At 38.4% G+C, this 72089-nt stretch overlaps 3 protein-coding genes and 1 non-coding gene across 7 annotated transcripts; 1 reads left to right on the top strand and 3 right to left on the bottom strand.

Annotated features, from left to right (window-relative positions):
* Positions 1-8869: 8869 nt before the first annotated feature.
* Positions 8870-15191, top strand: LOC145785208 (protein unc-93 homolog A-like). The gene is made up of 8 exons (XM_082596896.1): positions 8870-9011; positions 9621-9770; positions 10179-10315; positions 10829-11218; positions 11798-11965; positions 13212-13446; positions 14254-14421; positions 15060-15191. Exons 1-8 carry the CDS (start codon positions 8870-8872, stop codon positions 15152-15154), a joined length of 1485 nt encoding a protein of 494 aa, XP_082453022.1. The 3' UTR covers positions 15155-15191.
* Positions 15192-24601: 9410 nt separating this feature from the next.
* On the bottom strand, positions 24602-24707 carry LOC145786041 (U6 spliceosomal RNA). Its single transcript, XR_014291261.1, has one exon. It is a non-coding gene; the product is annotated as a U6 spliceosomal RNA (small nuclear RNA).
* A 2400-nt stretch (positions 24708-27107) lies between these two features.
* Positions 27108-51308, bottom strand: LOC145785849 (uncharacterized). 3 transcript variants are annotated; one of them, XM_082597558.1, is made up of 8 exons: positions 51094-51308; positions 50123-50284; positions 48461-48517; positions 45702-45758; positions 38015-38053; positions 37108-37161; positions 36592-36627; positions 27108-27372 (listed from the first exon to the last, which is right to left on the bottom strand). In XM_082597558.1, the coding sequence occupies exons 1-8, from the start codon at positions 51134-51136 to the stop codon at positions 27350-27352; spliced, it is 471 nt and encodes a 156-aa protein (XP_082453684.1). In that variant the 5' UTR covers positions 51137-51308; the 3' UTR covers positions 27108-27349. The 3 variants fall into 3 exon arrangements, with proteins under 3 accessions (XP_082453684.1, XP_082453685.1, XP_082453686.1); XM_082597559.1 differs by lacking the exon at positions 38015-38053; XM_082597560.1 differs by lacking the exon at positions 45702-45758.
* Positions 51309-61264: 9956 nt separating this feature from the next.
* On the bottom strand, positions 61265-63686 carry LOC145785735 (uncharacterized). 2 transcript variants are annotated; one of them, XM_082597434.1, is made up of 3 exons: positions 63370-63686; positions 62697-62874; positions 61265-62501 (listed from the first exon to the last, which is right to left on the bottom strand). In XM_082597434.1, the coding sequence occupies exons 1-3, from the start codon at positions 63622-63624 to the stop codon at positions 62071-62073; spliced, it is 864 nt and encodes a 287-aa protein (XP_082453560.1). In that variant the 5' UTR covers positions 63625-63686; the 3' UTR covers positions 61265-62070. The 2 variants fall into 2 exon arrangements, with proteins under 2 accessions (XP_082453560.1, XP_082453561.1); XM_082597435.1 differs by having other exon boundaries at positions 62730-62874.
* Between the last annotated feature and the right edge of the window lie 8403 nt (positions 63687-72089).

Here is a 72089-nt window from a genome sequence, read left to right as displayed (position 1 = left end):
TAATTGATTATCTGTAAGCTAGTGACATCTTTAAAGTTATAGCCCAGTCAGAGGAAAAATTCTGAAAAATCTAAAGAAAGCTGTCCCATCATCTTGCAAAGAAAATTGACTTCGAGAGGGTAATCAAGGCGTGGTGCAGTCAAACCCAATGCTTTACAATAGGCTACCCTTTTGCAATTGAAGCTCTAAAGACGTTTCTTAAATGCATCAAGTTGGAACCAACAAAAGCTTGATCGGAAGCTGAGTCAAAGCTAAAGTAGCCTACAACTAGCAGTTTTAAATTTGTGACTGCTTTGCATTATGTGGATTACGGTCCTAAACAAGATTCACTGATGAATTTAATGAAATTAAAGGAAGATGTAATCTAAGTAGCCTAAGAGAAAGCTGAGAAGAGTAGGCTAGGCTACTACACTGTAAACGAAAAAGGCTCGAAAAAGAACCTATAAGGGAGCTACTGCGAATGGGGTTCTTTTTAAGAAAAGAACCCTTTAGAGGGTTCTTGAAAGAACCTATAAGGGAGCTACTGCGAATGGGGTTCTTTTTAAGAAAAGAACCCTTTAGAGGGTTCTTGAAAGAACCTATAAGGGAGCTACTGCGAATGGGGTTCTTTTTAAGAAAAGAACCTTTTAGAGGGTTCTTGAAAGAACCTATAAGGGAGCTACTGCGAATGGGGTTCTTTTTAAGAAAAGAACCCTTTAGAGGGTTCTTGAAAGAACCTATAAGGGAGCTACTGCGAATGGGGTTCTTTTTAAGAAAAGAACCCTTTAAGGGGTTCTTGAAAGAACCTATAAGGGAGCTACTGCGAATGGGGTTCTTTTTAAGAAAAGAACCCTATAGGGGGTTCTTGAAAGAACCTATAAGGGAGCTACTGCGAATGGGGTTCTTTTTAAGAAAAGAACCCTTTAGAGGGTTCTTGAAAGAACCAATACAGGGTTCTTTCAATAACCTCCAAAGGGTTTTTTTCTTAAAAAGAACCTTTTTGAGGTACTATAATGAACCTTCTGAACGTTCGATAAAATACCTTTCAGGTTTTTTTCTTATTTAGTACCTTTTTGAGGTACTATTATGAATCTTCGATAAAATACCTTTCAGGGTTTTTTCTTATTTAATACCTTTTTGAGGTACTATTATGAACCTTCGATAAAATACCATTCAAGGTTTTTTTCTTATTTAATACCTTTTTGAGGTACTATTCTGAACCTTCTGAACGTTCGATAAAATACCTTTCAGGTTTTTTTCTTATTTAGTACCTTTTTGAGGTACCAACCTTCCCATGGTTCCAATAGACACCTTTAGATAAACTTACAGTGCTATATTGGATGCTTAAGGTTTTATTGAAAAAGACGGTTACAAAGTAAATACCTTCACAAAACACGATTATCAAGAAATCGTGTTTTGTAGAAATGAACAAGTGTAAAGAAAACCAAAAACGATGAAGCATCTTTATTCTTTACATAGGATAGGACGATAAAAAAATACAGACCACAACAACTACAAAAATTATATAGGATGATCGATAGCTTTTAAAGAGCGCAGAAAACGTACTTGCAACAACGAGATACCGGTACACGTTTTCTGATATCCTAAATACCTTCCGAGCATCCTGTATAATCACTGCCCATTACAATTTATTCACAAAACGCAATACCTTGCTTGTTACCTCCACATCTAAATGTAAAATGTGGGTAGACAAAAAATACAAGGTATGCTTGGATTTGGGGTACTGGATGTTAAACACCCAGTAAGTACTCATCAGCACAGCCACAGCATCCACTAAATTATCCATGCCAATTACTTGACACCCGTTGACCATGACAGTGAAGCCATCTTCTTCTTCAAACTGTATAACCGGATATGTTGATTCTGGATTCTATAACAAACAATAAGCATATAGATCAACTCGATGGCCAGCACAAGTGCGGGCATTGAGCAACATTCACTTCACCAAACAAATAGCCTACAATGGGTGGGAGACACACAACTAACAGCCTTTTACTTGGTATCACATTTAGCGATTATCAATCAAGTGCGATGGCTCTCCATGCAGGACATCAGTAATGTTCTTAATCAACTTTTACATTCTTAATTAGCTTAATTATAATCACCAATTGCCGTAACAAAGCATGCATTGCAAATTGATGCTTATTGCATTGGTTGTGATGTAGCCATTATAACTCTCATGAAAGAGTGACGGTACCGTGAGTAGCCATCAGCTTGGATTAAACTAGTTCTTCTCTAAAAAATGAACTATTATCTATTAATTAATAGTTGCTATACATACTGTACGAACTACAAATTAGGGAGCGTTCAACGTCAACCGGTAACTGGGGAGGGTACCTGAAAGTTGATATTGGAGGAGGGGGTGAAAAGCTGGGTGACGTCAATTGTAAACCCTTCTCCTCAAGCAAAAAAAGATAGTTTAAACTTAACTTGATATAATGAAAATGCAAGTTTAGTTATGTTACCTGTTAAGTTCACAATGTCCGCCGGCAATTTCTGCTTTTTAACGTCCTGATAAAAACGGTGGTGGCTAGATTCTGAGAGCACTTCAACACAATCTTTTTGCACCAGACTGTTCATTTTTTCGATCATCTGCAAAGACAAAAACCTCAAATTAACCCTCACATACATCCACGATTTCTGTCACTATATAGGATATATTAAAACTCATAGTATAAACACAGGGTCAGTTGGATAATAATCCTTAAAGGCGAAATATATTTGTCAATTAATCAGGCTTCTGTGTTTATACTGTGAGTTTACTGCACTGAGCTAACAAGTTCCAGCAGCGATCGCCTGATAATTGTCGCCTGATATATCTGATGTCAGCTAGATCCCAGTCACCTTACTAACCAGTACGTCACACTGGCTTTAGTCTTTAAATAGTGCCGTATATATATAAAAATGAACGTAATGTTCAACATACCCAAACAGCGGTTCCTAACGGCAGATATTTCGCTTGCAGATCCGCAACCGACATTTCGTTCCCATTGTGCAAACACGTGGATCGAGTGCGCAACATTCGGTCGCGAATCAAGCCGTTGTTGCGACGGCTCTCCCCTTCGCCATCTCCCCTCTCAATTGTTTCAAATGACGCTCAATGTTGAAAGCATCTTCTACTTCGCCAACCAACTGTAAAACACAACAATTAGCACGCACACAACCATAGATACAAGGTTTGCACTAATAAGGTTTATAGTAGAGTAGACATTGACAGTTGACGGGTATCCAGATGCGACGGTTTCTGAAGACAATATTATAAATTGTAAATAGAAACAGAGAATTAACTGTTGTTTTATTATTTTTATTATTATTTCAATATTTCATAATTTCAAAGCCAGTCACAAATCGAAAGCTCAAAAGTTACAGGGCAAGTGAACTTGTCTAACACGCACATTAAAGTAGCCTAAATTAATGCACATCAAGCATATTAAAAGCACAAACAAAAACCAAATCAAAAATCGTGTGTCGTTTCATCTCATTTTACAAATGTTGTAGACTATGTTTTAACCATCATCATCATTCGTTTAGTCGATTGGAATTGTCGGTCACTCAATATGCCTTCTCTCTTCACAGCTGTACAGTTTTGCGTTTATCAAACGTTACTGCATCAATATCGGATTGCCCATGCACGAACTGTACAGTCTTGCCTTTACCAAAATGTAATGCACCAATATCAGAATCAACATATCCGATTATACGGTTTGAAGAAGAAGATGGCTTCACTGTCATGGTCAACGGGTGTCAAGTAATTGGCATGGATAATTTAGTGGATGCTGTGGCCGTGCTGTTGAGTACTTACTGGGTGTTTAACATCCAGTAGCCTACCCCAAATCCACTAAGCATACCTTGTCTTTTTTCTCTACCCACATTTTACATTTAGATGTGGAGGTAACAAGCAAGGTATTGCGTTTTGTGAATAAATTGTAATGGGCAGTGATTATACAGGATGCTCGGAAGATTTTTAGGAGATCAGAAAACGTGTACCGGAATCTCGTTGTTACAAACATGTTTTCTGTGCTCTTTAAACGCTATCGATCATCCTATGTAATTTTTGTAGTTGTTGTGGTCTGTATTTTTTTATCGTCCTATCCTATGTAAAGAATAAAGATGCTTCATCGTTTTTCGTTTTCTAAGGTTGGTACCTCAAAAACGTACTAAGTACGAAAAAACTCTGAAAGGTATTTTATCGAACGTTCAGAAGGTTCATAATAGTACCTCAAAAAGGTAATAAATAAGAAAAAAAACCTAAAAGATATTTTATCGAACGTTCAGAAGGTTCATAATAGTACCTCAAAAAGGTACTAAATAAGAAAAAACCCTGAAAGGTATTTTATCGAAGGTTCATAATAGTACCTCAAAAAGGTACTAAATCAGAAAAAACCCTGAAAGGTATTTTATCGAACCTTCAGAAGGTTCATTAGGTTAGGGTTAGGTCAGAAAGGTTCATTATAGTACCCCAAAAAGTTTTTTTTTCAGAAAAAAACCCTTTGGAGGTTATTGAAAGAACCCTGTATTGGTTCTTTCAAGAACCCCAAAAGGGTTTTTTTCTTAAAAAGAACCCCCATTCCCAGTAGCTCCCTTATAGGTTCTTTTTCGAGCCTTTTTCGTTTACAGTGTTGTTGCTAAAAGAATCTCAAAGAAAGGTTCAAAAAAAGCTTTTCGAAAAGAACCTTTCTGCAGGGTTCTTTTCGAAACAAGTTCCGAAAAAGAACCCTAGGCTATGGGTTCTTTTGGCAAGCAAAGGGTTCTTTTTGCAATAAAGAACCTTTTTTGTTAAAAGAACCCTAAGCCTAGGGTTTTTCTCGAAATAAGAACCCTAAAAGAACCCTAAACGAACCTTTTTCGAAACAAGTTCCGAAAAAGAACCCTATAGGCTTAGGGTTCTTTTGGCAAGCAAAGGATTCTTTTTGCAATAAAGAACCTTTTTTGTTAAAAGAACCCTAAGCCTAGGGTTTTTCTCGAAAAAAGAACCCTAAACGAACCCTAAACGAACCTTTTTCGAAACAAGTTCCGAAAAAGAACCCTAGGCTTAGGGTTCTTTTGGCAAGCAAAGGGTTCTTTTTGCAATAAAGAACCTTTTTTGTTAAAAGAACCCTAAGCCTAGGGTTTTTCTCGAAAAAAGAACCCTAAAAGAACCCTAAACGAACCTTTTTCATTTACAGTGTACTCGCAAGCTAAAGTTGCAGTGGCAATTATAAATTTAAAAGAAAATGATTTTCTTTTCCTGAGGACAGAACGCTTTTATAACTCCACTTAACTAGCTGAATCATTCGAAGGAAATGTATTCTACCTACCGTACATTGCAAAGGGGATTCGATAGTTGTTGGAATTGACAAATGTATCAACAAACTCAAACATATCGTCGATGAGTTTGAAGTTCCATGAAAATTTCATCGTATGTCTGTTGTGCAGTTGCGGGCATGTGGGATAAATTTAAACCATTTGTAGGCTACACAACAATGACATTTTTCAAGAGATGATGTGGTACTTTTGACAGAAAGCCACACAGCAAAATTCAGCTGCAAACCAGAACGAACCACCCCATGTTTCGAAAGGTTTTTCCAAATAGTTTTGTTATGATTTTTTTTTGTGTTCCGGTAGCTACCTCCAGCGGTTGCGCTTTGAGAACGTGGTTTTAGCAATTACTGCAATTTGTAAAGAATTGTTTGCGCTCCAGTAGGCTTATGACTCAAAACCGATTGAAAAGCCTAACTATACATGTTGTGCATCAATTCAGACGTCGCAAAATTTTATCATTTGATGCTGTGATCCGTAACTTTGCATTGCAAAAAGTCCAGAAAGGGTTGAATTAAATCAGGGATGTCCAAAGTCCGGCCCGCGGGCCAACTCTGGCCCACGAGACGTTTTTGTATGGCCCGCGCCTGTTGTTGTACAATGTGTTATTTTTGGCCTGCAGACACACAAAAATCATATAAATTCAACTTGCAGTTTTCAGAAAAATTATTGTGGCTGTTGGCCCGCGAACTCTTATCAAATCTGGCTTGCGTGGAAAAAAGTTTGGACACTCCTGAATTAAATGCTTGGTTGAACTATTTTCGTTGCTTGTAGGCCTATTGTGTGTATACAAAGCTTTCTAGACAAAATAGTTTGCTTCAATGGCATTTTTGCTGCAAGTGAAATCCAGTGATTATTGATGATTTTTACATTGAACGAAGTTCTTTTCATGCCGAGGAAAGTAGGCTAATATCAGCTTAACACGAACATGCAACGCAAGATACAAATTAGTTGTAGGCTTATATTTGCTAAAAAATATTATGGGGCCCATTTTTCGTATTGTTTCCCGACCAGTGCTGATTTCTCTCGGAGGCCCTGTGCCTAGCACTAGCAGAGGTGAACGAGAGAAGTCACTTTGTTTGACTCCGGTTCCGAAAGTATTCTCCGGCTCCTGCTTATGGGGCCCATTTTTTGTATTGTTTCCCGACCAGTGCTGATTTCTCTCGGAGGCCCTGTGCCCAGCACTAGCAAAGGTGAACGAGAGAAGTCACTTTGTTTGACTCCGGTTCCGAAAGTATTCTCCGGCTCCTGCTCTAACTCCGAAATTCGTTTTGAAGTGAAATAAGCGTGAAACTACCTTTGTCAAATATTTTTTTAAAAACACAAAAAATACACAAAAAACACCCGGGGTTTTCTTAAACCTACTTTTTCTACACTATGCCCCCCCCCCCCCCCAGGACAGGAGAATAACTAACTTATGATTTAATTTAGGGTGCTTTTAACAACACATTTTTGCACGTAAAGCATTAAATTACCACTTTGGGCCCTTGATTTGCTCGCAAAGCACTCGATTACCTTTCTGGGCCCTTTTGCTAGATTACGGGCCCCCCAGGACTAAAGAATAACAACTTTTATGCTTGAAATCAGTCGTTTAGGATGGTTTTAACCAAACATTTTTGCGCGTAAACTATAAAACCACAATTTTGGGCCCCCCAATAAACACAGGCCTGGGACCTCAAGGGTACGCCGTACCCTCCGTACCCTCCGTACCCCCCTCTCATAGGCCTTGGGCCTCGCGACCCTTCATAAGACCATATAATAAAAGCAAAGCATCGCATACTTCAGTAGGGTGACCTACCTGTTGTTCTAATCTAAATTTTTAACTATCAGGCATAAGCCTGTACAGGAAAAAAAATTAATAGTGTTAATAGAAGTTTCGACTGAAGAGAAAAAAGGTAAATATCATTTATACTGAAAAGTTTGAGTGTTCATAAGGACAACTATCGTTTATTTGACCAACAGTTTTGACCAATCAATCTTCACTGCTTCGACTTTATGTCAATTTAATGTTGGAAGTTTTTACGTAATTTAACGCGGAAAGTAACGGCTCACTCATCTTCTTCATCAGTCGTTATCTCCGCCTGCGGCAGATTGCGCATCAACATGGCTTATTTGCTTCCAAGAGTGGCGATTTTGAGCCAACTCGCCCAGTGTCGTCAAATGGAGTCCGGTCCATGATTGAATGTTGTCTTGCCATCGTTTTGCTTGTCTGCCACGTTTTCTTTTTCCTTCTACTTTTCCTTCTGTGCAAACTTTGCTGATTCCGAATTGTGATCTTTTAGTGTGGCCAAACAGTTTTAAAACTTTTGATTTTATTATTGCTGCAATTGGATGTAGTTTTGTCATAGTTAAAAGATCTTCTATTTTTGTGTGATCAAGTAACCTTTTGTTGGTCATGCTTCTCATGATGTGATTTTGGAAGGTAGTGAGTGTTTTCATTGTTGATGATGTCCAATTTACGCATTCTAGACCGTACAGCACGACTGGTAAAACGTAGGTGTTGAAAATTTTTGCTTTCAGCTTGATTGGGAGTCTATTGGATGTTAGAATCTTTTTGTTCTTTTCAAATGCTGCCCAGCCTAAGCCAATTCGGTGTTGCACTGCAGTCTTTCCATCGTTGGTTGCGGATAGTCGGTGGCCAAGATATATGAATTCTGGTAGGGGGAGCGGATGCCCCCCTGCCCTCAAATTTCTGTGGATGAGGAGGGAAGAAGGGACAATGGTGTCCTTTTAAGGTCATGTAAGCTACTGCACACTTTGCAATATAACAATTTATGGTATTCGCTTTTAGCCTAATTATAATGTTCTATTTTTGCCTCAAAATAATATTCACGACACAAAATTCTCCATCACAGTGAGTTATATTACATCATTATAAAATAGCATGATGCCCTTCTGTGCCATTGTTCTTTGTATAGCGGACACTTGTATCATTACTCGATAATGAGCTGATAGATGAGCATTATCGCTATATCTTATCTTCAAACTTACAAAAAAAATTGGCCTTTCAGCAACAAAATTGCCCTTTTTTCATAATCCTGCCCCTCCAGTCAAAAATCGCTCCGGCGCCCCTGAATATGCGTCCCAAACGCAGCAAATTGTCAGACAAACGTTTTGAAATGCTTGTTTTTCTGCAAGGAAATAACTTATAGGCTGAGCAGCTAATTACAATGCAGTCTCAAAACATAATACCTGCTCTTTATTTATAGCTATTGTTAGCCTGAGCTTGGTTGAAATATTTCCGTTTTATGAGACGCTGGCAAAAAATAGCGCTAGAAATTAGCGCTGACGCTGACGCCGTCAATTTCTTTAAGAGCTTACGCAGTCCTTTACGCCGTAAAGTTTTTAGGCAATTCGCGCTGACGCTGACGCCGTCAAATTATTTCAATGACGCGTACAACACTGGAAACGATAATAATTTATTGCATGAAATAGGCCTTCTGGTAAACACGTTAGGTATTTTTCTTGCTTATACTTTATCTCTGCAACTTTCTATTTTGTTACCGGTATTAGAATACATTGTGCAGGCAACAGAAGTTCATGAATAAATTGCAGTAAACGTAATAAAATTATGCCCATTGCTGAAAGATCGACTTCTAGTAAACGTGTCATCACACAGTTTGCAGCTCAATGTGCAGGCACGTTGCTATGCTATGCTGGTTACTATGTTGTGCTTAGTCTGCAATCAAGCATTAACATTTCGGAAGGACTTGGTAAGTTGTTGTTCAGTACATTGAGTTGTGATGGTTTTGTCACATCTACGGAATTTTGAAACGATGATTCCTATTTGTCACCACAATCTTCAATTGTAAAGCTTTGGTAGAGAGTTTGCTTTGTTGAACCATAGAGACATAAAACAAAGTAACTTCAGCGGATTAAACCCGCTGAAGTTACTTTGCTTTATTTCTCTAATCTTCAATTGGTAAACAACAAGTAAATCTATAGCCTACTAATGATATGATGTGATCTATTTCTCGTCATTCTACACTAGCTAAGGTCTTTTACAGACAGTCAACTTTTCAATTTGTATTTATATATTTAGTATTTACGATGGTATCACATTGTTACTTGAATTATCCTTGCTGCGTTATACAAAAACACAAGCGGTGCCGTTTTTTAAGTTTTTGGTATGATGCTACTTAGGATAAAACTCACATCTGCCAGCAGTAGATCCGACAACGATGTCCACAAGGGGTAGGCCACTAAGCTAGTAATAAATGAATCTCCTACAGGTAAAACACTGAGACGTTAGCAGTCTGGCCTACAGCAAAGTGATTATTTCATCTTGTGTTAAATTAAACTTCTTGTGTAATGTTTTTCAGGTGCTTCAGCTCTGACCGCAACTTACGTTATGTCGGCCTTTTGCGGTTTGTTCTTTACTCCGTTTTTGCTACAAACTGCCGGGCCAAAAATTTGCTTGTTATTATGTGAAGTTTTCTTCATGTTGTACATCTTGGCCAACTATTATCCAAGTAAGTTGGCAGGTTACTAGGCTTATTGTTTTGGTTTTGCTTCGAATTGTTCCTGGCATGGCATGTGTGCAGAAACAAAAAAGTGCCTCAAATAATCGGAATAAACAGTCACATAAGATTATGAAGTCTTATCTAAATACTTGGGACCGACTCGGACTCTGTCATTTGTAAAATCTTGCTTCAAGCAAGTAAAAGTCGTTTGGATTCCACTATAATGACATCATATACAATGTGCTTATCCTTTTGGATTGTAATGTGTTGCACAAAGCAATGTTTTCCAGTTTAACTTTAAACAAGAGTAATGACATTTAGTAATGACTTAGCCTACATCATGACAATTTTTTGAATGTAGCCTACTTGCAGAACCGTACATCTTAATACCTGCAGCCATCCTAAACGGCCTTGCAGAAGCGACAATGTGGCCAGCTAACATGCTTTACTGCTTCCAATATGCGCACGAGTATTCTCGTTGGGGAGTTAAGAGCGCCAGCGCATATACAACTCAATTTACTGGTATTCTGTTTAGTTGCGGACTGTTCAGTGGGGTATGAAACTTAGGCTATAATTCTGCTTGTTCTGTGCTTTTTTCAAGCCATCCCCAATGTGCAGACATTGATACAATACTGTTTGGTCGGCAAGTGAGCTATTTCAAGCTTTGAAATGGACTGAGGTATCAGGAATAACTAAACGACAAGAAAATAATGCAGTTTTTTGTGAACTTCATGATATTGTAATGCAGAGTGCATTCTAAAAAAACGTTTAGTCTGGTAGCCTACCTGTTAGAAATATTGCAATAGTAGTCTTTAATTTTGTATCTAGTAGGCTAATTAGCTCCAAACGTAAGCAAAAATTGGGATCTGAATTAGTTTTTGAGCTATCGTAGATTTAGGCCTATTTGTTACTTGTCATTTGTTACTTGGCCAATACATCAACTATTCAACCCCAGAAGTTAGATTTTTACCGTCTCGACCGCACCCTATTGAACCTCAATGTAAACTATAACTTTAGAACTGCAACAGTAATAAAATTCTACTTGAGTGTTGGTCACTGTTTTTCAGCTTTTAGGGCACTCGCTTAGTCAAATTATTTTCTTTGGTGGAGTATCTGGACCCAGTGCAGCTGAGGATTCTTTTACCAACATCTCATCTACTTTCGATCGTGATTTGTCGGTTTGCGGTGTCAACGATTGTCAGGATCCGAATGCTACCGAAACAAACATGGAAAATTATCGACCAGCTTCCGCGTTTCTATTGAATTTGTTGCTCGGTGTCATGGCTGCTCTGGTTGCAGTGGGATTCATAATCCACGCTGTGTTTCTTGGGAAGTATGTACCTACTCCGAACAACAGTGAAGAAGTGGAGATGACGTCCTTGTCAAATAAATCAATCGATGATAAAACCTCGGAAAAAGTATCTGATGAAACCAGCGGTAGAAAATCAAACACGCAGGTACCGTCATAACTGATTTTTTTATCTCCAATATGGGCTATCATCTAGCTATACTTATAGGCTATTGCAAAATCTTTAGTCATTCAAGAGAAGACGACAGCCTACTAGTTCAACACGAAGAAAGCCGTCACCAACGAAAAATAGTTCTCTTTCTCTGCAAAACCTCTTCATAATCACATCAGTATCAGTATCACCCTGGACAAATCATTACTTAGGTCTGAGGAAACATATTGTTGTTGTCTATAATTTCCACACAAACAGGTGACATTTCGAGTCGCCTAGTTTAAGCGTTTGGTAGGCACATGTTGATGTGTTTGAATTGGGCTAATATCTCAGCACAGCAACTCTGATCATTCCAACTGTTTTTTAAATATTGTTTTCAAATCAATCTCCAGAGGTTGTAAAAGTTGTAACTTACACAGTAAAGTTTAAACACATATTTTTATAAATTTATCAGTCAAACTGCTACAGCACAGATGGATTTTTTAGAATTGAAAAAAAAAAAAACGTTGGATTTTACAGCTCTGTTTCGAATCACTCACTAAATGCTAACCACAATTTTGTACGTTTGTATTTCAGAAAGCATTCCTTAAAACAGTGGCGGTGGTGAAACAAATGTTTTCTCAATTGACTAATCCTCGACAATTGCTGTTAGCTCCCATGGTGATGTATTATGGGATTGTATTGGGTTTCTGGCTAATGGATTTTAACCGAGCGTTTGTCTCTTGCATGCAAGGTGTTGAGAAGGTGACAGAACCGTGTTTTGCGTAAACCTATACAAATCATTAGTAGCCCACTTGGGCTATCTTCTTCGCAGGGTAACAGGCCTAATCCCTTTTCTGTCACATGAGCTAAGCTTTTTGATTTGGTTTCTTTTTATTGTGACTTAACTTAATAAACTTTGACCTAGTTAATGATAAAATAAGTTTAAAAGTGTAACTTTTTTAGTGATTAACAATTTTGTAAAAGTTCAAGTAAGCCGAAGATGTGGGACCTTTGAACCTCAAGTAGGTTTTTCAAGTCTAAAAACTTTAATTCTTCAGCAATTTCTAAAAAGTTTCACACAACAATTTATTTAACAATAGTAAGCATAACATTAAATAAACATTTTTCTACTTTTATTTTTAGTAAATTTGCAAACATCTAATATTTTTTATAAAATTAGGTTAAAGGTCCTATTGGGATGGCACCTTCAACTCCCCCCCCCTCCCCCAGTGTAGGATTTTTGAACCACTTTGCTAAATTTAAATACGTAATTAATGAAAAACTAAAAGATAGTTGTTGAAGTTTAAATACAATGCAAGCAATCTTTCAAACATAAAATCGCCCCTTGTAGCTTCAAATCAGTGTAAACTAGTAAAATTTTGTGTCAGAATACTGTATAATATTGTAGTTAGGAAAATCAAAATAGGCTATGTTTTTGTACTCATGATAGAGTTCAATTGTTTACATAGTGCTTATGAATTTTTGATGAGATAAAATACTACAAAGCATTTCTTCATTTTGGTTGGCATTCTTCAACCATTGGTTTAAAGGCCCCTTGACTGGCTGGTTTACAGGTCCCATATGGCATTAAGCATGCTTTTCAGTCTAGTAGTTCTTTCTGACATAATTATGAGTTTTAATAACTACCGATAAATTGCCAGTATTTATTTTTTGAATTAAGAACCATTTAAGATAATGAAGAAAGCACTGAGAAAGCGCTGAAAACAAAAACCTGGTGCGCTGAAAACTACTTTTGGCTGTTCAACACAAAAAGTCGTAAAACGTCACTTTTTATCACTGCGTTGCTGTAATCTTTTGAAGCTATAGATTGAGATTAACATAGACCAAGAACGTTTAATTTAAAGAGATTTAATTTGAAAGGGAAAAGGTAGGGTAGTGACATAAAGGTTCCACATCTCCTTATATTGCAAGTACGGTAGGCCTATGATACGTTTGTTTTTTTGTTTTGGCAATGAAACATGCTGGGTCATTTCATATTGGTTTTTAGATTGGTTTCTTAACGATATTGTCTACAATTTCCGGAGGGTTGGTAGCGTTGGCAATAGGAGCAGTAGCTAGTCGTATCGGAAGAAATATTCCATTTTTGTTCATGTTTGCTGTTGATTTGGGCTGGTATGCACTTTTGCTGTTTTGGGTTCCTACGAAAACTTCTCAGTGGGTTCTTGTCGTCATAGCTGTCATCACTGGATTTGACGATGGTATTTGGACAACACTGACAAACGGTAAAAGCGTGTTCTCAGTAAACTTACAAACTGTTATTTGTTACGTCTGCGGGAGAGGGTGACTAGTGATCACGCCCGTTGGTCAACGTTGCAAGAGTGGGAGCTCCCGATGTTGGGTAGATCAGCGAAGGCAGGTCCACCTTTTTTATTGTCAGAAACAACTCAGGTTGGTGATACCGAAGCAGAGTAAAATTCCGAAAATGGATTTAGCTGCTTCGCGCCACACGTCTGCGCGACGCTCGAAGGACGTCGGTTCGACACCGCATCAGAGCATGCTGCTGTGTCTTGGCAAGTCAAAATAACGCCAAAATAATGAGAACAGTTGACTCGCTGTCTACATGTCTATTTTCTATTTACACAATTGCCTATTAATTATGATACATCTGTGATTCGCAGTGTAGCCTACTGTATTTTGACGCCATGGCTCTTAAATACAACAGAATTAGGCTATTATTACTGTTACAGTTGCAGTGCTATCTAATAGATTATAAGATCATAGTTGATAAAGTACTAGCCTCTAACTCTGTAGAGTGTAGACCTTAGTTAATCGTCTTTTTAGGTCACACCAAAGACCTTACATTACAAAGATGGCATTGAGTCTTATTCTGGCTTAGACCAAGGCGTTAAAGATATGGATTTAGGTTACGTGATAGCCTACTTGGCTACCCCTCTGTACCGCTGTACTGAATCTGTCTTGTAAAGTGCTAAAGTTAAGAGCAAGACTGGCAAGGTGGCTTAAAGTAGCCTATATGGTTTGGATGAACCAGAAAATGGTTTTCTTAAACATAAAATGAATGTCTATTTCAGAAATGTATGGTTCTTATTTCCCTGACAATAAAGCTGTAAGTTTCACCATTTGGTCATCACTCATGACGGCTGGTGTGGTGTGGCAAACAAGCTGGAGTTCAAGTCTATGTGTTTATCAGAAGATATACTTTCAAATCGGAATGCTTTGTTTTGGGATGCTCTGTTACCGTAAGTAGCAATTCTTCCTATACCGTCAATTTAACTTTAGAAAAATAGTTATTACTTCATCACAATACATCACGTAATAAACCTTCTTTTTTGTAATCAAAGTAATGTAGTTGTAATTTTATAGAAGCGCTGTTGTTCTGCTAAGCGCTTTGATTTTAACGTTTATAAAATGATAAAACTTCTCACTCGTACCAGTGTTGGCAATCATTTTCGGATTTCCAGTGAAAACGTGGCGGAACGGAGTACCGCTACACCAGCACTGATTTTAATTAATCCAACTCACCATCGTCATGACTTTCCCTCGTGTTCGTGGACACTGGGTGCGAATTGGAATGCATACAACTGAACATGGGTGCTGCACACTCAAAAATCATAAGCAAACTTAACAAGTTATCATTTGTACAATAATAAGGCAAACCACTTTGATTCGAACCATACAGCTCCAGTAGTCAGTTGTCACTTACGTATAACGGAAGCTCTCTCCAGCCCGATTGAGAATCTAATTGTAACTCCTTACCAATTGCAGCTATTACTCCATATGGATTCACCACATAGGCTACATTCTCCAGAGTAACTTTTGAACTTGCAGTAGTTACTAGTTATGTATGGCTTTGCTTACAAACTATTCTATTTTTCAGAAATAGCTCTCTACATTTATGGTGACAAACCTTCTAAAGGTAAGCGTCACTCCTCTGAGCTTGCTGTGCTTCGGAATATTTCAGTAACCGAGTAACCATACAAATCAAAATATCTTCCATTGGAAATAGCTGTAACGTGTGGTATAAGTAAAATTCTTTATCATTCGTCTTTCATTAAAACTGCAGTGTTTCAGTTCACTTCATTGATGTGGTTAAATGTGTTTGCAGTGAAAACCTGGTCGCAAAACGCAGTTTGCATCCCGAATCGCAGCATGCGAGAAGAGTTGTAACAGGTTTTTATATATCAAACAGACAAATGCTTAAAAATTTAAGATTTTCAATTGGTTTGAATATTCGTAAATATTAAATTTCAATTCAAATTTTTTTTTGTCGGAAAACAACACCAATGATAAAGTTACTACAATAGTTTACAGGAACAAACCAACAAAAGGAAACGACGGCAAAACCACAGAAATTTAAAACGTGCATGCGATGTAAATTTAAAGCATATACGTCGATGAAAGTAAAGTTAAGCACGGCCACCAAACCTAACAGTTTAAAATAGATGAATTAGTTGAAAGAATCAGTTGGCTCCACACAGTAGCGTAGCCAGGAATTTTCAATGGGGGGGGGTTGACGACCCAGCAGCGGGGGGTCTGGGGGCCCCCTCCAGAAAGTTTTGAAAAATTACTTTGAATTTGGTGCATTCTGAGAGCATTTTCAACAAAAATGTGGGTATGAACATTCTTGTAAAATGGTGCTGTCCGGTGGCATAGCGAAAGGATAAGATCATGTTTTCTTCGGCATTTTTCGCAAATAAAGCTAAGTCTCTATGTTTTCTTGTTGCTAATTCCTGGCTGAGATGTTTGGTATTGGCAAAACTCGCTCTTTTAATACAGTTTTGTTAAAAATTTGGCAATTTTAGACTGAAAGCATCATTCTCAATATCGTGACGTCACACGCGTGCCAAAAGGGGGGGGGGTTGTAACCCCCCCCTTGGCTACGCCACTGGCTCCACATACCCAAAGCAACTGGAGGTGTGACAGTTGATGAAGCCATGTGGGGACGACTGAACCTCACAATCAATACAAAAAAAGAAAAAGAAAAAACACGAGCATTTAATAAACGTACGGTGAGCTTATTATACAAAAAACTATATACAGTGTTTCGTTTGTAAATATGAAATCATAATTGTAAACATCAAATCATAATTGTAAATATGAAATCTTATACAAATGTAAATATGTCAGGTAAGAATATGTAGGCTACTGACTGAGTGCAAAAGCTCAATGCGTTGTTTTTCCAAAAGACAGCGTGTAATGGTATTCCGAGGCATCCTACGCGAGCTTGCTTTTGTGAAGCCAGCACGGTCGATAAATTTCTTTTATTTTTGGGTATTCTCATAACGTCAGACATTGAATCAATGTAAAAAGAACTGATTTCTCTAACTAGTTCAGGCACGCAACCATAAGGGAGCTCTGGAGGCAACTGCCCCTCAATATTAGAACTTGCACCTCAAAACATATTAAACTTAATACTACTGTAATACAATTTTTGCGGATTTAGAATATTTAGAATTTAGATTAATACAAAGTGCTTCTATAAGTGAACTGCCTCTGCAAGGTGATCAACTTTAGTGACCATGTTTTAACTGTTTATTTTTTTTTTTTTAACTGTTTATATAAAAAACAAAACAAAAAAAAACTGTTTATGAAAATGCATTGTTAATTAAGCATGCCTTTTGGATGCTTCAATTTTAAACATAATTACATAGGAAAGTCCAAACACACAATTCATCCAACTCGCGTGCTTTCGTTGATTAGTTTATCCAACCAATTACCACAAGGCGGAGAATGGAGGGGCAAACAGTTTTTCAAAAATTTGAATTTTGCCCTTATTTTACTGGTAGGCTATTTGAAGATGGATTTATTAAGATGCAGCAAGACTAGAACAATAATAACAAGAAAGAAAGCCACTGGATCAGAGAAAGTAGTTTGACACAATAAATGATCTTGTTCTCAGCATGTGCTAAGTATTTTAAGTGGTGTAAACGCATCGTAGATATAAGTTTTCCAGCTGATAAAAACTACGTTACAAAACTTAAATATGTAGGCTAGGCTAAAGGCCTACTGTATTGCTTTCAAACTATGCATTATGCACGTGTGACAAATAATAAGGTTACAAACCATAACACAGTATGGTATTTATCATAACTATAAAAAACAAACATTTATCAGTTAATGATTTATTGACCATCGTGTTTATTATAATATTAATCTAAGTCCATTTTTTACTGAGAATAGGACAAGACTACCACTTTTGTGACAATAATTCATTAATTGATCAAAGTTATATCAATCTTTTTCGTGTGAAACATATCGACATTTCAAAACTCCTTTCTCATTAGTTGTATGTTTGAGTTTTGTAATAAAAGCTTGCAGAGCTACAGGACATGCGTTTGAATAGCAATATTCAAAGTGTTCATGTTGCTCAATGTCTGGGGTAGGATGATTGGGGCAAGATGGTGACACTGTAGGGGAAGGGAAGGTAATTTGATACACTTTTAACATTTTCGCCTGTTAACTGAAAATTACGTGACATAAACTATGGATTTTAAGCTGAAATGAAAGTCTAATCCCTTACACACTTTTTAAAAACATTTTCACTTTTCTGTTTTTGTTACTTTTTTTTTAATTGAAATTTTAAAAACGTCACTCAAATGCAGTGTTGTACGTTGACGCCGTCAATTTGACGGCGTCATTTGACGGCGTCAACTTTTTGTTGACGCTGAGGCTAGCGCCGTCAATTTATTTTTCAGTTGACGGAAGTGATAGCGCCGTCAACTATTTTGCCGATTTTAAGCGTCAAGCGCTATGCGTCATTTTTTATTTTCATGGAAAAAAAATGAAAAATCTCGTTTCACAATTAGAGTTTCACCTATGGTTTCACAATGTATTCTGGCCAGCGCGACTCATCCGAATTACCGGCTTTTGCGTTGGTTGGAATGGCTCCCTGGAATACACGCGGAAGAAGTTCGCCAAATGGTGATCAGTCTAGGGCCATTTTTATTTTGACCTAAAAAAAAAATTTTTTGACTTTATTTTTATCAAATTTTGACTTTATTTTGACCTAACGAAATTGCTTATTTGTAAAGGTCACATTTCTTCCTTGAATTGATACCAGTTACTCAAACATAATATTTTGTCGATTTCAGACCCAAACGTAATATTTTGTCGAAAAGTCAAGGTTTTTATGGATTATAAAAAGTGCGTCGTGTTTTTCGGCGATAGGAAAATCTCCACAAATCTGTCTAACTTTTGCTGAAGACGATTTAGCTTGGCTATTCCTAAAATCCAAACCGTTGATTTTCGAAAAGACTACGTTTGTGAAGATGGAGCTTTTTATAAAAAATATTTAAATACGTAACAATGAATAAACAATGGGCAATTTGCGATAAAAGGTACTGCTGATCCGTCAGCATTGTGACATATTTCCTGCTTTCATGGGTTAATATGGTTTAATTGTGTCGCAGTTCCTGATTTGCAATGCTTCCACGAGGATTTTGACAACAATTACTATCAAGAAACACAAAAAGTTTGTCAAAAGCCATAATTTGACAAATTTTGACTTTATTGAAAATTTTGACTTTATTGTCAATTTTGACTTTATTTTGACCTATAAACTTCTTAGAAACAGTCCCCTAGGTGCTAAAAATAACTTTATTCTTGGATTCGTGGATAGACGAGGTCCTTAAAAATTTTTGACTTTATTGACTTTTGCGGGCCCTAGTGATCACCCATGTATTGAGAACGAGAAATCAGAGACAGAAAGCGAAAAATCCATGATCGGCTTCGCGGAGCGTTGAAGATACTTTATTTCAAGAGCTTTATGCCTCTGAAAAGAGCGATGTTGGTGCAGTGAACCTGGTTAAAAGATTTATACATGCTAAACTATCACAGCACGTTAGGAACAGTGATACCTTTCCGAGTAAACGTTTTCAATTTATTTTTGAAATACAACACACCAATACCAACCAGCGCTGCTGTGGAACGCATGTTTTCACTTGGAAAGGACAATAGCCTAGGCTATGCGTCCCAAACGCAGCAAATTGTCAGACAAACGTTTTGAAATGCTTGCTTTTTCTGTAAGGAAATAACTAATAGGCTAAGCAGCTAATTACAATGCAGTCTCAAAACATAATATCTGCTTTTTATTTTTAGCTATTGTTAACCTGAACTTGGTTGAAATATTTCCGTTTTATGAGACGCTGGCAAAAAATAGCGCTAGAAATTAGCGCTGACGCTGACGCCGTCAATTTCTTTAAGAGCTTACGCAGTACTTTACGCCGTAAAGTTTTTAGGCAATTCGCGCTGACGCTGACGCCGTCAATTTATTTCAATGACGCGTGCAACACTGCTCAAATGTATCAATTTACCTTCCACGGAAGGTAAATTGATACACCCAGAAGGTAATTTGATACAGTAAAACTAATACAGAAATCCCCTTTGACAGCAAAGCAATAAATGAAAATTTAATATGTGGTTGGCGTGCTTGGGTGCAAGGATGACTGTTGAGGCCTATGTGTGCAACGAAGCTTCTGCAGCGGGATGGACATGGGAAGGATCATTGGCTGGAGTTCTTATTCAAGGGGGGTGCTTTGCGCTTTTCTCATTTTTTGACAGCAGATAGCGTGTAGGCCTATGAAAGCCTATATAATAGTCGTTTCTCAAAGTAGCAGGTCTTGTTAATAAAGAATAACTTATTTAAATCAACTAGATCAATGACAACATTTATTACAGTCACAAAAAGAATTTAATATACTGTATCAATTTACCTTCTCCACATGTATCAATTTACCTTTTTCAAAAAAAATCATAAAATTCTGATTTTTGTATGCTTGAATGCACATTGCAGAAAAAACGTGACATGCCCTTGAAGCCTTATCAATGAACTGTCAAATGAGTTTGGTTTTATCTTTCAGGAACTTTTCTTTAATTTTCCAGACGAAAATAATCATGAGTTAAAAATTTTACGAAAATACTCAAAAAACACACTTTTACAATTTTATGCCATAAAAGCACGAGTTAGCTGCATGGTGCAACTTTTGTAGGCATTATTTTCACAGATCTTCCACCTAATGACAATATTTTTGACTAATATTTTTTGTACATTTCTGTAGGGGAGGGTGTATCAAATTACCTTCCGTATCAAATTACCTTCCCTTCCCCTATACCAGCCTTCGGGAGGAGGAGGATAACGGCTTGTTTATTAGTACGAAACTAATTGAAAAGTAAACCCGCTGGGAAGGTAAGAAAGGTAAGAAAGATGTCTTCGGCCCTTCAAAATGACTTTCATTTGAAGACTCAACATGAGGAGTTGGTTCGTAAGTTGCAGCTGCATATCAGGCATAAACAGCAACTCAAAATGAGTAGGCCAACTCTATTTCGCACACGTTGTTAGGCTGTACATTTCTTACAAAACTGAGCTGTGGCACAAACTAATCGTCAGAGGACGTTAGTTTTATGCTTTCTTATCATAAAATTAACGTAAATGAAAGTGGAATCAGATGATCATGCAATTATTTTGCCTCCCCTACAAGATTTCTCTTTAACGCATTCTCAGTTCAATACTAATACTAAAGTTGGGCTTATAACTGCACGAAAAGAACACTAGAACAGTAACCATGCCTTTAATGATACTGAACATTTTCTTCGGGCATGACAAAATAACGAAATGAAGCACATATTTCACAAGCAGTTCATGTTGCCGTTAATACAAGTCGTAGACCTAACTGAAAAACCTCTGACAGCAAAATAATGAGCTTATTATGTGAAGCAAGATGTCGATCTGTCGGATTCAGACCGCAATTGATTGAAGGAATCTTTATCCTCGGACTGAGAAAGCTTCTTTTTGAAGCTTAATCCTGGTAGTTTTGCATACTTGTAGAGGTTTTGAACCACTGATGCATGGCCGGTCACCGAGTTTGACAGAGTGGAGTTTCCGATTGTTGAAGTGTTGTTGTCTGTGAATTATTCCATCCACTACTAGCCGCTGAATGGAGAGCAGTCCTTGAAAATGTATTGCTCAAGCGCTCAAGCCTCGAGAGTCAAACCAGCGCCGCTTGATCTTGCAGTTTCTTTGTTTGTAAAGTCAGGTGCAGCGCCATTCCACTGCCTCTTTCTCCCAAAGGGTCAATTAAGCATCTAAATGGCAACGCATACCACGATTTGTTGACGAGCAATGCAAATCATCGAACTTCAACCTTCGGATCGGAAGTCTAACTCGGAACCAAAATATATATGTTATTGAAAGAGTAGGCTATTATTGAGAAAGCAAAATTAAATTAAGTTGTTTTGAAAAGTTTCAAAATTACAATGTTAGAAAACTGGAAACATTAGACCAAAGAAATTGGAGTTTTGAAATTATGAATACAGCTACCTTGCGTGCAGCACATTTTGAAACCTTGACAGGTTTCCAATATTCTTTCCAAAACGTAGCCTACAGGCAATAACAGGAGTCAACAAATTTTTTTAAGAGCCAGGTGACTGTAAGAAGAGGTGTTTTTGGGCCGGACAATGGTTTTGTCCAGTATAGTCTGAATCTGCACATGTGATTTAATTAGCTGTATGTAGCAATTGACAGCACGCTTGATCGCTGCAGGCGAATGGGTTGTGGAGAAAAAGCTCATGGTTTTACCATAAACTCATATTGCCACACGCTGCACGCAGTTAATCTCTCATCAGAAAAATCAACTTTCAAGAAGAACTTTTAGAATGTAAGGAGAAAAAACAGCAAATTAAATACTTAAGCACTTCACATGGCGTTAACTTTGGATAGGATGTTTGTTGAATGTATGTGCACTGTGCAGTTCGGCGGGTCGGGTGGACGAACCTCGCGGGCCGGATCTGGTCCGCTGTCCGTAGTTTGGCGACCTGACCTATACGACTGATAGCCTATACGTAAATGCACAAAATTTCTTTAAACTATTCAACGTTTTGGCTTATTTACTTTCAGTGGCGTAGCTAGGGAATGTGCCGCCCGGGGCGGATTCAGATTTTGCCGCCCCTTCAAGAAAAAGCATGTGAAATGAAATTTTTGAATTGACTTAAAGTGGAATTATTGTATGTTTTGAACCAGTAGCGTAGCCAGTAACTTGGAAAGGGGGGGTTTTAAGGGCCGGCGGGCGAAGCCCGACGGCGTCCTCGCCAAAGACGACACCCAGCGGCGGGGGGTCTGGGGGACCTCCCCCAGAAATTTTTGAAAAATCATTTTGGATTTAGTGCATTCTGAGAGCATTTTCAACAAAAATGTGGGTATAAATCTCCTAGTATAAATATTCCTGTAAAATGGTGCTGTCCGGTGGCATGGCAAAAGGATAAGATTATGTTTGTCTTGGGAATTTTTCGGTAACTTAATAAAGCTAAGTCTCTATGTTTTCTTGTTGCTAATTCCTGGCTGAAATATTTGAATGTTTGGTATTGGCAAAATCTTTTAATGGAGTTTCGTTTAAAATGGAGTTTCGCTCTTTTAATGGAGTTTCGTTTAAAATTGGGCAAACTTTGTTTTAGAGACATAGAGACTGAAAGCATCATTCTCAATATCGTGACGTCACATGCGTGCCAAATGGGGGGTTGTAACCCCCAAACCCCTCCTCCCCCTTGGCTACGCCACTGTTTTGAACGTTGCCATCCTGTTTGCTTTTATTTTCCGTGTACTTTTGCATTATCAACAAAAAAAACAAAACGTCCTGTCTGAAAGTGCCGCCCCCCAGACGTGCCGCCCGGGGCGGTCCGCCCCCCCCCGCCCCCCCCTAGCTACGCCACTGTTTACTTTCACTTTTTTAATACGATCAGCTCAACGGAATCACCATGGTCGATGTAAAAGGGTCGGTCACTTTGCTCTCTTAAATAATATTTTTCCTACATTTCCTTGATTGAAAAGTAGCCTACTGAATATGGATCAAGCTTTGTTTGATTTCAGTTCAATCTATCGGTCTACTTTTGCTTTGTAAAACCATCTGAACTTCCTTTATATCACGAACTCTTTTGTAAAAGCTCCGATGAAACTGTTGATTGCTAGTCACTTCGTCCTGAGCTTAAAAACTCAGTGAAAACTTATACTTTTATTTGCTTTAGTACCGTACAACAAAACATAAGCGTTTACACAATATGAAATGCATTGCAGCCTAGAATGATTGAAAGGCAGAATGTCGAGTGCTAGAATCTTTTCAAGCCTGATCGAAATCTTGTAAATTAAGTAGAAACTTTTTTACTTTCTTTTAAAGTTATGCTTAGTCGTCATATATTGTTTTCGCTGTGATGGTCAGAAGCTAAAACAAACTAAACTGGACACTGAACTGGTCTGCTTTTGTACTACAAAAACTGGTGGTGTATCAATATCATTCATTACAGATTACCTGTTATCTATTGAAACATAAACCTTATCCTGTATTCCATACATCAACAAATTTTTATAAAAACAAGTTGAAAAAATATTAGTTGTGGTTCTGAAACACTGCATGCTACGATTTTTCTAAATAGATATTTGTCCGTTAAGTTACCAACATCACGCTTCCCGAGAAGCTTATTTAATCGCGCACGCAACTTTCTTTCCTTCCGGACACAGTAGGCTAGTCTATTTTTTAATCATAACATTTTTTTAAATCTGCAAAATTTGACCAGAGAGAAGTAGGCTAAGCTATAAACGGTTTAACATGTACTGTTTAAAAACGGCTATCTTACAAAGAACTAAAATACACTTGACCACTGGCGGGTCTTTAAAAATATCTGTAGTAGTAGTAGGCATGTATAGCTATATATCAAGAAAATGGATAATGAAATTTTGAGGTCTGAAGAAGCAGATCGAAAAAGAGGTCTGGAAGGGCCGGTTTCATGAAAAAGTTTTAACATGCTTTTCCTTTTTTGCTGTGATCGCTTTTTGCTTGTTTTTTAGTCCAATAATGCTTGTTTTGTTTCGGCACGCTTCATATTACATCATGATACACCAGGGGTTACCAACTGGCGTCCGCGAGCCGCATGCGTCCCGTCACGCTGTATCGCTGCGTCCCGCGGAAGGCATCAGCATACAAGTATAAATAAAAATACTTTTCTTGAAGAGTTAAAGAGCACGAAGGCAAAAAATGCTTTCCGGGAAGCATATTTTCGCTTTGGTCGGTCGGTGAAATCGTATGCAATCAGATTATAGTTCTAGGTGGGGGTCGCTTAAAGTTATTCCAATGCGATGTCTAGCCACACTGTCCCAGTGGATGATTAAAACGTCTGTTTTCGAATTTCAAAATTGTCTGTGAGCACAGGGTTGCTTATTTTAAGTTTGCAAATGTCATGTAAACACTAGTGTGCGTTTCACCGGTAGCCCATTGTGTTTCTCGAGCAGTGTTCTCTTTATGCAAGTTTTTGTTGGCAAAATAGGTGGGTGTGCCAACTCAATTTATAATAAATTGGCAAAATAGTATATATAAATTTAAAGACTTTTTCTGATTGTATCATGAAAATATTTAGCTTAGTACTGCAAAATGTTTATTTTTTAATATAGAACGCTTCACGATTTTGCGTGTCATCCTTGCGCAGGGGCCATGCTAATCTATCTGTATCGTTCCAATTTTAGTATATGTACTGCCGAAGCAAGTAGCCTACTGCAAAATGTTGTTAATCAACAACTTCTTGCCACGCTGATAAGCCCCGCAAGTGACAGTTGTCTATAATAAAAGAAAGACGGTTTTATAGACTCTCACAAAAAGGATGAAAAACCAACTATTTGCTTTTTTAGAGGGAAGACTGTTCATGAATTACGATGGAATTACGATTTTTCGGTGATTTCCACAAGCGTTTGTTTCATGGTGCCTGGTTTCTCTTTCCCTGTTATTGGAGCCTATTTTTCGCTGATATGTTTGCAGGTCACTATTGCTGGGCACCTGTATTGCGATGTGTCAAACATTTCCTTGTTTACTGAAATTGTGAATTGCAAGATAACTTTTGTAAAGCGAAGTGACAACACCACTCTTGCTTGGCGATGAATATTTTGATGAAACCGCTCACCTCGCTATAAGTGCGCAAAACAAGTGGCCTTGTTTATTAGGCATTGTTAAAAAAGTCAAAAGCGTTGTAAAAGGAGCTTGGCCTGGCAGTAGCTTTGTTCGATTAATTTTGTTGCTGCGGTATTCTAACATAAATATGAACAGCATGTAACGCTGAGTACTGGGTACGAAATGCGTTCCTTTCTAAGATAAGAGTCAACCTACCTAACATTTTATTGGTGCGGCCGGCCACAGCTCTCCTTAGTGCCAAAGTGGCCCGCATGCAAAAAGGTTGGTGACCCCTGCACAAATTAAAGCTAGATTTCTAATTCTGTAAAAGTTAGAGTTAAACCTTTCGAGTTAAAATTTGATGTGAGCTTCAAGCTAAGTAAGCTACTTTTTACTACGACAGAAGGATCACAAGAATTGATTTCTATAAACTTTTAAATACCTTTTATAGAAATTATGCAAAGATTGGAATAGTCCAAAGTCCAAACGGTCAGGGACATTACATCACCCCCATCATTACATAATATTGTTTAACTTACTATCCTAGTTTGGTTTCAAGCACGTTTTGACATTCGCGTTTTGTAGCTTCTACTTTTCTTGAAACTCTACCATGTTGGCATGTAGCCTATTCAGTTCAGTTCACTTCAGTTGTTTTTATTTCTGACCATCATATCAAAAACAATACACGTCAACATAGCAAAGGTCGAGAAAAAGGTAGAAGCGACAAAACGCGAACGTTAAAACGTGCTTGTGACCAAAGTAAGTTATTGAGTTGAAAAAAATTTGGCACGGTCGATTTGTTTGCTTGGGGAAGTTAGGGTTAAAGAAAAACAAAATAAACTGAATAGAAATTGACCTGTTCACGTCATATAACCTGTTCACGTCAAATGTGATGGTTAGCGAATCGCAATTGCTCGCTGTTCTGGTGAGTAGCCTACTCAGTCTGGTGCTGACTGCCAGGAATAACGCTCCTTTCTACATAGTGTCCAAACTGTTAGGTTTAAATTTTTAAAGATGCTGTCTCGGTTCTGGAAAAAATAGAAATACTAACAATCAATATTATGATAGTTTTGTTTTTGCTTTTAATGTACTTATAGTACAGCGTGATGAATCAAACGCTATATACAGTCAAAGTGTTGGAAATGCTACGTCTAAGTTAAAACAATCAGATTTTTTTCGAAACCTAAGAATTACTTTTTGTGCACCAAAGTAACCTTTGCGTTCATATTAGGAATAAGAGCTATAGAGCTATACCACAATTATGAGTTGCAAATCAGCACCGAATTAGAAAAATCTGTTTTTAAGCTGTTTAAATTTTTTAAACATAAACTATAAAATCTCTAGGTTTCCAAGGATTTGTCAAATCAAAGATTAAAAAACTTTAAAGTTACCAAAACTAAGGTGGTTGTAGGCCTACTAGGAATAAGTTAAGCACAATAAAATCGACATTTGCCAAGTAGACCCAACGTGAGACAAGGCTGCATACATTATTTTCGTCAAAATGAAATGCTCATTCGTTTTCATATTTTGCAACAATACTGCATGATAATCGTAGAATAATGGAATGACAATGATCAGTGACCCAACTACAGGTTGGTGCAAGAGGAAAACATCAGTGAAATTGGCACCCTGACCATATCTTTGACACAATAGCTCGGACTGTTCGAAGCGAGTTATGTTTTTTTTTATCGAAACTATATAAAAAGAAACTCATCAGTCATCACAGAAAATTTAGTTTTGTTTCTAAACAGGTAGCCTAACTTATATTCAGGCTACCTTTAAGTGCTAGCAAAAGATAAATCCAGTTCCCAAATTTAAACTGGCTAAAGGTCGTTCTCCCCCATGCCGCACTGTTAGCTGGGAGCACTGGCACAAATAGCTGGGGCACTGGAACAAATATAGGGCACTGACACAAATATGCGTTGCACACCTTCACCAAAACAAACAAGAGGATGCGTTAACAAGCACCAACTTCACAAACATCACAAAATGTAACACAGGGTGGCTGCTGAAACTGAAGGGTTTATTGCTTTGTTGTGAAGTAATCGGAAGTAATTGTAAGGCTCATAAAGAAAGCAAGAAAAACAATATTCAATACATGCACTGTAACTTCAATAGGCCTATGTGATATCCGGTATGAGGTCAAATGCGTTCATACAAATATTAAAAACTTGGTAAATTAAAATGCATTTGAGTTGTATTGGTGAGCTAAAGACTCTATGCTGTGGAAATGCTAAAGACCTTTTCTTCACTTCCTGCTTCCACTTCCATCTGTAATATTTCAGTGATTTAGCGTCAACTTTATGTTATAAGTTAAGCCGATATTATTGTGAATTAAGATTTGTCAGTTGGCTTCCGATACATCAGCAGAAAATATTTCGACTTTTTAGGTTTCACCTGTGGGAAACTTGTTTCACACAAAGACTTTGCAGATGTCAGTCTTATGGCTATGTATGGTTGTTGTACCAAAAACTTTTTAAAAGTGGTAATGAATCTTCTTCGGACTTGGCACTCAGCAAAGGGTAGGCACAGGGTAATAATATGCTCGGCTGACACTGTATTTTTGTTGGTGTAAGGCTCAGAGAAAAAAAATAAATCTGCGATGGATACAACACTTTTTAAGCATAGAACTTTTCATTATTTTTATAAAATTATTAGTTAAATTTACACTAAATTCCAACCATAATGTATCATTGATAACTAGCCTATATCGTTCCATAAACATTAAATACTACAAAAGTGCTCAATGCCAAGCAGAACAATTATAATATATTAAATATAGGCTAGTTAGGCCTATTACTTTTAAAACGTCTACAGCCTGTTTCACCCTAAAAGGGGGATTATCAAAAGGTCCTAAAAAATGTGCAAAAACAATAAATCGGTGCTACCTGAAAATATATTAAACATTATAACCTTAATTGAATTTGAAAAAAAAAAACTCAGAATAACAGGGACTATACGCTTGTTCAAAAGGTGGCTACAATCAGCTTTTAGAATGGCTAGCTTTTCAGCAAGACAAAGGCCACATTTATTACGGCCACCCCACTGCAAGACCTAGCATAGCTGTGGTTGGACCATGATATTTTAGGATCAACACCCTTATCCTTAAGGTCCCAAACCGCCTTAGATAGTTCTATGCCATTTCGTTTAGACCTATCCATGAAGGAACATTTGTGGTTAGAGCCACAGAGGAACATTTTTTTAAAGTCGTTTTGCAACAACCAACGGTAATTTAGAACCTTATTAGGGCCGGCTATCAATGGTGGTTTTGCAAATAACGCCTTCTGCAAACTGCAATTTCCCATTCAACAAGAAATTTGATTTCACCCTACAATTGCAACCAGGCTAAGATGGTTCAATTGTAGCCTGCAATATTGATTAATTGTGTGTGGATATGATGCTTGCAACATTTGGAGTAGGCTACAACTATAGCTTACCGGTAGTTTAATGCTTGAATATCTTATGCAGTCTATGATGGGGAGGAGAGTGGATGGAAATGAGTCTGAAAAATTCCTTACTCATGTTGCTATCAACCTGTAAGCTGAAAGGAGGATTAAATCATCAAGTTTTCCGGCACCTTTTTCTAGATATCCGCAAGTTATTAGCAGGATTGTAGAAAACCTTCTCTGTAAAACCACTTTTCAAAAGAGCATCATCATAAACAGATGCGTTCTTATCAAATTCATTCTGGCCAAATGATGTGGTGAATAATCCTTTTGCAATCATTGCCAGGATTCGTTTCTTGATGTTAGGTGGGTGATTGGACTGGGCATGGATATAAATTGCGTCACTGTTGGGTTTTTGGTAAGGCCAGAATTCACCAGATAGTAAATTCAAAGTCACATCAAGCAAATTAGTTGCAATTAGGCCAGTTTCCACATTAATACTTAAGCCATGTTGTTTGCATGATTGAATAACATTTTTTCGCAAACGATCAAGTTTTGGGCGAATCAAATTACGCAAAATAGCCAGACCATCATCACGATACAACCCAAGCATCTTTCTGTCAACAATAGCAAGAAAGTTCATTCAAAAGAAACAAACCAACCAAGTCACAAACTTCTGCACCATCAAATGAGCCCATAGTAACATCAAACAATCCATCTTTTTTAGCCCAAGTAGGCTATCACCACTATCAAAAAGCACCAATTTCCTAGCATGGAAAATTGTTTGTATTATTCAGTGATGTACGCGCATACAAAAAATATTCATGCCGTCAGCGTAAACGCAAATGTTCGAAAAACCATACGCTGTATGCGTCAACGTAGGCTAACTTGTAAAAAAAGTTGGCGGCGTCAGCGTCAGCGCATACACTAGCGTAAACTAATTTTGTTTGCTAGGTGCCAAATATTCACACGTATAAACCACTCGAAACAAACAAGTTTTATTTTGAATTTCCACGAAGAAACACAAGCATCTGAAAGTGTTCATCTGACATTTTGCTGTGTTTTGGTTCCAATATGTCTTTTCCCATTGAAAACATTCTTTCAACTGCAGCGCTGGAAGTTATTGGCGTGTTGTAGCGAAAAAAAGACATTAAAAAGTATACGTTGACGCTATGCGCTAAAAAACCGCGAAAACTTTACGGCGTAGCCTCAAGCGCAAACTATCCAAAAAAATGTGGCCGCAAGCGTTAGCGTAAACAAAAAGTCTACGCCGCATACGTAGAAAATTTACAGCAGTTCACTTCAGAAAATGACTAAAAATGTTATGTGGTTGCTAAGAAACAAATTAGTCTGCGAAATTAGTCTGCGAGCAGTCATAGTGACAATTTGCAAATTATGAAGGTAATGGGTCATACATTATAAAAAGTAAAGTGACAAACGTTAGGACAAACATTAGTTGTTCTCTGATACGTTAAATTGCCTACCCTATTTTTTGCATTTCAAAAAGAAGCATTGACTCTTACATGGAATAGTCTTGCCTTGAACCAGGATAACACCGAGTCTGTGTTTTTTCATTGATTCAGGCGTGATGCATCACGGATGGTTACATTAATTGAGTCCAGGTCAATCAATCAGTCATTTTATTTTTTGTCATTAACGCGTCCGGGACGAAAAAGATAGTAACAACAAAAATCGATATAGACCTACCAGCACGTTAATGAACGGGAAAAGACGGAAAAACCTTGAAAGGTTTAAAGCGTGCTTGAATGGAAAATCATGTAGTAGGCTACGGTATATAAGTTATCAGTAGTTAGCACGGCCACAAAAACCCAAAAAACAAATAGAAAAAAATAAAACAAAAACAGAGAGAAGCACACATGTAGTAATGAATGACAGCCAAATGAAAAGTGTTGTGGATTGAATTTGCCAGTTCCAATATTGATGTGGATAATAATAATAATAATAATAGGATGGAGAAAGAAAACTGGACATAAAAGAAACCCATCCTCAGGGGCGCCGGAAGCGAGGGGGCATGGGGGCGGATGTCCCCCCTGCCCTCAAACTTTCTGTGGATGGGAGGGCAGGAGGGGCAGTGGTACCCTTTTAAGGTCATGTAAACTACTGCACATTTTGCAATATAACAACTTTTGCTATTCTATTTTAGCCTAATTATAATCTTTCATTTTTGCCATAAAAGAATATTCACGACACAAAATTCTGTATCACAGTAGGCCTATGTTACATCAATATAACATAGTTTGATGCCCTTCCGTGCCATTGTTCTTTGCATAACGGTATCATTACTCGATAATGATCTGATAGATGATAGCTAGATAGCTACAGTATAACTTAAAAAAAAATGCTATTCAGCAATAAAAGTGCCCTTTTTCATAATTCTGCCCCCCCCCCCCAGTCAAAGGTATAGCTGTATTTTATCTTAAAACTAAAAAAAACGGCCTTTCAGCAATAAAAGTGCCCTTATTTTCATAATCCTGCCCCCCCCCAGTCAAAAGTCGTTCCGGCGCCCCTGCCCATGCTCAGGTAAAAGCCCCTTTCGATGTGGCCCAGGAGAGCAGGTGTTGAGCTCTTTCTATGGTCAGACACAGTAGGGTAGCCTAAGACTAAGACGATTGAGGTTTGAGATCCAGTTTAAGTTATTGTTTCTTCTTGCTTACTTATACAATCTATCTGAGCAGAAGCAGATAAAGCCACTAACTAATACAAAGTTAATCCCCAGGATTGCAATAAATTACTTACGGTACTGATAATATATCGGCCAAATGCAAAAAGGTGAATTCTGTTATAAGCGACACGATCAATACTGAGGCTAAAAAGATTGCTAAGGCGTAAAAGAGTGATGATCGGGTTGAAAAGATATTAAGCAACCCAGCGTTTATTACGCTAAATGACTATAAACCCAATTTTACATCCAACCCAAAATGCTGGTTGATTAACCCTTTCAAGTCTCAGATTGGAGATATTAAAGGTGCACTGCAACGAAAATATATAGCTTTTGTATTCATAGATCTTTATGAGAAAAAGCGATTTGTAACAATAAATTTTTTTTTAAGTTTGTCATTAGCTCAAAAATCTAATAAAAGGGATATTGATTTAAAGGATTCTGATTGGTCAAAATCTTTGATGACGTATTTGGTTGTGCAAAACAGTTCAGAACCACTAGGTTAAACCATAGAAGTAAGATATCTATGGTTAAGGTATAAACAATTGGGCTACATATTATACAGAGAACAATTTTATACTTGAGTTTTACGCGTTGAGATGGTTTTTTGTATGGCTCCCGGTTGTAGTAACGAAAGAAACGTGAAAGGGGTACACTTTCATCGTTTACCTCTGAATAATCAAGACAAGCTTAAGAAATGGATCTCTGCGATGAAACTCAAAAACCCACCAGTCAACAAGCACTGCCGTGTGTGCAGCGACCATTTTCTGGCCAGCGATTACCAGCGTGACCTACGGGCAGAGCTACAGGGCACCACATCTAAACATTTGCTCATCCCTGAAGCTGTCCCCTCTGTCTTTGATTTTTCGAGGTATGTGAAAGCCACTGTTACTGCAGTGCCCACAAAACTTGATCGACCTGGGTTCAAATCTCTGAGTAAGAGTGGGCGTTCGGATCGAATAACAAAGAGGGAAATGAACAAAGCTTTAAAACAGGTCAGTAAAACATTGGCAGGGTAGGTACCGTAACTATAAACACATACCATAGTTTTGTTTCATATAAATCATTTAGTTCAAGCCAATTATTTTTTTTGCAGCTTCATCAGGCAGTGGATCAACAATTGATATCTACACCAATCCCAGATCCTGAACCACCTAACCCTGCAGAACCTAAACTTTCCACCCTTGTGGAAGTTTTGGAAACTGAGCAAGTAGTCACGAAGTTATTGTCTACCTGCAGTATAGGCACACAGACAGACCCTCTTCCCTCGCCACCACTTTGCTCTGCTCCATGTTGCCAGGCACCAAGGACCAGCACACCCAGAAAAGTAGCCACACAGGGTCCCTCCACAGCGAGGACGCTTCCAGTGTTAATGTATGAAGCTGCCAACTGAGTGCACAACCAAATACGTCATAAGGCACATAGCGCCATCCAGTGGCTGATTTTCTTTTCGTTATATTTGCCAAACAAAAAAGTACGGTATATCAAAAAAATTTTTTGAAAAAGATAATGCTTAAACACCAGAGAATCACCAAAAAAATTTTCATTTTTCATTTCAGGTCCCCTTTGAGCTTGATTTCTGCCGATTTGCTTCTCTATGACGTCACAAATGTTATTAAATCTGGTTAGCCTCCACTTGGACGTCTTAATCGAGGCTTTCGTGGCACCCGATGAAGATAGTCCTTTGTAATTCTGAGTTTTTTTGCAGATTAAATTAAGGTTACAATGTTCAATATCCTTTCAGGTATTATGCCGATTTATTGTTTTTGCATATTTTTTAGGACCTTCTGATGATCTCCCTTTTAGGGTAAAACAGGCTGTAGAGGTTTTAGAAAGTAATAACTACCGTATATTGATATCATAACCATAATGTATCAACAAAAAGCTTGTACTGTCATTGTCTGTAAAATTTGCTAAGTTTTTCTGTTTGTGTTGAACATAACCTACAAAGTGATGTAACTGTAAGCCAGAGGTTCTCAAACTATCGCGACGCCCTGAAGCGTCGTTTCAATTTTCCAAGGGTGTCACACAATGCTTCCGTTTTCTTTCTGAACTCAATTGCGTAATAAAATGCTTAAAGATATTATGGTCTCCCGAAATGTGCACACAAACTCATTATTACGAGCTGTAGCAGTTGATTGTAACTTAGCAGTCATGCAGCACAATTCTAATTCCCTTTGCCGGGAGACAAATGAATGCTGGAGACACAAGTAAATAAATCAAACTTACTGAATTCCTATTGCTGGGTGCGTTGCAAGTCCAGCAAACTTATCCAAAGGCGTCGCGAGGAAAAAAGTTTAAAAACTACAGCTGTAAACTATATCCCAACGTAAACAATAATTGTAACTCTTCGTTCAACATAGCGTAGCCCAGTGCTCTTCAACCTTTTTTGGTTTAGTGAACCCTTAAAGTTGTTGTGACGAACTCATGCACCCTGTTTACTTAAAAGGTAAACTGAGGTAAAAGCGATATAAAAAATCATTATTTAATGACTGTTTTGTTGTTGCACATTATTAACTAACAACTCAAACCGAGGTATGATATCTTTTTCAATTGCTCCCCTCATCAATGGATCAATGTGTGTGATTGAATTTCTCTTTCGAGATTTGATTTCACACAAACAAGAAAAGCCGCTTTCGCATAAATACGTTGTTGGCATTTGAATAAGTACGGAAATTGCCCTTTCTGCTATTCTTCTGTATTCTGGCACATTTAACAGGTGCACCCAAAAGTCAGTGTATGGTGTCTCTTTAAATAATACTTTCATACCAAAATCCGATTGGAGATCAATCAAATCTTCAATTTCTGTAGTAGGCCCGTCATAAATGAAAGGTTGTAATATCCAAGAACTGGCATTAAGTGTGGCATTCTGTTCAGCATTGAAATATTTCTCAAAGTTTTCTTGCAACAAATTAAGATGGGCATGAATAAGTGGCAACAGTTGCTCTTGACAATTGCTTCCATGTTCTTCCATGAAGTCGTGGTAAAGCGGAAAATCAGAGAAATTGTATGATGCAACTCGGTTCTGCCACAGTGGAAGTTTCTTCTTTATAGCATTGACTTTGGACATGCTTTCAAAAATATCCCCTTTCTTCCCCTGCAAATTCAGATTAAGTTTATTGAGGTGTTCAAAAATGGAAGCCATATACGCAACTTTTGCCAACCAAAAATTGTCACGAAATTTGCTAGCTTGTTGGTTATGTTCCTCTGTTAAAAAAACTCCCAATTCTTCTCTAAGCAGAAAGATACGGCTAAGAACTTTGCCTCTGGAGAGCCACCGTACCTCCGTATGCAAGAGCAATTCTGTGAATGACGCGTCCATTTGTGCACACAACTTAGTGAACATCCTGCGTTTTTTTGCGCGGCTTCGAATATAGTTAACAATACCAACAACTTCCTGAATTACCTCTGCAAAAGTGGTACCGGCATCAATTTCGCCAATATTTTTTTCTTTACCTCCTCTTTTCATTTTCTTTGCGACAAGAGCTTCACGATGTAAGATGCAATGAACACCAACGCATTCAGGAGAAAGTTCTTTTATTTTTGTTACGACACCGTTGATGGATCCTGTCATTGCAGCTGCACCATCAGTGGCAACTGATTTACATTTTTCCCAACTGAGTCCTTTCTCCTTCATATAATCATCCAATTTCTCAAAAATAGAATTGGCGGTTGCATTCACTCCCAACGGTTTACAGAATAAGTAATGCTCTGTAATTGTTTTATGTGAAATATCAGCAAATCTACAAAACACAATGAGTTGAGCTTCTGAAGATATATCAGTTGTTTCGTCTAACTGGATGGCAAACGAAGGCGCTTCCTTCAACTTTTGTATCAACTGATCCTCCAAGTCTGTTGATATACTTTGACATCGGCGATAAACTGTGGTATCAGACAGAGAAATTTTTGAAACTCTATCAACTGCTTCTTTACCACCATGAATCAAATCTGCTGCTACTTTAAGACATGGTAATACTACTGATTCTAGCTCTGTATAAGGACGTTTGCTTTTAAGAACAACATGAGCCATCTTGAACGAAGCTAACACAATGTCTTTACTCTGTTTGCCTATCATTTGCAATTCAAAGGATCTTTGTTGCTTACGAATTGATGATAACTGTGACTCAAAAAACTCCTTGGACTTGTACTGGTGTTCAGGATGTTGTTTTTGAAGATGCAGCTCGAGTTTGGAAGGAACAAGATTGCAGTTGGCATACTTGACTGCACAAAACAGACAACTAGCCGATGGATACTGATTGTGTTTATCATCTGTTGAAAGATGGAAACCGTACTTCACATAATCCTCATTCCATCTTCTTCGTTTTGGCATGGACACTGTTTGACTTTTGCGTTTCACATTTCTCCCGCCTTTGCAAGCAATAGACGTCAGAGGAGTTTCAGTTTCCGTTGCACAGCTTTGGCTATTTTCATGCCTTGCACTGCCTTCGTTTTGCTGAAAGACACTACCCTCGCTCGTTGATACAGAAGTTGAAGTTTTCGTAAAATGTTTGAATAAAGACATCACAGACAAAATAGTTAACTAAATAATAATATTATACCTAAAAAACAAAAATCAAATTAGACATCAACATTTAAAAAAGTACAGGGGATTGTAGTAGCATTGCGGTCTATAAATACACAGTCAATATAGTCCACGGGTCGGCAACCTTTAGCATTGAAAGAGCCATTTGGTCTCGTCTCCATCAAACTAAAACCTGCTCTGAGCCGCACCATCTAATTGACGGCTTACAGCAAAAACCTCCTCTGAGCCGCACCATAAAATTGACTGCTTACAGCAAAAACCTAACGCTTACAGGAAAGCCTTTTGTTCGAGTTATTCTCTTCTTGCATTTAGCTATTATTTATGATTAATCAATACAAATCTATTCAAGTAATGCTGAAATTAAATATTTAGCTACAATATTTAGCTATAGGCTACTGACTATCTACAAATTACCATTACTAGCTGCAAAGCAAACCGTAGCTACAAAGGTAAAGTGTTGCGTCTCCTTGTCGCAACTATTCGGTTTTTGATTATTGCACCACAATGGTTTAATTGTGACACGAACTAGTACCAAAAAAGTATCACGTGAGCTAGAGCGCAGAGATAAAAGAGCCGCAGGTTGCCGACCGCTGATATAGTCCTTCAGTTGCTGCAAAATGACTTGAAACCTAGGCCTACATCTTTTTTCTAATATCCTGAAAGTCAAATATTAATGGTTCATTTTTGCTCACAGAAAGTTTTTGTAAAAAGTATCTGTTTAGTGTGACAAGTTTGTGATGCACCCGTGTATACCTTTTCGTGCTGGTGCACCCCATGCATATTTTGGTGCACCCTAGGGTGCACCGTGCACACCGGTTGAAGAGCACTGGTAGCCTATCACATTTTTTTTTAATTCGTTTTTATTTTCGGTGAGCATTTACCTCCACTTCCAGATTGGTTGTCCCCGTTCCCGTTTCCTGCATGACAAACCGTGTTATACAATATTTGCTACAAGGACTGATTAGCCCCTTGAATTGGCTGTGGGTCTGTCAAGCGAATACTGCCCGGCTGAAGACTATATGACCATGCTTTTTAAAAAAGAGCTGTTTTAACTAAAATACGATAATTTTAATCTCTTAAAGAAGGTTAAGGTCTTATATTGTTTGAAAAAATGATCTGATAAGTGATATTAAAGAAATTAAGCAAATAAAGTTAAAATATTGAACTGTTTTGCCAGTTACGTAAAAGTTTATTCTCTGTTCCATTTTTGACTTAAATCCTCGTCGCAACAAAGTGATGAAATTCACTATAACATTATCACAGAATTCAGTTTTTAATTTATTGGAATTTTCAGTTTCAGATTTAGGCTATTCTCGTTGTTAGTCTGACAAATGAGCATAACTTGCATTTCGTAAGAATTACGAAAATGATGAAATGAGAATTTGTTGTTTTCTAACCTGACAATTCAGTTTGACAATCTTCATCATCTTCATTGCAGTCCGTGTTGGAACCTGGACAAAAACAGGAAATGCTTGAAAATAAGAAAATCGTGTCGGGCAGCACCGATTTTTCGAAATCATGCAATCGGTAGCCACTTTAACAAGTCGAAATTCTGCCACTGAAATTGATTAGAATGCAACCGCCAACCAATCACAACATGTTATAAGAGGCTACCGTCCAATTGTGATCCTTCTCGCACTCATCCAGAGAGTTAATGCTTGTTTTTAACTTTATTTGCTAATTACAGAAGAAAAAGAGCAATAGCAGTAGTGGGAATCGAACCCGCGTCAATGAAATGACTACTTTCTAGCCCTAACCCTAACCCCTAAGCCAACCAGCTGACAAAAAATCCATCACTTAATTTGCTTTCTATGATCTTCTTTTCGTCATTTTTTACGTCACTTAAACCGTAGCTTGTGATTGGTTGGCGGTTTCATCCTAATCAATTTCAGTGGCAGAATTTCGACTTGTTAAAGTGGCTACCCATGCAATCATTATACGTTTTTTTTAGTTAACTTTTCAAAAAATGATCTGAAAATACTGTAGGCCTAGTAATAAAAGCTAAGTTATATAGGGTGCTATAAAAGCTACAAACGCCTGGTAAACAGTAGAACAGTTTTTGTCCAGAACATTTGTCGTTACATTAGCATTTTCCACAGAAAGTTAGCTAACATTTATTAATAATTTTACCACACTTTTGGCCTGATTGCTGCTTACATCACGCCACATAGTTACTTAGACCCTTCGTATAGGCCTATTAAGTTCAACTGCGTTTACAGAAAAAAAATAGCATCTAAAACTTTCTTGTCGATTATGATATGTTAGATTTTGTTTAAATTACAAAGTGTTAAACAACTAAATTACCGCCATTTTCCATATTTGTAGAACCTTCAGGAACTTCACCTGAACCACACGTCAAGTTATTGATGCCTTGAAAAGATACTTTGATACCCCGTAGCAGAGCCCATAGCGGCCTAATTGCAAATATGCAACAACAATTTTTGGAAAGTAGGCTACATTACGATGGGAGAGTGGAATGAACCTATGTGAAGACAATGAAACTGAAATAAATACTTTCGATTGACTCTTTATATAATCCAATGTCGCAAATTTGGAACAAGTTGTACTTTTAAATATTCTGTGTTCGTTGTAGCCTGCTACACCATTTAAAGAAAATGCTGAAAATTTAATTGTTTTTTTCTTGGACACTACGGGGTTAAATTTAAAATAGATTCAGACTTTACAAAAATTACAGCGCTAATTTTTTATAACAAATGTTATACAACATGGACATGCAAACAGACCTTTATTGATATACCAGTGTATTATTTCTGTGGAAAAAATACCGTATTTTTGTTTCACGTAAAAAACAAGTATATTATATTCTGTGTATTTTTCGTTAATTTTCCGACTTAACTTTTTTGGCCACTAGGCCTACGCCTAATGCACCTAACTTTTAACTTTTATCATGTCGACCAAAACAAAAAAAATCAACCAAATCAAAACCGAAACAACATTTCAATACTTTGTCTTAGTTTGATAGTTTTCTAAATCCTTTAGAGTTAGTCATGATACATTTCCCTAATGAACTATTTTTATCTTGCTTTAGCCCTATAGTTGCATATATTACATGAAACTTTGACACATTATAGTGAAATCTTTCATATGACAACCAGGAACAGCTGTGTTTGCAGAAAAAACTAACAACTGAAGTTTTTTGATCGATCAAGGTATTTTACATTTTCTCATAATTGTAAACAACTCAATGATCACCACCTCCCAAATTTGGAAGCAGCTTACGGTTCCGTAACAGAGACAAGTAGGTAAATTTCATTTTTAATATATCGTTACTATCCACTGATAATACCGAAGAATAGGTTTAAAAAAGGTGAAATAAATGAAAAACGTTGCAAAAAAACAAACTAAACACGCAAGGAGAAAAGAGTGAATAAAACAAAAAGGTTGAAATATTTGTGGGAAAGTTGCCTCGCCTTGACGGGATAAGAGCGGAAACGTCAACAGGAAAATTTGCGCATAAAACTGAAATTGCATCAGTGAACACTTTCTGCTGAAAGATATCTACAAAGTTTCTTTTACTAGGCTATCAATGGCAAATAAACACAAATCAAATATATTTAACGTAGAAGAAAAATCCGTTAGATTGATGACAGAATAATTCAGTTTAGCGTAAATTAGGCTACAACAAGTTATTGCAACCGTGCCGTATTGTGTTAAGTATGCTAAATCATTTGGGTTTCGAGCACGCTCTAACATTCCAGTTTTGTCGCTTCTACCTTTTCCAGATCCTTGTTCTATTATGAAAAGGGATATTGTGTTTTGGTTAGAATGAATAAAACATGAAACTGAAAACTGAAACGGAGTGTGGAGGAACTAGCACCCCAGGATGTTCCAGCTAAGCATCTCAGCAAGTTTTTGCGTGTTGATAGCTTAACATGGAGGGCTTCAGCGTGTTGCTTATGGGTCAATTGCCGATCGAGTTTCACTCGTAGGTAAATGGGGCATGGGTTGTGTTGTGTGGTAGGGAGTTGTTCCCGACAATTTTCACCAAATCAAACGTCATATAAAAACCGTTCAAGTCTACTGAATATTACGTCATGGAAATTCCTAAAGCATGTGCCAAAATTGCACCAGCGTTCATAAGAATTGTGTCAAACCTGTTTGGGCCTGGTTGGGCCTGTTTAAACAGGAAATATTACATCAGCTTTAAACACCTGTTGGAATGACTTCATAATTGTCTTTCATTATTGCGTCACAGTACTGCATACGTGAATTTGAGATATTGATATCTATTCTGGTCATTCGTAAAATGATTGTTTGAAAGTTGGCCGCACATTTAACTGTTGGCTTAGTGCTTGCTAGCTGGACAAAGGTTCCGTCTTTTATCCAAGTAATCTGTTCTGTAGTGACAGTTTTCAGTGGTGTACGCGTTGCACCCCCTCGTTTTCGGTAGCCGTGGGCTAATTTTTACAGAAATACACTTTTTGAAAAGAAGTTCAAGTGTGTGTTTCTTCGGTCATTATATGCAGACGAAAGGATCCGGGAACTTTAAGTTACAATTTTCCCACGAAGAAATTATGGTTTACCGCTGTGACCATAAAAAAAATAAAAGACGAAGTTGTTGGTTGGTAGGCAACTGAAGAACTTTAAGCTAAAAAGTAAAGACATTTCTTCTCAGTTTGGTACAGAAGAAAAAATAACTTTGACATTCATTGGCAAGAAAGAAGATTAAAGGCAATCCATCTGTGCTTGAAGATTCAAGTGGAAGAATCCAAGCAAGTTTTGTGGACGTTTGGACTTCACATACTCGTACAGCTACGGTATCGTGCATTTAAATTTTTTTTTGTATTTTTACGGTCTTTGCAGTTAAGTTTTTTATAACTACTGTAAATTTGTGTGTTTGTGTAACTTAATTTTTTTAATTGTTAAATTTAGCCCTAACATTTAATATGTCTACACTCGGTGGTGACAGGGACTCGACCGCCGTCGACTCGACTGAGTTTAAGCCTGATGATGTTCTTTGCGGTCGGGCAGGCCATTCTGGGGAGGGACCCATTAACGATGAGGCTAAGTCAGTTCGAGAGGCCCGGCATCTTAGACGGGATATTTTGACTCAAATTGGGAAACTTTCTGTAGCCCTAGGTTCTTTGAGTGATAAACAGGAACTGTTAATTTTTAGATCTAAGTTATCTACTTTAGAAGAGGAATTACGGCATTTCCATGCTCTTTTGAGTAAAATTGTTAACTCTGCAATCTTGGCAGAACTTCGTGATAGGGTAGATCCCGAATTTAACTCGTTAAAAAATAACTTCGAACAAAAAGAAAGTGAGTTCTCAGATATGTTGGATGCTGACATACATCCTGAGGATAGCGCCTCAAATGTAAGCACTAGGATGTCTGAGAGCTCGTCACGGATAGTTGCACAAATTAACCTACAGTTAAGACGAGAGGAGCTCCAGATCCAAGCTGAGGCCGAAGCAAGAGCTGCTGAGGCCATCGCAAGAGCTGAAGCCATACGAGCTGAGGCTGCCGCGAGAGCTGAGGCCGACGCGAGAGCTGCTGAGGCCGCACGAGCAGAGGCTGCCGCGAGAGCTGAGGCCGAAGCGAGAGCTGCTGAGGCCGCCGCGAGAGCCGAAGCTAGAGCTGCTGAGTTCGCACTCAAAGACGCTCAGTTGAGGGCCGAACAACGTAAAGAGGTAGTTTTAGCTGAATATCGTTCTGAGTTGGGCTCCCGGCGTAGCTCTAGGAAGGGCTCTTCTAGGCATTCCAGAAGTGAACATCAATCACAGTTTAATTTACCTAACCTTTTCCAGACGCCTGTTTAATCCGTAAGTGGACCTGTACAATCCACATGTTTTCCAGCTGTTTCAGGAGGTCTCGGGGCCGCGGCTAAGGGTCTTCCGAAGGCTGTAGAGCCAAGGTCTGCAAATTACAACCGAACTCCTCCCCCAGAGCGTACAGGTCACGGGGCCGCCATTAGCAGTAATGCTTTGCCCCCTTCACAGTTTTCAGCGCCGCTAGTTTTTGATCGCCCAGCTACACGTAATTTGGGTGGTTGTGAGAGGCGTATCGCGTCTCCTGATTTTAACGTGTGTGAGGATCGTGATCGGGCTGTGCATGTGACTGAGCCCACTCAGCCCATTAAGGGATATAGCTTGTCTTCTCCCGCTAAATCGAGTTCTCAACAGCAGGATTGCTTTTTTGAATACCAAAATAGTAGGACGTTCTTCGATAAGGCGGCCTTGATTGGTTACGATGGTAATAATATGCCATTTGTCTTCTTTAAAAATCGTGTTATGGCCTTGATGGCAGCTTCGCCCTTTAAGGGAACTCGTTTGACTTTGTTGCAAGCAGCTTGTGTTAGAACAGCTGCACAAACGATTGCTAATTTGGTTTCTGACACTCCTGGCTTGTCAGAGGAAGACAGGATAGAAATGTCATTAGCTCGCTTGTCCCAACGTTTTGGAGTTCGTGGAGGTCTTTTCGCAGAACCAGAAATTAGAAAGTATCGCTATGGTAGCAAATTGACTTCTATCTCTTCCAGTGATTTGAAAGAGTTTAAAGATGAATTGTCGCAGTGTTTGCTTTACGCGAAAGCTTATGGTCAGCGTGATAAATTAGAAGGACGTTTTGTTTTGGATTTGGCTAAGCGACTCCCGTTTGACGCTAAGCAGCGTTATCTTGACTTTTTAGGTGATCAGTATGGTAGCACTGAGGAACCTACCTTTCAGAGTTTGTTTGATTTTGTAGTACGGGAGGAAACGCGCAAGTCGACTGATTTTAGCATTATGCTAATGGGCGATTCTGGTGAGTCGCAGCATTTTAAAAAGTTTGGCAAAGGAAAATTGCCTTCATGTCCGGTTAGGCAGACGTCGGTAAAACCCCATGATAATGTGATTTCAGGGAGTTCGCAGTACTCGACTGCTGTTGGCACACCGCGCGGCGGTGTGGCCAGACGTAGTGACATACCGGCATGTTTTTGTTGTTCGTCACGTGGTCAAGTTGAATATCATTTTTTGTCTAATTGTAAAGAATTTTTGCGCTTGACACCTAAAGGTCGGAGAGATGTCATTGTGAAAGCTGGCAAATGCTTGAATTGTTTGCGCCAGCATATGGTTAGAGACTGTAATCATGCAAATAACTGTCGTAAGTGCGGACCTACCAACGATAGGAAACACTATTTTCTTCTGCATGATTTTTATGTGACGTCACGTGATTCTCTGGATTTGGTCGGTAAAGATGAGGCTGGTGCCAGAGTTCCTGTGCGTAATGTTAAGATTGGAAATGTTAAAGCAGCCTTTAACCGCGTTACTGCTGCTCGTGTTTTGAATCCAATGACTGGCAAATCGAAGTTGGTGTATTGTCAGCATGATCCTGGTTCGCAGTTGACCTTTGTTTCAAGTGACTTGGTGTGCGAACTTGGTCTTAAACCGTATGATAAAGCGTCGTTTAAAATAGATACTCTGGCTGGTCAGAAACCTACTTGTGCTGACCTTGTTAAACTCAACATCCAGTCGTTAGAGACTGATGAACTGTTTTGTGATATAACCTCGGTGGTTAACCCAGCTTGGGCTGACGATGTTAAAACTTTACCCCATAAACAAGATTTAAGTGGTTTCCGTCATTTCCATGACGTGAATATGTTTCATTTGAATGATTGTAGTACTGTAGATGTACTGATTGGCAATGACAACGCTTATTTGATGTGGACAAAAGAAGAACGTGTTGGTGAAAATCGCAGTGAACCGCATGCTTTACTCACTCCTCTCGGTTGGTTGGCTTGTGGTGGTAAGTCACCCTTAGTTGAAAGCGTTGCTAAAGTGTGCAGAGTGCAGACGTCTTCAGAGTCGGATGTCATCTCTGGCTTTCAGCGTAAAATTCAGTCTTGTGATATGGAAATAGCAGACCTGAATAAAGTCATTCAGGATTTGACTTTGCAAAATGAAACCTGTGAATTGTCTCGCAATGATAATTTGGCTAGAGAACTTGTCGAACCGAATATTGAGTTGAAAGATGGTCGATTTGAGATACCTGTTCCGTTGAAGGAAGATATTGATCTACCTAACAATTTTGTGTTGGCGTCAGATAGAGCTGCTGCTTTAAGGAAGAAGGCTTTAAAACAACCTGAACTTCGTGATTTCCTTACTGACACCATGAAAGATCTTAAATCTAATGGCTATATTGAGCGTGCGGGTGAAGCAGGAAATGTCAAGGGATTTGAATGGTATTTACCATACTTTGTGACGTCACAATTAAAAAAGCGTATTGTTTACGATGGCAAGTCTGAATTTCGAGGAACTTGTGTTAATGATGTAATGTTTTCGGGTCCTGACTTGTTAAACCCTCTGGTAGATGTCTTGGCTAGATTTCGGCTTGGTAGATTTGGTCTCATGGCTGATGTGACTAAATGCTTCTTTCAAATAAAGTTACCGGAGTCGCAAAGGGATTTGTTTCGTATATTGTGGTTTGAAGATGATGACCTTGAAAATGGTAGGATGGTACCATTTCGTTTTTGTGTACACCCTTGGGGAATAAAGAGTAGCCCGTATATCGCTTGCTTGGCTATAAAGAAAATGATCGAGCAGAATCCCAGCAGTGCTGGTGAATTGACTCTCTGCAATATTGCAAATAATATGTACATGGATGATTTTATATTTTCGGCTGATAGCTTAGAGGAAGCTCAGCAAATCACTCATGAATCAATTGCTTTGTTTGATAGCCGTGGGTTTAAACTTGTTAAGTGGAGTGCTAACAAGGAGTCTATGATTGTCTTGTCAAATTTGGATAATGAGATGCTTTCACCTTTGATTCGTGACATTGACTTTCAGACTGAAAATATGACTTTGCCATCAGCGAAGAAATTATGGTTTACCGCTGTGACCATAAAAAATAAAAGACGGAACCTTTGTCCAGCTAGCAAGCACTAAGCCAACAGTTAAATGTGCGGCCAACTTTCAAACAATCATTTTACGAATGACCAGAATAGATAGCAATATCTCAAATTCACGTATGCAGTACTGTGACGCAATAATGAAAGACAATTATGAAGTCATTCCAACAGGTGTTTAAAGCTGATGTAATATTTCCTGTTTAAACAGGCCCAACCAGGCCCAAACAGGTTTGACACAATTCTTATGAACGCTGGTGCAATTTTGGCACATGCTTTAGGAATTTCCATGACGTAATATTCAGTAGACTTGAACGGTTTTTATATGACGTTTGATTTGGTGAAAATTGTCGGGAACAGGAGTTTCCATTGAGAAAATCAACAATTTGCGCGTGGATTCTATGTTGCACAGGTGAAAAGGTGTGACAATATTTGCCAGGCTCAATTTCTCCACAACCTGAGATAGTCTGGACTTGGGGCGATGTCGTCTGTGAAGGCTTTTTCTACCACATGCCAGTACTGGTCAGAATGGAGTAGTGCCAGGTCATCAGCATAGTACTGACGTGACGTAGTTTTTGGTCACTGATAGCCTACAGTCACTGATATAGATGTAAGATGTTAAACAGTAGGGGTGAAAGGCATGATCCTTACGGAACACAGTTTTTTAAGCGGCGGGGCCGACTGCACTGCCCATCACTGGTCCTCAGAAAGAAGGTCCGATTGCAACATAGTGGGTAAAGATACAATGAATAGATTCAACAGGAAAAAGCATACTGCGCATGCAAAGACAACTCTCGATTAAAGAAAAGGCAAGAAGAGGAAAAGACGGCTGTCCAGCTGATTTTAATATATTTCACACAACCACGACAATTATATTTAGGCTACACCGTTTTTTAACAGCATTTTTTCCACATTTGCAAATGGGTAATGCAGTATACTATTAATAAGATAACTTTTTTGCGATATCGATAGCCTACTTGTGAGTGAGCGACAATATAAGCCTAATTAAATTTACAAGATTGAACACATGGTAAACACAAAGTGAAAGACACAAAAAAGGTTGCTTCTTTGTCAAATACTTTTAAAAAAGCTGCTGTTACACTAAGATCTGGCCAATATATTGTTTAAAAATTAAATTATACTCACCGTTGCCGTTTGATGTTGAACCTTCCTTGTTATTTCCCGTGGAGCCTTCATCTGGATCTGTATAATAAATATACAGTCAGGGGCGCCGGAACGATTTTTGACTGGGTGGGACAAGATTACGAAAAAAGGGCACTTTTGTTTACTAAAACGCCAGTTTTTTCAAGTTTTAAGATAAGATATAGCGACAATGCTAATCTATCAGGTCACTATGTATTGAGTAATGATAGCCTACAAGTGTCCGGTATACAAAGAACGGGATCGTGCTATGTTGTAATGATGAAACCTACTGTCAAGCCTTAACGCAGTCTGCGGCCATGGCCGCTAAGTGGTGCTTGAATGACCGCCGGTGTTACCTCCTCAATCGGTAAAATAAATGAAAAACGTTACAAAAAAACAAATACCAAACTAAAAATGCAAGATAAAAAGAGTGAATAAAACAGAAAGTTTGAAATAATTGTGGGAAAGTTGCCTCGCCTTGACGGGACAAGTGCAGAAACGTCAACAGGAAGTGCGTAAATTTTGCGCATGAAACTGAAATTGCATCAGTGAACGCTTTCTGCTGAAAGATATCTACAAAGTTTCAATGGCAAATAAACACAAACCAAATATACAGTATTCAACGTAGGAGAGAAATCCGTGAAATCGATGACAAAATAATTCAGTTTAGCGTAAATTAGGTTACAACAAGGTATTGCAACCGTGCCATATCCGAACCACAAGTCCACAACCGTGCCGTATTGTGTTATGTAGGTTAAATCATTTCTGTCTCCAGCACGCTTTAACATTCCAGTTTTGTCACTTCTACCTTTTCCAGATCCTTGTTATATTATGGAAAGAGATATTGTATTTTGGTTAGAATTAATAAGACATGAAACTGAAAACTGAAACGGAGTGTGGAGGAACTAGCACCCCAGGATGTTCCAGCTAAGCATCTCAGCAAGTTTTTGCGTGTTGATAGCTTAACATGGAGGGCTTCAGCGTGTTGCTTATGGGTCAATTGCCGATCGAGTTTCACTCGTAGGTAAATGGGGCATGGGTTGTGTTGTGTGGTAGGGAGTTTCCATTGAGAAAAATCAACAATTGGCGCATGGATTCTATGTTGCACAGATGAAAAGGTGTGATGGTAGGCCTATTTGCCAGACTCAATTTCTCCACAACCTGAGATAGTCTGGACTTTGGGCGATGTCGTCTGTGAGGGCTTTTACTACCACATGCCAGTACTGGTCAGAATGGTGATATAGATGTTAAACAGTGGGGGTGAAAGGCATGATCCTTACGGAACACAGTTTTTTAAGCGGCAGGGCCGACTGCGCTGCCCATCACTGGTCCTCATTAAGATAGTCCGATTGCAACATAGTGGGTGAAGATCAGAGTTGTACGTTGGCCGACTGCGCTGGCCATCACTGGTCCTCATTAAGATGGTCCGATTGCAACATAGTGGGTGAAGATCATTGTTGTACGTTGACGCTGAGGCTGGCGTCGTCAATTTATTTTTTAGTTGACGGAAGTGATAGCGCCGTCAACTATTTTGCCGATTTTAAGCGTCATGCGCTATGCGTCATTTTTTTGTTTTCATAGAAAATCTCGTTTCACAATAAGAGTTCCACAATGTAGTCTGGCCAGGGCGACTCATCCAAATTACCGGCTTTAAGGTTGGTTGGAATGGCTCTCTGGAATACAATTGGAAGAAGTTCGCCAAATGATTATCACTCATATCGTGAGCAGTATCGAGAAAGAGGGATCAGAGAGAGAAAGCGAAAAATCAATGAATGTCATCGCGGAAGTTGAAGATAATTTATTTCAAGAGCTCTATTCCCCTGAAAAGAGCGATGCTGGTGCAGTGGACCTCGTTAAAAGATTTATATATGCAACACCATCACAGCACGCTTGAAACAGTGATACCTTTCCGAGTAAACGTTTTCAAGGCTTGTTTTTGAAATGCACCAATACCATCCAAGGCTGCTGTGGAACACATGTTTTCACTTGGAAAGAACATTATCGAACGCAGCAGATTGTCAGACAAACGTTTTGAAATGCTTGTGTTTCTACAAGGAAATAGCTAGGCCTAATACGCTAAGCAGCTAATTACAATCCAGTCTCAAAACAAAATACCTGCTCTTTATTTATAGCTATTGTTAGCATAAACTTGGTTGAAATACTTCTGTTCTGTGAGACCCTGACTAAAATAGCTCTAGAAATTAGCGCTGACGCTGACGCCGTCAATTTCTTTAAGAGCTGACGCAGTACTTTACGCCGTGAAGTTTTTAAGCAATTCGCGCTGACGCCGTAAATTTATTTCATTGACGCGTACAACACTGGTGATACAATGAATAGATTCAACAGGAAAAAGCATAGGCCTACTGCGCATGCAAAGACAACTTTCGATTAAAGAAAAAGCAAGAAGAGGAAAAGACGGCAGTTCAGCTGATTTTAATATATTTCGCACAACCACGACAAACATATTTACATCGTTTTTAACAGCATTTTTCCACATTTGCAAATGGGTAATGCAGTAACTTATATTATTAATAAGATAACTTTTTTGCAATACCAATAGCCTACTTGTGAGTGAGCGACAATATTAGTCTAATTAAATGCACAAGATTGAAAATAAGTTATGGTAAACACAAAGTGAAAGACACAAAAAAGGTTGCTTCTTTTTCTAATACTTTTAAAAAAGCTGCTGTTGTGTTACACTAAGATCTGGCCAATATATTGTTTAAACATGTTATTTAAGTAAATAGGCTACGTGTACTCACCGCTGCCGTCTGGTGTTGAACCTTCCTTGTTATTTCCCGTGGAGCCTTCATCTGGATCTGTGTAATAAATATACAGTATCTAGCCAACAATGCAAAATACAGTGAATAATTAGGCGTTATTTTTAAGCTGACTTAGTGGCTAACCCACGTACTGTACCACATATTAATTGTTACTTATACCATTTTATGTTTTGACGTGGGAAATAAAATGACTCTCTACTACAATATGTCGTTGGCCTCGTCGATTCTTCCGACTCCCATCTGTGTAGGTAATAGTGAATGCACAAGATTGAAAATCTGGTAAACACAAAGCGAAAAGAATACACGAAAAATGTTGTTTCTTTTTCTAATACTACCTTTCTGCAATATTAAAAAAAACTGCTGTTACACCAAGTTCTGACCAATCTCTCTAATGTATCGATGGCACTGAACAAAATTGAAGCCGAATGTTTAATTGGTAATTCAATCAACAATCATTTATTGTCTGCTGATGACTTGTGTTGTCTCTGTCTAAGTATTAGTTGCATGAAAAGTATCCTCAAAGTATGTGAACAGTATGCTCAATCACATGACATAGTCTTTAATTGCGACAAGTCCCAAGCAATGTACTTTCCCATCAAAGGGCTCAAACTTAATATAATCTCTAAACTGTCTTTTTTTAATTCCAAACTTAACTTTGTTGACCGAGTCAAGTACTTAGGTGTGCATCTAAAAAGTGACTTGCATGATGATTGTGATATTACTAGACACGTTCGTTCCTTTTATTGCTCCGCAAATAAATTAAGAGCTAGATTTTCTAGGTGTTCTCAACTGGTCAAAAATACCTTAGGCTACTTCGATCGTATTGTATTCATATGTGAAGAGACAGTCCAGGTGGATAACGATCAAACTCCATTATTTGTGATTTTTAGATTTTACCATCTCCCGTTGTGTTACCATTAAAAGTTTTATGTAGCACCTTGTTTTTGCGGAAAAACGATTAATATCTCTCAAAATAAGGCTTTAAAATGATAGGGTTCAGCCACAAAACGATCAATCTCAAAACTTAATTTTCAGTTTACTCGAAAAGTTGGTTTTGGTAGTTTGATCGTTGTTGCACCTGGACTCTTCATGTGTAGAAGCCAGCTAGTAGAAGTAGAAGAAGCCAATCGAAGCCAAGTGATAGACGCCAATCTCTAGTAGTATGATAACATTTGAGGCCTTGATGAGAAAGGCTCTTTTTGGGTTCATTAAACGCTACGAAATTTCCGCTAACAATTTAAGTTCGTCGCTCATAAAATCGGATCCTTTCTCATTGCCATCGTTTCATGAACACTACAAACAAACAATACATCTTGTACGGTGTAACCTTATGTTAAATGTGTCTATACTTGTTTATACTGGTGTAGGCTATGTCTTGTAAGTTAGTGTACGGTATGTTGCATGCAAGTGAATTTGTTAAATTGTTCATTTCGCTTCTTATGGATCGCAAGGTCTGAAACGAGCGTTGAAAAAATAGGTTAGTTTCTCCGACTCTCATTTATAGAAGAGTTTCACAAAAATCACAATTAGATATGGGATGCAAACACTTTCAACATCTTCCACATGCTTGGCGTGTTTTCTCTTTTCTTGTTCTTCGTACGATTGAACATTATTGCGAAACCAACTAGCTTGAAAGCTCACTTCGATCACAGTCTTCATCATCATCGGTTCCATTGCACGGGCCTGACCCGTTCTCGCCCCCATTGTTCTCATCACCACTCCCACGTCCACTGCCACTTCCTGCTTGCCTCTTTGCAATATGATGAATGTTTGTTCTTTGTTTGATTGGCATAGACTCAACAACTAAACAAGACATATAAATCACGACAAGTAAAAACATTTCTTTTGCTGATATAAAGTTACACATTGATATAAAAGTATGCTATGTAAATCTACTATTAGCCTACTGTAAATTCCAGTTACTTTAAATTACTAAAATTACGGCCACTCTGCATTAGCCAGATGGATGTGTAAGAAATGGCGGAGATGTGGCTGTGCGTTTGATTGTTAACTTTGACAATTTGTTTGAGACAACACGTTTCTCACGAATAATTTAAATTAACATTTGATTTTATTATTGCTAATATATGCGGATATATTTATTCCACAACGATACATGAGTACTGAGTAGCCTATGCTCCTGTGATACTATTCGAATATCAATAGCGAGGCATATTTAATTTAAAAGAATTTAAGCAGCTTAAAAGCTTAAACTAAGTGCAAGCCTGTATCATAGCCTATCCCTATATATCTTACGGGCCTACTTTATTAATCATTTGATCAATCTTTTGTTAAAATTGCAGCTTGTCAGTTCTTTTATTTGTAAACTTCTAGGCTGCATAAAAAATATTTTTTTATTTTAAAATCTGAACGTTCTGATCGATTTAACAAGATATAAACCAGATGTCAAAGTCGAATGGATAAAGTCACACTTTCTTATAAATAGAAAGCTAACTAACCAAACAGAAGTCTGCTCGCACTGCAATTTCCTCAAATAAACATTTCAAAGTCACAAAGGAAAAAGCTTGTTTTTCCAAACAAGTAGTAGTAGTTTTACCAATCCAATGGTATCACAATTTTGGAAAACAAAAACTAAGTTTATATTTACTTACCAGCAATCAATAACAAAAGGAGAAGAACTTTATTCATTGTCATTCAAGGAACGATAAAAATTAAATGTTGACTTTAGTTTGCAACAAAGTGGTATCTTCTTGACAAAAATTGCGATCTATTATTGCAAATAAACGCAAGTTACAAGCTTTATATCAAATAAAATTCTTAATTTCTCTTGAACTTCGTAGGCTTAAACTGACTTAAAGTTGCATTACTTGAAAATGTAACAGAAAGTTATTTGTACTGCAATGTCGTGCATTCTATGCGCTAGAAAAGAACTCAACATTTACTTGTTGATAATCCAGGAAACAATAGAGCACGTAGTTTCCATTTTCAGACAAGATGGAAGCCAAGTGAATTTTGCTTGATTTTATTTAATAAGAATTTAAACCGGTATATTTCCTGGTTTACAAACCCAATTTTGAAGAAAACTCAACTCATGGGCGTGCAAGATAGTCTATTACACAGGCCTGCATGACACCTTTCAGTCAACTTAAAAAAAAATCCTCTATTGCAGCGTTATTTTTTTTTGAGCTCTAGGAGTCAATTTTAAGTCACTTAAGCTATGGCTTTTATAGTGGATCTACGAAAATATTTCAAGAGACATCAGAGTCTCAACGGCAAAAAATTGTGAAAAATGAACTCGAAGCAAAATTGAAATCTAAAAACCAAACAGTAAGGTAGACCGCGGGAGTGGGTTTTCCCAGAACATGCTGACAAATTTCACCTTGGTTTGGTCGCTTTCTCTGTATTTTGTGGCCCTACGATATTGGTAAAACTAGATTTTTAAAGAGGGTGAAATCACATAGCCCACGTGGTTTGATTGTAACTTAAATTAAAGTTAGGTTAACTTTGAAATATTTGTTTTTACAACCGACTCTCGGGGTGTGCGCTTGAGCAACGCACGTTAAGGACTGCTCTCCATTCAGCGGCATCTAATGGATGGAATAGTTCCCCGGCAACAAGGCTTCAACAATCGGAAACTTCACTAGCTGTCAATCTCGGTGACCGGGCCTGCGTCAGTGATTCAAAGCCTCTACAAGTATGCAAAACTGCCAGGATTAAGCTCTGCAAGAAGCTTTCCCAGTCCGAGGATAAAGATTCAATCAATCAATCAATCAATGCTAGTTTTGTATAGTGCTGCATAGTCTTTTAATGAAATTAAAAAAATCCGTTCATGGTAAAAAAGTCTTAGTGGTTCTGATATTATGCACGCTGCTACTGCCCCATTACAGAGATCTATATGCTACATTATCATCGCTTATTCGGAAATGTAAAAATACTTAGCCTAAAGCCACAAACAAACGCTATTACAAATAGGCTAGCCCTATATACCAAACTTAACTTACGAAGTAGACTAGGCTAATCACAGTAAGTGGTGTTTCGTCAAGGTAATAAATGAGCTTAGTATAATCTTCATAAAGCTTTGTAATATTTGGAGACATTTTGATCGGGTAGGCTACAATTAGTACTGTACGGTAATCTCCTAGTCTGCTGACGGAACGACAATTTCTTTGTTTTGATAGCAATAAACGCCACGCTGAAACTCATTTTCAACAAAATAAAACGTCGAAAATGAAAAAGTCCACGTCCATTTCATTCCATGTGAGCAGGTATTTGATAACTTTCGCAAACATTCTAACTTTTCGAGAATAGGTCATTGCCGCCCTGTTGACCTTTCCGGGGGTTTCACCTTCTATTATATCTCTTTCGCCTTCATGTGGCGAAATCGCCAACTATGAGAGTCACTGAATTAGCTGCTGATTCTTTCTGTGTTCAAGATTTTGTATAAACCTGTGCTTTTGAGTTCATAACGACCATATTTTAAATACGATAGGCTACATATATTAATTGTTTTTGTACTAACAAGACCAACTACTAAATAGTTAGGTCTAGGCCTACAGTACATCATCATCATCATTTTGTTCCTTCCTCGTATGGAGGGTTGGATACAATGCGCCATTGTTCTCGACCATGAGCTGTGCGTACTGCAGATTCATAAGTTAATTTTGTCCATTTTGTGATGTTTGTTGTCCAAATCATTCTTGGTCTGCCTTTACTTCTTTTACCGTTTATCTTCCCTTCTATTAATGATCTTTGTAATGAATTTTGCCTTATTGTGTGTCCGAAATACTTCAATTTTCTTCTTTTGACTGTTTGTAAGAGCATTTTGCTTGAATTGAATTTGGAGAGTACTTCATCGTTAGTGATCTTTTGTTTCCATGAAATTTTTAACATTTGCCTGTATGTCCAGAGCTCGAAGGCATCGATCCGTTTCTCCATTTTTTGTGACATTGTCCAAGTTTCGGAATTGTATAATAGGGTCGACCAAATATAGCATTTTAATATCCTGAGACGAGTTGATAAATTTAAACGTTGATTGGTTAAAATATTTTTCATTTTTCCAAATGTAGTTCTTGCAATTTCTATCTGTCTAAGAATTTCATGGTCACACCTCCCATCTTCAGTTATTAAATGACCAAGATATGAAAAAGATTTTACTTTTTGTATAATTTCGTTGTCAATTATAATTTGGAGTACTGAAGTGTCTGGTGATTTTGAGATTATCATTGATTTGGTCTTTTTAGCGATTTTCATATTAAATTCTTTACCAATTGAGTTAATATTGTCCAATATTTCTTGAAGATCTTCTTGTGATTCAGCTAGCAGAACAGTATCATCAGCATAGCGTAAATTTGTTATATTCAAGCCACCAACTTTTACTCCTCTCATATCATCAATGGATCGAAAAATCATTTCTGTATATAAATTAAAAAGACATGGAGAAAGTACACATCCTTGGCGTACTCCACGCTTGATATCAATTCCTTTAGACAAATCTTTTTCCATGCGAATAAATGCTTTTTGATTCCAGTACAAATTGATAATAAAACGTAAGTCTTTGCCATTCATACCAATATTGGACAAACAATGAATCAGTTTCTCATGGTTAACTCTATCAAATGCTTTCTCATAATCAATAAAACATGCATATACATCTTTATTTACTGCATTGTAACTCTCACAAATTGTTCTGAAGTTAAGTATACCCTCTCGTGTTCCTTTACCAGTTATAAATCCACTTTGAGTCATGCTAACCTCATTCTCAATAGATTTTCGATTTCTTAATAAAATTATTCTCAACAAAATTTTAATAAGCTTTCAATTGAATGTTAGCTAAAGTAGTACAAGCAGCATTATACTAGGCTACTAGCTAAAGGTGCATCTACAAAGAATAACAACTCAGCAAAATGAAACCGGCAACGCATTTCAGTCTTGCCATGCAAATTACAGCTTTGATTTCAATAAATTGTTACGTCACAGAGGCTTGGAACCGCAATGTTTTGCTAGGGCATATGAAATCACCAAAATATTTCCGAAAATAAATAAAAAGAACTTCAAAGAACTTACGCAGTGTAGAGTAAATATCTTACACAATAGATGCAGTAGGTGCACAATATCATATTTCGTCACAGACTTCTTTGAAACAGTTTTGCTTTACGATTTAGACGCAAAAATGGGCAAAAATGACCAAAATTCTGTAATTTGACTTTAAAATATGATATTTTGACCTTGAAAATGACCTCAGGTATTGTTGAAAGTAACACTATTGAACTCGCCATCCTCAAAAGCCCTAATATAGAATCCAAGATTGTGTTTCTAGCTTCTCTAGAAGTCATTTAAGCCAGGACTCAAGTTAGTCATTCGGACTCAAGTTACACACCCCGAGTATGGGAGGTTCCAGTCCTTGACTTAAGGAGTCCATGGGTTAAACAGTTGCTCAAATAAGAAAATGAATGAATTGTTCAAGAAATGTCAGCAATATTAAGGTGACCCAAAGTGCCATGCCGAAACTTTTTCAAAAAGCAAATTTAATGAGAGGGCTGTTGTTGCCTTTCCTGAACTAAACGACTGAACTTTGGTTGCATCGCATGCTTTCTATTGCGTAATAGACGAGCCAATCCTGATTTGACTGTAATCGACATGCGTTGTGGTAGATGTAGTTTAAGGTCAATATAGGCCTACCTCTACGAAATCGGAGTGTCTAGGGAGCTGACTTTGTTCAGCCCCCATCTTATGGAGATGCCTCAACGTGGTGTAGAGGTGAACCCAGGCTGAAATCTAGGCTCATTCCTAGCAACTCCTGGGGCTAATAGACACACGTCAAGTCCCCAACGGCAATCTCTTTTTGGCGGAAGAGGGCAGTGGCTGACGGGCAGGCATCCTGTAAGGCGGGCCTCAATGTACAGAGCACCCGGCAGCCCGTTGCAACCGGTTCCCCTGAAGCTGCACGTTCCGATCTTATTGGACCGCAGTGGACATGGAGCTGGCCAAGAGTGTGTGCGTAGCCCTCGCATAGTCACGACCACCTTAAACAATAAACAACCACACAAGCGAATGGCCTTTGTCTCAATTTGGACCAGGACCGAACAAAGCCCAATGGCGATGATATTACGTTTACGGGTAACGGGGCAGGCTTGGTAGAGCTGGAAGCCTCTAGCCCGTTCTCACACATTGGCGGCGGATCTATGATGATTGTCTTCCAGTGAACTGCGGTGACATTGGGTTCCGGTAGCAAGACCCGTGTCTGGGCTGGCCTATCTAGGATTTCCCGCAGCCCACCCCACATGGGGAAGCCCGTAGAAAAGGTGGGGTAAACATTGGACGACGACGACGAGGCCTATACACACTGTAGGCAGCAGCATAGATTTATTTTAATGCATACCGGTCCAGTTTATTCTCGCGGGCTTGAGCTTGACACATTTGCATTTAAAGGCTTATTAAATGAAAATTTCAAACGGGAATTAAGCATTAAAATACGTAAACTGAACATTCAAGAATACATTTCAAGAAAAATTACCGAAAAAAATTGTTTTCAATGGCGCTGGCAAGGCCCAAAGTCCAATGTTTCATTTATTTTCACTTTTTTCAAAATAACTAAAAGTGCAAACACTGCTCGAGAATACGTCACAAAAGACAGCAATTACAAAAGCCACGTTACCACATCTGATGTTTTGAGCAAACTGTCTGATGTTTTGATGTTGAAATCTGATGTTTTGATGTACATACATACATAGCCTACACTCCCTACAGTCAAATCGCCCGCACTAACAATTATTGCGAGATCAGCTGATTGCTTGTCTCTAGTGACGCAGACTGTATAGTCGCACGCTTCGCTGCTCACGCCCATTCCGGTTTTGAAAGCTCTGACAAAAGCACGCGCGCAATGGTGGTCAGACCGCAATGGGGCAAAATTTTATTGAAAATTGTTTTATGGTAGCATGTTAAACAGAAAGAACGTGGAAAATCGCCAAGTCAGGTTTTTCCTTTAGTATCCCTTTAAAGCAGCGGTTCCCAACCTTTTTGGTGCCGTGACCCTTTTATAACGTTTGCCAAGTTGCGGTGACCCCAAGGATAAAATTACTTGGGTTGATCCTCCTTCACTGCACTTTTGGAGCTTACTAGTAGGCTACTAGGCTATATATTAAATTTGACTTCTAAATAAATAAATAAACAACACAACAAATCAACACAACAATTTGTTCAGTGAGAAGGCTGTGCTTGTTTTTTTTTAGCCAGATCTGAAATCCTTGGAGCAGTCTTTGCAAGAGCACAACGCAGATCATCTTCTGCATCAAGTCTGCTCCTGTATTTAGATTTGAAAACCAACAAGCTTGAAAAGCCTGTTTCACAAAGGTATGTTGTTGGAAAAGAAAGAATCAGGCGCAATGCGATCTCAGACAGAACGGGATACTACTGCAAACTTTTGATCCAATATTTGGTAATTGACATTGAAGAAAAATCAGTTTTTGCTGCATCGCTGGTAATGAGTTCAATAAACTCCTCTTGTGCATTCTTAGGAACATCTTCAACTCTGATGGTGAATGGGCTTCTAGCAAGGGCAAATGGTGTGTCAGGTAAATTAGGAAAATACCTTGAAATTTCTTCCTCAAGAATTTTGAAGTGTTCTTTGACAGAAAGTATTGTTCCATTCATTGTTTCCTGCTCAATATAATTTTCCTCAAAGAAAGCAGATAAGTTCGGCAACATGTAAATTCTATTTTCATCCAATTTTTTTTTGCCAAGTTTCAACTGGAACGCTCGGATCTTTTCTGACAAATCTAGGCATGTTGCATTTGGTCCTTGGAGAGACAAATTTAACTCATATTTATTTTGCATTAGGCCTACTTTATTTCTCGTGCTGTGTGCACTGTGCAGCCTCATTTAGCCGCCCCCTTGCAGCCTGCCACCCCTGGCGCAGAGCCAGAACCGCCAAGTGGCTGCTACGCCACTGAGCCTACACTGGCTTTCCTAGGCTATCAACTGATGCAGAAATAATAGTCTAGCTCTCAACTTGCGTCCTAGCTGCTCAATGTTTGAAAATTTAACCTTTTTCTCACAAATATCAACAAAAATCGCGACCTCAAGTCCAACTTTTGCTTAAAAAATGCATTATTTTTGTCCAGGGTGTTCTGGTTTGTCTAGTTACTAGACAAACCATGGTAAAATCGCGATTTTTATTAGACTCTAGTAAAATCGCGATGCACTCTGTGGTGAGCTGCCCATTGTTAAGACTTAAGAGTTAACTTTCTAAACTAATGAAATTCTAAACTTTTCAGAAGGCCTCAGGTGACCCCAGGCAAATTGTCAGGTGACCCCAGTTGGGATCGCGACCTACAAGTTGGGAACCGCTGCTTTAAAGAGAGAAATGAAAGTAAAAAGATCGCTTTTCGTTTTTTTTTCTCCAAAATTCATCAAGGTAATCACGGACCCCGGACCCCCAAACGCTTTCTCACGGACCCCGGACTCCCAAATGCTTTCTCACGGACCCCCAAGGGGTCCGCGAACCCCAAGTTGGGAACCACTGCTTTAGAGTTTAAACACATAACTTATGTTACACTCCCAGCCGGCGGGCCAAATCTGGCCAAGGATGTAACATTATTTGTTCTATCAGGAAAGCATTTTTTAGATCTGGCCAGCCGATATGTTGCACCATTAGCAACTCTAAGCTATTTTAATCAATAATAAGCTTATATAAACACTTTTATTATTACTAAAAAGACACGATTTGACCTGAATTTACTTTTTTAAACTTTAAATAGCCTACGTTTTCATAAATTCGCGGCCAATGCAGGCCTATTAAAAATCGCTGGCTAAACTACAATAGGCTGCCCATTATTATCCAAATTCAGTATATATATATATAGGATGTTTCAAAAAATTTGACACCATTTGAGACTTAGCCTAAACATCTCAAAAAGAATGTAGCCTACTGGGAAGGTATGGACTGATGAGCCACTTTTTCACATTAAAAGCATTAAATTGGTTAACGAATTACTCTATGATGACGAAGTTTCCACACAACATAGTGTGATCACTTCAGTATATTGTGTAAAAATTTCAACCACATATAATTATAGGATCAACAAATATATTTGACAACATTGCCGGTGATCAGAGTGGTTCAAGGGTGCAAACGCCTTTGGACCCTTGACCCACCGGGTGGGACCCTTAAACCACTCTGATAAGTTAGACCTTAAAGATGTTTAGAGCAAACTTTTAAGATACAATAAATACACTGTCAAATGCGCACACTGCTAATAGTTTGCAAAACTGCAAAAAGTCGGTTCAAAACTTTTTAATGTCGACTGTTTGTTTTGTCGTTCCTGCAAGTGGTGGGGAGATCACAAGCTTCGCTAGTCATTTTATAATACTCGATGCTATATATCTCGATGCTAGCTGTATTTAAGTTTCTGTAAAGCTCCAAACGCAAATGAGAAATTTCACTGAAACACCTCAAAATCACATCTCACCCTCTAACTTGCAAAATTTTAAAAGATTTAATCTAAAACTTTCCAAAAAATACTATTGAACTAAGTGCAACTTATTTAGTTGATAAAAAATCTACTATAAGGTTTTATTCGAATTTGGAAGGGGGTGGCTTATGGGTCAGGTATGGTCATGGGTCCATACCTTTCCCTACAAGGGAAAACATATTAAATTTCATGTCAAATTATCAAATCAAATTGTCATTTGCATGCTATCAATGGCACAACACATGTGTTATCGGTTTTCAAAAATGTTCACAAATTTTCAATCCTCCAGCAACACGGCACAAGTCAAGTCGGTAATCGAGTTCGTCCCAAACTCGTTGCAGCATGTCTTCTGTAGCAGTCTCCAACGCAGTAGTGATTCTCTGTTTCAGTTCTACTAAGTTTGCAGGTAGAGGGGGTACGTACACTAAATCTTTCACATAACCCCAAAGAAAGAAATCATAGGGATGTCAGGTCGGGTGAGCGCGGGGGCCATTTTGGCAGAGTGAAGTTTCCAAAGTGTTGTTGCTTGTGAATTATTTCATCCATTAGGTGCTTTTGAATGGATAGCAATTCTTAAAATGCGTTGCTCAAGCGCACACCCCAAGAACCGAATCAGCGCTGCTTGATTTTATTTTTGTGCACAAAGTAGGGCGCTTAACCATTTCAACTACAGGGACGGAGCTGTTCAGTTTATTTCCCGGCAATAGTCACGGTTATTTGACATCGTCAAGGCTTGGGTTATAGACTATTGAAGCCTCCCTTACAATCGGCGTTACTTTGTTTATAGAGTGTCAATTGTCACAAACAACACAATTTTATCGAATGGACATTTCGAATTTTTCAAACAAAAAGATCGGCGACTCGGAGTCAATTGTGCTGCTTCGATTCAAAAAGCTCCTGTGACAATATTTAGCTGTGCTGATATTAAGCCTATAAGTGTTGTTCGAATTTCAGCATCACCCTTTCACCACTGTTAACGTTTTTGACCTAAACCAAAAACTTGCGACATTTTGGGGCAAAAAAACTTCCGGGCATAGCCTATACTACGCCATACGGTACTAGAGTTTTACCCTTGTTTGGCATTATCAGTGATGCAAATCCATACCGTATGTCTTGAGCGGGAATCGAACCTTTGAAGCTTAGCCTACTGCGGTGTCTAATAATGTTCCTAATCACTCAGCCACGTCTCAAAACAATGAAGCTGTTGTCAACATCAGTCTTAGGTCTATTTCGTTCAATGCAAGGGAGGGTATCTGATTTTTTTTAGTAGATTAGCCTGCACGGAGATGCATGAATCCACAATGCTAATAACTTCCACGCGAGGAACCTCACCACCAGAATTTTGCCGTGCATAGCCTACCTTGCAGGCGAATTAAGAAGAATTAAAGGGACGTGGGGATTTGTGAAGCCGGCGCCGATCAAACGAAACTAGATGACAGCCACAATAGGTCACTCGAGTTTTACCCTTGTTTGAAATCATCAGTGTGCATATGTATCCATTGAACGGAATAAGAGTAAGACTGCAGTTAACAACAGCTTGATTGTCTTGACCTAGTGGTTAAGACCAGCATAGCCAACCCATGGTATCCGTATATACTATACTGGACACCGCAGTAGTTTGCAATCGCAACAGAGCTTCGATTTCCACTCTAAGTCAAGGACGTCCAAAATTGCCATCAAGTTGGAAGGTCGATTCCCGCTCAAGACACAAGGATATGCCTTGCACCACTGATGATCCCAAATAATGGTAAAACTCGAGAATGGCGTCTTCCATTTTTGTTCGATCGGGGCCTTAATGACTTTACAAATCTCCACATCCTCTTAATTCAAATAAATCCAAGTAATTCACTGCAGCAAGTATGAGTGGATTCAGGGGACTTGATATTGGTCCGTCAAAAAAACAAGCTCATCATAGAGAAGAGCAAGATAGGCAAAGAAAACGCTACAAAGAAATCCTACCATAGGCAAAGTCATTTTAACAAGCCAACGCAACAGGCCTTGCAAGACTACTAAACTAAGTTTACGGAACATCTTCTGCTTTAAATTCGTGCCAGATACAGGCACGTTGGAGGCTTGTTAATGAACTTTCAATTGATAATAATACTGTATTATATACCGTTTGCATGACATTTCTATGATTAACTATAATGGTTGAGTAAACGCAAAAATGCGATTGCTATAGGTGAAATGAATGAACCTTAATGAAAGGCAGCATCTGGCCTAGTTTTTTTTCTGCCCAGACAACAACAAAGTGGTTCACTGATGTCAGGCCTTATTTAAGCTTTTTGTACCGTATCATAGTTTTTTTTTTAGTTGTGTGGAAGGCATAACATCAATTCTTTCTTCATTTCCAACATATTTATTAGAAAATGTCAATAACAAGTGTAAAAGCAAGAAACCAAACAATACTGTAAATAGAATATATAAAGATTAGGATAAGCTAATGTAAAAACGAATCCTTTTCATAACATGACAAGAGGATACAAGCAAAAGGTATGACCTAACCAGACAGCAAATTAATTGTAGACGTCGAATCAATACAAAGGACGGTTGCTTTGCTGTTTGGGTAGCAACGTAAACGGCAAAACACAGTGATATCAAAACATCAGATGCTGGTGAGTGGTGATATATAACCTGACCGTGCCACTGCCCTGATTGATCTATGCAGTCCAGACAGATAGGGTAAGAGTTGAAGAACCGGAACAACTATACACAACTCAGGACTTTTTGTTTTGAAGACGCAGAAACCTTCTGGATTTACTGGCTCATAAAATATATCATTTTAATCAACACATAACAACAATCAGATAATCTCAAAGAAACAAGTGGTAAGTTTTATGATAGGCTGCAAATAAACTCACTCTAGAGTTTTCCATGGCAAAAAAAACATAACCAAATGATTTCGATTGGCCTAAGGTCAAACTGAATAAAATTTTCAACAGAGTTGTTATAAAATAAGCAAGCTAGAAAGTGGTAGAATCAATCGTTCAAAGTGCAGATTCTATTCTAAAGAAATCTGACTAGTTTTTTGAAGTAATGCTATTGAAACGATATGCATTAGCTATAGTAGATTCCAGAAAGCTTAGGCCCGGTCCAGTGTACACGACTGTTAATCTTGCAACGGTAGGCTGCTTTCAATTAAGTGAATCAAGATCGTTTTCAAAACGGAAGCTTTGGGAGATGAAGCTTTGGAAGCTGAAGGTGATGAAAGTAGAAGTGTATTCCTTTCAACCACCCATGCTCTTGTGCATACCATCCGCCACATGCTATCAACAGCATCAAAAGACAAAGAGAGAAAACGGTTTCACGCACAACTTTTCGAAACAGGTAACTAGCATCGGACTCTTTGTGGAATAAAGTATAGGGCCTGTTACTAAGAGGGTACTCTATCGTTCCTGGGACTGGAAGTCCTAAAAACGAGCAAAGGGGTTGCCAGCCATCTTCACAGAAATGTACTAACAGAGACTCAGGGGTTACAGTTTGCACCACATGGGACCTGTGCATTCGATACTTTAACTTGTAGAGTCGAGCGTTAGCATTCCATTTCCAAGTAAATGTAGTAAAGGGTTCCATTCCATAGGCGTAAGAATCTATTAAAAGATGTACTTTTCAGAAAAAGTCACCTAGTGTTGATTTTGTATTAAGTTAATTGTAAAATAAAATTGCATATTTTGATTCACAAGAAGTTTCAAGTGTCAATTTAACTAACATGCCAAGTAGAAGAGTTTAGGTGATATATTGTACTATCTTATAATCCTAATTAATACCATATTGCCAAAACACACCAATTGACAAAACATTTAGAACAATAGTCATACAAATTTGATGAGAATATTTTCCCAGTCTTGAACCAGATGGAGAGAGCAGTAGAGCAAAGCGCCAGATACGTTTCCTGAAGAACTTGTCATTTGTAGCTTTGAAATTTTTCCACCAGCAATTTTCATCACGATTTGTGAGTATAATCTTAATTTTCAAAGTTTGCATTACTATAACAAGTATAACATTGTAGCCTACAATACAAAAATAAAATAGAGCAACTGCTTTATAAAAATTATACCACAAAATATACGAAAAGAATTGTAACATCAAAATTAGCATCATTTTCAATTTTCAGGAGGGTTGTAATTAATACTTTAATACGTTCTATTTGAATAACAAATTCCAGATGAGATTTTAAGGTTATAAAAGAGTTTCCATTCAGATTCATGGAATTATGGTGTATATTTTTTATACTGAATATGTGTGGTTGCCATATGTGTGGTAGGCCTATACTGGATATTGTGTGGTTGACATATTAACAATGTAGCCTATATATAATATATAATCTGTTTTTTATCTCTTTCACAATCTTATCTTTTCATAATTATGCAGTCTGTGCTAACGCTTTAATTTGAAAACACAAAAATGAAGATTAAACAGTGCTGTTTACAGAATATTTATATTCTATTTTATAATTACCTTTGCCTCAGGAAAAACCCGATAAATTTCTTCCCAAAACACAACAGTTGGCCCATCGATAAGAACATCTACATCATGTAGAGCATCATGAATATCATCATCAGTAACTGTGCCATTGAAAAATTTATCCCACAGGCCATGTAATAAAAGATATTGCTCTTCATAATCATAAATAGATTGATACCCAAGTAACTTTAAAGCAGTCGACATGCTTTTAGTACCAGTCTTCCAAAATCCAACACAGATAATTTTCATTTCAGTTAAAATTGCTCCCTATTTAACTTAAATTGATCTACTCTCAAGAAATTCATATATGCAATACTGTAATATATAATGTATGTAACAGTACTTAGCATTATAGTAACATATGGCTGCAGCATGCAATTCATCTATTCTTCAACAACTGAAGCCTACCAGACTAGCCTATTAATGTGTCCATTAGTATGATATCTTCTTGTACCATTCGTCAACACCAAATGATTGTGATAGTATGTGATATTTCGATTAATTGTATATTAATATTTCAGTTTGAAGCAAAACAATAATCTTAGCATTTTGACTATTTTTATTTGTGTAAAAGGAGAGCTGCTGCCACTGTTTTACTGACCTATAAAGCTATGCTAGAGCTGTTAAGCAGTATGCACTTATAGCCAAGTTTTCACATAAAGTTATGCGTAGCCAAAAATGTAGCCAGGTTAATTTTGCTTTGGTTATTTGATAACCATCAGTTCATCATTTACCAGAACTTAAACGCTCAATCTAAATTACAAATTGCTTCCAATAAAATAGGGTAGCACCTGGTTTGTTTGTGTGTATTTTTCAAAAATGGTAAGCTTAGTAGCCTAGTTAGTACGGTATAGCCTATTTGTTGAATAAAACTTTTGCAAGATTGAAATGTAATTTGATACAACGGTAGCCAATTATTTTAAATGTTTAAAGAAGAAATTAAGTATTTCAAATTATCTGCAAAGCTAAACATGGCAACTTTCTGCTTGTAGGCCTACAGACTAATATTTAAAATAGGTTAGCTTAAGACTAACGTGTCAATAGTTTTGAAAAATTCCTGTGTGCTCACATGCAAGGGTAGAACTTCCTAAACGGTAAGCAGGCATTACGTTACATTACAGGCCTACTATCAAGACAAAGCGATGCAAAGTGACCAAAGTCACAGAAAATACTTTTTGAGCAACCGAATCTGCAAGCTGGTCTTACACCTTAAGTCAAGGGAAGCCACGGAGCAGAAAACAAGTGCTGCCAAATTCTCCAAAAACTTCTCTCTGAATCTGGCGCAATAATATAAGCTACTGTAGCACAAAAAAGACAACTTTATCGTGATTGTTACCGGTACCGTAAAAGTCACAAAATAGCATAATGCGTTTGCAATAAGATATTGCTGCCAAAAGCTTCATGCTTTTTGTCGTATCCAGATTTTCTCCAGATTGTTGAAGATTGCGATTTGAATATTCTTTTAAGAAGAATATTCAAATCGAAATAGCACAGAAATACTGTACTTCAATAATAATCTATTTGTTGATGATTTGTGCAGTTTTTCAGCAAAATTTTGTACATTTTTTTTAGGTATCCCGACCTTCTTTTATAACAGGCTCACAAGGCACATTTACTTTAAGCACTAAAGTAGGTCAATTAAATTGTCAACAAGTTGAGGGAGCAGTAGGCCTACTTCTAAATATTAGATCATTTTTCTTTGTTATCTTTGTTAGCTTCTTATTTTCAAAAAAAGTTTTTGGCCGCAAGTTTGTCCGCTCTGACAGCTCAGTTAGTTCGCGCGTGGCTTCTTGAACAAAGAAGCTTCAAGGAAAAGCATCGCTGGTTCGACTCTAGGAATGTGCGCTTGAGCAGTAGGCTACATTCTAAGAGCTGCTCTACTTTCAGCGGCACCTAAGTGATGGAATAATTCCCCGGTAACAAGACTTTAACAATCGGAAACTTCACTCTGTCAATCTCGGTAACCGGCCCTGCGTCAAAAGCCTCCACAAGTATGTGAAACTACCAGGAATAACCGTTAGCTCAATTGGTTGGCGCGTCACTTCTGGAACGAAGAAGCCTCAAGATCAAGCGGCGCTGGTTCGACTCTCGGGGTGTGCGCTTGAGCAACGCACGTTAAGGACTGCTCTCCATTCAGCGGCATCTAATGGATGGAATAATTCCCCGATCTTCTTCATCGTGTGTCACACGGCCGTAGCCCAGAGCATCACGCAGGCTCTTGCTCTATCGTTGAACTCGGCCAAATCCTGTGCAGAGCACCTTGCTTTTAGGTCAGGGCATTCGAGTAGATGTTGCATCGTTTGCTCCTGTCCGCATTTGCAACTTGTGCTCCCCATGGAATACCCCCAGTGTCTCATCAAGGTTTTACACCTGCCAATACCAGTTCTTAAGCGGTTGAGGCATCGCCAATACTTCCACGGTTCACGTTTTCCGGGAGGAAGGCTCTCCATGGGTGTGAGCTCCATATTGGCCAATGTCGGTCCGGCTGGCAGTCTCTCCTGCCATAGTTGAACCCGCACATTGGCGGCGACATCGTCCTGACCTAATGGGACAACTGAAGCAAGGAAACTTTTTCTTGACTTCAGACGCCTGTGTGCTGGAGTTTGGCCATACAGTGGGTGTCTCAAATCTATGTCCTGACAAGATCTTTCCTTTCTGCTGGTCACGCTTCTTCTGATGTTGGGGGAAGCAATTCCAGACAGAATGTGCAGCGACGTGATGTTGGTTGGTTTGAGACAACCTGTAATCAGACGGCAGCTTTATTGGTTCAATATGGGGTCAATTTTCTTGGCATGTGCTGAGCGTTCCCACACTGGGCAAGCATGTTCTGCAACCGAATAGCATAAGGCTAAAGCAGTTGACCGTATTGTGTCAGGGAGGGCACCCCAATCAGAGTTTCCGAGTTTCTGCAAAATATTATTTCTAGAAACCACCTTAGCTCTTACTTTTTCGATATGGGATTTGTATGTGAGGGACCTATCTAATTTGACACCGAGGTATGTGGGATTGATACAGTGTGCCAGTTTGGTTCCATTCCAGGAAATGTTTAGTTGGCGTGATGCATCCCGGGATCTAAGGTGGAATCAGGGACCTCAGAATACCTCAGTACTTCAGAGATCCCTGGGTGGAATGCGCAGACTTGGGTTTTATTGGGGTTGGCACGCAGGTGGTTGTCCGTGTAGTATGTTGTCAGCCCATCCAGAGCATCGCTAAGTACTCTCTCCGCGGAAGTGAAGTGTTTGTGTTGTGTTGTGATACACAAATCGTCAGCGTATATGAAGCTTCTTGTACCAGGATGGATTGGTTGGTCGTTTGTATAAATGTTGTACAAGATGGGGGCTAAAACACTCCCTTGTGGTAGACCATTTTTCTGCTGTCTCCATCTGCTATTTTTGCCACAAAAATAAACATAGAAACGGCGATTGCTAAGCAATGATTGTATCAGCTTAGTGAATCGAAAGTTCTCGGTGATATTGAGGATCTTTGTTATAAGGAGACGATGGTTGACAGTGTCATACGCTGCAGATAGATCTACAAAGACAGCTCCAGTGACGGAACCCTCTTCAAACCCATTCTCTATGTGCTGTGTTAGATTCAAGAGTTGTCCTGTGCAGGATTTACCAGGTCGGAAACCTGCTTGTTCATTAATGAGTTGGTCTTCTATGAGAGGTTGCAATCGGTTTAATATCAGCCTTTCAAACAACTTGAACAAATGACACAGCAAAGATATAGGACGAAAGCTTTTAGGGTCAGTTGGGTCTTTTCCTGGTTTCAACAATGCAATAATTTTGGCTTTTCTCCATAGCTTAGGAATTTGGTAAGAGCTGAGGCAGTTGTTGTAAAACTTTAGCAGCCATCCGAGAGCGATTGAACCGAAATGTTTAATTTGTTCAGTCCGAATTCCATCTAATCCAGCAGATTTACCTTGTTTCAGAAATTCAATGCCCTTCTTCAGTTCGTCAATTGAGAAAGGAGATGTTAGACGAGGGTTGCGTTCATTTTGAGGTTTTATTAGCCGGGGTTTAGACTGCTTTTTCATGTTATTTTTGCTTTTGCCATTTAGAAGGAGTTGATGGGCAATTTGATTGGCAGATACAGTGTAGTGGTGGTCTGGTTTAGTGTAGTCGGCCGACAGCAATTTAATTGTTTTCCAGGCTTTCCGACTGCTATGAGACAGATCTGTGGATTCGATCATATCTTGCCACATTTTTCTCTTTTCGCTGGCGATAGCTGCCATCACGTTTTCTCCAGCTTCAACTGTAGAGTGAGAGAAAGGATCTGATTGGAACTTTTCTTTATAGTCTTCATCCCCGATAGTCTTCATCCCCAATTCCCCGATAACAAGACTTCAACAATCGGAAACTTCACTCTGTCAATCTCGGTGACCGGGCCTGCGTCAGTAATTCAAAGCCTCTACAAGTATGCGAAACTGTCAGGATTAAGCTCTGCAAAAAGCTTTCCCAGTCCGAGGATAAAGATTCAATCAATCAATCAAAGCTTTAAAAGTCCGAGGATAAAGATTCAAAACCAAACATTACACAATCTTTTTTATCAATCGCAAAATTACATAATAATAATAATGTTATGGTTTTATTTATTGTCGCTCTAAAACAGCTAAGGTCTTTTAGCGACAGGGCTCATTTTTAATTTGTATCAGGTTTACGATGTTATCACATTATTACCCGACTCATTCTCACTGCGCTATGCAGGATAGAACACAATCGGTACCGTTTTTAAAGTCTTCGGTTTGACCCGACCTGGAATCGATCTCAGATCTACCAGCACCAGAGCCGAAGGCGAAACCACTCGGCCACTGAGCTGGTGCAAAATTACATAGACGAGTTCACTCTGGGTATAAATACCAAAATTGCATGCTTGATTGAATCGAAATATCTGAGTGAGAGCTATGGTGATTGGTGAGAGTGAGTTGGAGGCTTGGTCCGGACGTCTTTAAATGTAGCAAACCTAGCAAACCTCGCAAACCTAGCAAACCACAAGGTTGCCAGATGGTATTTTTTATTGCATTTTTTAAAATTTTTTGACGTTTTATTTATCGGGTGCATGTTTTTTAAAACCCCTTTTGAACATGTTATTTGTTTAGTGTTGATGTTGCAGATGTTCTATTCTCATCTATAAAAAGATATCAAAATCTCTGCTTTGTTGGTTGTGGTTAGTTTTGATATAAATACATTTAAAGCAATGCCTTTGCGATCAACACAATTGTGAGATATTGAAAGTTAATACTGTTGGTCACAGCGGTAAACCATAATCTCTTCGTGGGAAAATTGTAACGTAAAATTCCCGAATCCGTTCGTCTGTATGTAATGACCGAAAAACAAACACTCTTTTGAAACGTCTTTTCAAAAAGTGTATTCCTGTAAAATTAGCCCGCGGCTATCGAAAATGGAACGCAACACCGTACGCCTCTAAAAACTGTCACTACAATACAAACTACTTAGATAAAGACGGAATTTTTGTCCAGCTAGCAAGCACTAAGCCAACAGTTAAATGTGCGACTAACTCTCAAGCAACCATTTCACGAATGACCAGAATAGATAGCAATATCTCAAACTCACGTACGCAGTACTGTGACGCAATAGTGAAAGACATTGTCACGCAATTCAAACAGGTGTTCAAAGCTGGTGATCCAATGTTTCATGTTTAAACAGGTTTGACACAAGTCTTACGAACGATGGTGCAATTTTGGCTCATTTTTTAGCAACTTCCATGACGTAAGATGCCAGCTAGGTTAAGTAGACCATAACGGTTTTTATATGACGTTTGATTAGGTGAACCATTGTCGGGAACATAGCGGCCCCTAGTTATGACAGTCTGACATGGCATAACTAAAAAAGAATTGACGACAATTGTGAGCCAATGAATAAAAACACATGATACACAAATTGTTTGAATCACTCACGTTTAAGTTAATACGTAAATACAAAGGGCATGCAAAGAATGAACAACAATAAGAATAATACACGACGATACATGAAATTGATACCATAGGTACACGCTAAAATGACGCTATATACAGTGGTTGCGATAATAACCGACTGTTCTGGGCTCAGACAAGTGTCGGCCACCGCAGACAAAACCAGGCTCAAACCCTAACACTTAGGTGTTCTTTACGGGGGCGAGGCACGAAATATCCCTCAACACGTAGTCTACTTTCACTTTCCCCGTACTTTCATCATAGTTGCAGACGGCAACTTTAGCTCTACGAACCACAGGCTTCCCTTTCCTGATTTGTGGAACTACCTCATGCACCCTCCCAAGTTGATACTTCCCACGTTTACCAATGTCTTGGAGAGAACCTACCACTACAAGTTGACCAGGCTCCAAATTCTCGGCCATTTTTAGCCATTTTTTCCGGCCCTGAAGACCTGGCAAGTAAAAATCTATCCATTTACTCCAAAACTGCTGAGAAAGTGACAAATTGAACCGATAGTCCCTTCTTAGTTGGTCACGATCATGTGGTTGCCCAACAGCACAGTATGGGTCTAAGTATGGGGTCAAAAGTGAGGCAGGGGTGATGACAGTAAAATCCCTAGGGTCGTCACTCAAAGGTACCAAAGGGCATTCGTTCACGATCCGAACGGCACTGCCTGTGTACGTAAGCAGTTCAATAAAATTGGGCTTACGTATTGAAGAGTCCAAAATGTGAAAAAAGTACTTGGTCATATCGGCCACGAAACCAAATCTACTTAGCCGAAATACGTTTGATTAGGTGAACCATTGTCGGGAACAACCGTATTAACGCAATATTTGGTAGTCAGACATTTGGGAATCAGTACTCCATCCCTTATTAGATTATGATTGGGTGAGTTCACTAATCAGTGGTTTTCTAAAAACCGAGCTGCAGACGATAAATAAAACTTAGCTTTTGCAGACGACCGTAGTTCCTGCCCTGGGCTACGCGCCGTGTGATACACAACGAAGAAGTTCCTAATGACAAGTTTTTGTGTGTGTTTACAAAGTAAGGGATATTTTGTGAACGAAACCGGTTTTTCCAAGGTTTGGTTATTTGAAGTGTGTTTAAAATACCTATATGCTTTGGCTTTTTTTTGGGCTACTTGCAAAAAATGGTTTGTTGTTGGGATTGGTTTGAAACGTGTTTTTGGCTGGGTAATTTTGTGGAATCTGGCAACTTTGTAAGGTTTATTTCTTTAAATGTAGCAAACCTCGCAAACCTCACAAGGTTAGTAGCCTACATTTGTACAATTACCTAGTGATGGTAACTTCTATCTAGACTATGACTTTTAATAAGGTCTGTGCATTTGTCAATTGATAGTTATCAGGTTTTCTTAGCGGGCGTCTTTAAATGTCGTAAACTCCGAATTCCTCGAAAAGCTTGAGAAGGTTTCTGCATTTTAAAGCCTACCGCAACAGGTTTTCATAGTCTCCCTAAAGAAGATAGATTTAGACTAGCAGCAAGTAATGGTAAGGTTGTCTGTAGTCTAGGCCTATCTATTTTATGCAAACTATGAACAATTGAAAACCTCATCGGCCATCAATTGTAGAAACCTTTCTCAAGATTTACGAGGTTTGCTACATTCAAAGAAGCAAACCTTGTGTAGCAAACCTTGTAGAGTTGCCAGATTCCACAAAATTACCAAGCCAAAAACACGTTTCAAACCAATTTTTTTGCAAGTAACCCAAAAAGACGCCAAAGCATATAGGTATTTTAAACACACTTCAAATGAGCAAAACTTTTGGAAAAACCAGTTTCGTTTACAAAATATTCCTCACATTTTAAACACACACAAAAACTTGTCATTAGGAACTTCTTCCTTTTGTGTCACACGGCGTAGCCCAGGGCAGGAACTACGGTTGTCTGCAAAAGTTAAGTTTTATTTATCGTCTGCAGCTCGGTTTTTAGAGAACAACTGATTAGTGAACTCACCCAAACATGGTCTAAGCCTAAGGGATGGAGTACTGATTCCCGAATGTCTGACTACCAAATATTGCGTTAATATTACCTTTCAACTTCTCACAAATGTTGATCGCAAAGGCATTGCTTTAAATGTATTTATATCAAAACTAACCATAACTAGCAAAGCAGAGATTTTGATATCTTTTTATTGATAAAAATAAGACATCAACATTAAACAAATAACATATTCAAAAGGGGTTTTTACGGTTTTTAAAAAAGATGCACCCAATAAATAAAACGTCAAGAAATTAATAAAAATACAATTAAAAAAAAAACCATCTGGCAACCTTGTGGTTTGCGAGGTTTGCTCCGCTTGGAGCACTTGGAGCAGGCTCCAGCATGCACAATTCTTGTATTGTATAGCCTACCGTAGGCTCAATCAATCAATCAATCATTTTATTTTTCGTCATTAACGCGTCCGGGACGAAAAAGATACTATAACTACAAAAATCAATATAAACCTACCAGCACGTTAACGAACGGGAAAAGGTGGCAAAACCTTGAAAGGTTTAAAACGTGCCTGAATGAAAAATTATGTAGTATGCTGATGATGATGATGTTCGCCCTTCGTTTCCGAAGATGGCCAATGAGACTGAGATCAAGTTTCTTTTTTCTTTTTTTAGTGTTGACTTTGGTCAGTGTAGGCTACATGAGTGCGGAGATGGCTGATGAGGCCTATCTGTGCGGTGAAACTTCTGCTGCAGGATGGACATTGGAAGGATGGTTGGCTAGGGCCAGGGTTGTTTGAGGCTCGGGCCTTGCGATGTTCTCGTTTTCT

The sequence above is a fragment of the Aplidium turbinatum genome, chromosome 16 (assembly GCF_918807975.1).
Source record: "Aplidium turbinatum chromosome 16, kaAplTurb1.1, whole genome shotgun sequence".
Taxonomy (NCBI): Eukaryota; Metazoa; Chordata; class Ascidiacea; order Aplousobranchia; family Polyclinidae; genus Aplidium; species Aplidium turbinatum.
This window is presented reverse-complemented; position numbering and strand designations above follow the sequence as displayed.

What these genes read in the sequence shown, in the direction of transcription:
- LOC145785208 (XM_082596896.1), top strand. Translation starts at nt 8,870, where the DNA reads ATGCCCATTGCTGAAAGATCGACTTCTAGTAAACGTGTCATCACACAG. An exon ending in TAACATTTCGGAAGGACTTG is followed by an intron (nt 9,012 to 9,620) that starts GTAAGTTGTTGT and finishes AATGTTTTTCAG; the next exon opens with GTGCTTCAGCTCTGACCGCA. An exon ending in GTTGCGGACTGTTCAGTGGG is followed by an intron (nt 10,316 to 10,828) that starts GTATGAAACTTA and finishes ACTGTTTTTCAG; the next exon opens with CTTTTAGGGCACTCGCTTAG.
- LOC145785735 (XM_082597434.1), bottom strand. Translation starts at nt 63,624, where the DNA reads ATGAAAATTATCTGTGTTGGATTTTGGAAGACTGGTACTAAAAGCATG. An exon ending in GGGTTTTTCCTGAGGCAAAG is followed by an intron (nt 62,875 to 63,369) that starts GTAATTATAAAA and finishes TTGAAAATTAAG; the next exon opens with ATTATACTCACAAATCGTGA. An exon ending in TCTAAATGTTTTGTCAATTG is followed by an intron (nt 62,502 to 62,696) that starts GTGTGTTTTGGC and finishes ATCTTTTAATAG; the next exon opens with ATTCTTACGCCTATGGAATG.
- LOC145785849 (XM_082597558.1), bottom strand. Translation starts at nt 51,136, where the DNA reads ATGACAATGAATAAAGTTCTTCTCCTTTTGTTATTGATTGCTG. An exon ending in TTCAACACCAGACGGCAGCG is followed by an intron (nt 45,759 to 48,460) that starts GTGAGTACACGT and finishes TTTATTATACAG; the next exon opens with ATCCAGATGAAGGCTCCACG. An exon ending in TTCAACATCAAACGGCAACG is followed by an intron (nt 38,054 to 45,701) that starts GTGAGTATAATT and finishes CGTGTGGTTCAG; the next exon opens with GTGAAGTTCCTGAAGGTTCT.